General features: G+C 40.6%; 1 protein-coding gene across 3 annotated transcripts; it reads right to left on the reverse strand.

Moving 5' to 3' along the window:
* Nucleotides 1-666: 666 nt before the first annotated feature.
* On the reverse strand, nt 667-42,648 carry tmem121ab (transmembrane protein 121Ab). Of its 3 annotated transcripts, none has more exons than XM_067482961.1 (2): nt 42,218-42,619; nt 667-7,298 (listed from the first exon to the last, which is right to left on the reverse strand). In XM_067482961.1, exon 2 carries the CDS (start codon nt 6,436-6,438, stop codon nt 5,494-5,496), a length of 945 nt encoding a protein of 314 aa, XP_067339062.1. In that variant the 5' UTR covers nt 6,439-7,298; nt 42,218-42,619; the 3' UTR covers nt 667-5,493. The 3 variants fall into 3 exon arrangements, 2 of the variants coding, with proteins under 2 accessions (XP_067339062.1, XP_067339063.1); XM_067482962.1 differs by lacking the exon at nt 42,218-42,619 and adding an exon at nt 41,493-42,005; XR_010911324.1 differs by lacking the exon at nt 667-7,298 and adding an exon at nt 7,307-8,160 and having other exon boundaries at nt 42,218-42,648.
* Nucleotides 42,649-72,089: the final 29,441 nt, after the last annotated feature.

The raw sequence follows: 72,089 nt of genomic DNA on the forward strand, positions 1-72,089 counted from the left end.
ATTAGAACATTAAATATTGTCGTGTCAATTTGTGAGCGGTTGCAATTAATCTATTTCTGCGGGAAGAAAGAGATTTGCAGCATCTCGGCATTTCAGATCCAAATTCCTAATGCAGTTTGATAACGTGCGCGGGGAACTAGTTCTGCTTCTTTTGATGTTGAACGTGGTCATCGTCCTGAAGTTACCGTCAAGTGGTGTCACCGATCGCTGGTGTCCTCCCATCGTTCTGTAAGACTCATCAGTCCAGTCACCCTCAGATATTCAAACTGGGCTCATTTCCCCCTCCCACTACTACTAGACTCAAGCTTTTGCAGGTGATTAACCATTTCCATCCTGTAATACAAATTTGCTGTATGTCATTGCCCACATCCACCTGTTGGATTGTGTTTATGGTTTCCTCACCACTCATTTCCTGGGTGAAATCTCCGTAAGGTCTGAAACCCACATGAATACACTTTCCTTATCTTTAATAATTCCTAAATAAAGTGTTTTTCAATGTTTTTTTTTTTTTTACACTTTATGGTTTTTAAGTTGCATTAATTACTTTTTTGGCCACATGGGAGCAGCACAACTCACTTACTCAATCAGCAATAATGGAAAGAGCTGTTTACACGTCAAACAGAGGTCGAACAACTTAGCATTTATTAGAATTCTCTGGCTACTTCACAGATAAGTTGCTTCTTTTAGCTCCCAGAGTTTTCTACCAATCACCTTTAGCCTGAAACTAACTGTTGAAAGAGTTACACGTTCGTCCAGGTATTTTGGGCTATAGCCTATCACAGCACAGCATTACTATATCTCAGGCCTACTACAGTAGTTAACCTAGTGTATCTGGGATAAAACAAAAATGAGTGTTTTCTCTTAGTGTTTCTGATGCGATCTGCTCAGGTTGAAACAGCTCAAGTTACAGTACAAGATGGAAACAACAGGAGTAGTGAGTAAACACTGAAGAAAAGCATTAGTCCAGCAGAATAAATACACATCAGCTGGTAATTCTGCAACATTCAAACCCCTTTGAGTGTGAACTCCAGCTCGACTCTTTTTTTTTATCCTAAATAAGGTGTGAACGAGTGATGTGAAGTCTTTAGTTAAAATTCTAAGCTAATAAAAAGACATAAATCCTCTTTGATGTGATAGAAAACAATACACATCTTAACTCCAAAATGTGCCTCAGAATCTTCATCAATTCAAATTTTCTTCACTTTTAATGTGAACCATTGACAATGAATTGTACATCCTTGGGTACTTTACAAACAGAAAGTCGAATAGCTAATTAAGCTCACCGTTAATAGTACCAATTTGGTGAGATGTAATCAAATGGAGGCTAAAAATAGCCTTGGCTCCAATCACGTATTCCAGGACATCCTGTAATACCTCCTTCCTGTTTGCTGGTGGTGTCAGACTTTGGAAATCACTGCTCAACAATAAGACTCCACTGAGCATCACTTATTCTCACTAAGCTTTAGCATCTTTTCATAGGACAGAAGATCATTTATGTTGCCTGAGCCTCCAATGGAAAGAGAAAATACAAACAAACAAATAAATAAATAAATACACTCATGCACATGTTTTATGATACAAACACAGTCAGGGAACAATTTCCATATAGATTACTGTGTGCAGTGGGTAGTACAGTTGAAGGATTGTGTCGCCTCCAAAGTGAACACAGCATGAGACCAGTGACATGTACTAACAAGTGTGAAGCAACTGAGTAGACAAACTCCAAGTCAGCAAATATGAAGGTGGTCAGAAGCCAAGTATAATTCTGGAAAATCCACCTTCATCTGATCGGTTCTGATTTAATATGGCTGAGGCTAAGTGCTTTAGGAAGTCACCTTTACATAGTAAATCACAGGCAGAGAGAGAAAAACCACTTTTACCGAATTATTACATATGGGGAGAGAGCACAATTACATTCCTGATGCGCAGACCTGCTGATTTATGGATGAGTCCCTCGCTCCGAGGGTCTCGGAAAGGTGATGTGCTGCCGAAGCAGCCACAGGTAATTTATTCCAGTCCAGAGTTTGCCATTTACTTTTTCCCCCCTTCAACCACTTGTGCTGACAAGATTTATTCAAACAATAGTGGCAATATGCTGTGAGCCTAATAATGATCCAGACCACAGTAAAGATTTGGTCTCAGTCATGGACAAAAAAGTTCTACCAAAGTACCAATGAATTACCTCATACTTGAATGTTGTTCTCAGTTCTACGTCTTTGAAAAAAACATTTTGCTGAGTCTGCTGTTCGGATGGCATAAGGGAGATTTAATAATCTGAGCCGCAGCGCAGAGCAAAGCACACCATCACCAGTGTCACCTCAAACTGTTCAGTCTTCTAGTATAAAACAGGTGTCATTTCCGAATTTACTTTATTTACATTGAACACATCATTTTGCAGTGCATAAGGTGTGTAATTAGGTTTTAAATGTACTTTTTTATGTTGCACGGTGCCAAACAGAGATTAACTGCTATTCTCGCTAAATACAGGCTAATGTGACAGTAATATATATGATAGGCGGTTCAGGGTTTTTTTTCTTTTGGTTGTCTTATTGAGATGATGTTTGCATTTAAAATAAAGCAAAACTTGAGTTTGTGACACTATGACTCATACGTACTGTTATTGCTCTATGTTGAGGTTGTTTAAAACATGTATGACTACATGGGATTTGTGCTCTGCCCTCTCTCTAATGATGTGACCACGCTCCCACATCTCAGCGATGAAACACTCTGCGAGTCTTAACTGAAAATATATACACCATATAAACAACTGTGAACAGCCACGCAGCCACGAAATCCTGTACAGCTGTGAGCATGACGAAGAATCCAATAGTGTGTTTATTAGGCCCTATGGTAGGGGGTTTCTGTAGGGAGTGGAACAAAAAACAGACAACCAGGATGAACTGGATGTGCTTGGAGAGATACGCCTCAGAAATATTTTATACAACACCAGCAAGAACAATCAATACATTGCTACAGAAGAGCTTCCAAGAGAAGAGACTGGCAGTTTGCACAGATACTGTAAACCCCACAGTGATCCTGCTCGCTCAGTTAAACGATTGCTTGTTTGATGAGCTTGAAGCAACAACATAGTGGGTGTTGGGGATAAAATCAGCACTTTTGTGTGTATTTTTAGGCTCTTGTGGTTGTAAAGCTGCTTTTCTGTGTGTTCTGCATTTTTTCCTTTTTTTTTTAAATAGAAAACGCTTCCCACTGAGGAAGCAAACAGATATACTGTGATTTGTCAAACAATACCTAATTAGGAATAAAAGTAGTTAAAAATTAAAAAGTTGCTAACCAACTGTTTGTGCAGGCGATAGTCGTGCCTTACTAACAGGGCACCAGCGTGCACACTCAAACCACTTCAGGTGCTCCAAAATGCAGCAGCAGGGATTAGATTTTTGCTCTGCTTTCAGTAACTTTGTGCATTCGGTTCACAGCTTTGAAACCCACCTACGCAGTGGTCGACTTAGCATCACCTTCCAACCTGAAGTCCCTCATGCAGGTCTACAACCCCTCTGACTTAGTGGTCCAGTGATGTGGACTATATTTTTAAATAATACTATCAAACAGTAGATGATTAGTTGTTCTGGTTGCAGCTGCAGTTAGGTCTGATGTAGCTCCAGTGGTTCAAGTAGTAAGACCTCAGCAATGCGCTGTTCTGAAAACCATGAATGAAATCAGCATGACCTTTTTTAAAAAATAAAAACATTCCACATTATGCTTATGTGTAGTTCAAGAGAAAAGACACTGTCTTTGTTAATCATCTAATCTTTCTGTCGGTCTGCAGCTGACACTGTTAATGGAGTGGGGCCAGTCAAGCTCTGAGAGAGTGTCTCTGTGAGCTGAGATCAACAGTTAACCTTGGTTAACATGCCAACAGTGAAGTAACGTTTCTCATGTGGCTGACCTCTTCACCTCCACACACAAGACTTGGATCAGGTAATAAAATTCTCAATGGGAACACGAGAGCAATTCATCAGCTGTAAACGTTTGGTTTGATAACTGATACAGGGTCAGTGCAGAGAAAATTAGTGTTAAGAGACCAAAAAAGCAAGCGGGTGGTGATAATGAGAACTGGGAGGAAAAAAGAAGAACCCTTTGACAAAAGGTTCATATATTTTTTATCACATTATAAAAATAAATTCATTGCTTTCCTAAAACGTGGCAGCCTGAGGGGTAGAAAAGTAATGCAGGAGTCCAGGAGGAGGCAGCTCGACATCAGTACTCAGGTCTGATGTGCTGTAGATTCCTCCATGCAAAACATAAAAAGATGGATTTGTATTTAGGTTATGGACCTGTTGCCTTTAAGTGTAAGAACTGTAAATATTTGAATTTAAATATATATATATAATCGTAATCAATATAAAAAGGAAACAATTTTTTAATTATTATACTTTTATTTATACCTTTATTAAAACATTATTGGCCTCCAACAAGTAAAGAATGTACATAATAATAATAATAATAATAACAATAAACTGAATTATATCAGAAAAAAGTATTTTCGGTTTGTATGTTAATGTATTTGTAATTTTTCTTTAGGCTCTCTCTGGATAGTTTTAGAGGAATGTACACTTTAGGAAATAAAAATAATCTTTCCCGTAGCTTCTTATTTTGTTTTTCTGACATCATTACATGTTTTGCCTGGTTTTGCAGGTCATCACACACATGAACCACACACATCTCTTCCAAAGCAGTTTAAAATAATCCAAACCTCCTGCAGCAAACTCGCGCTCAGGCATACTGTACACACTCTTTAGGCGAGTGTGCGTGCACATTAGTATGCACATGCACAGTAAAACACACGCTTGAATGCCTGCAGCAGATGCCATACTGCTGAGCTCCGGTGCTTTAATCAGACCTTTGGTCATAAAGCGCCGAACTGACCGAGGCAGCAGCAGCTTTGCCAGAGCTAATTCTTCAGCTGTACCAAATGCAGAAGGAAACTGCCCTGGCTCTAGCACAGCACAGATAGCCCCTCATGACTGACCCTTGTCACTCTGCGCTCCTCTTCTCCATCAGTACTTCACGCTGGGTACTATGTCCTTTTGTGCTGGAATTCAAAGGAAATGCCACAGATGCACTGTCAAAAAGTGACCTTTTAAAAATACAGGATTCTCACAGAGGGAGGACCAGCTGTCCATTTTGCACAACATAATGTCACCAGGCTGCAGAGTGTGGAGATCGTCTCTTAATAAAGTTTGAACTTTTAAAACATTTGAAATAATTAAAAACACAATACCACGATAGAAAGTTTGACTTTGAATTGATTTTAAAGACTGCACACTGCACTCAGTCAAGTGTAGGTTTACAGTATGTTCTGACAGGCAGGTGATGCTGAAAATCTCTTTTGTGGTTTCACAGCAGTTGATGTTGGCCTGACAAGAGCAGAACGTCATCCTGTCATGCAGTTGATTTCTCTATCTTCCTTCATACCTGGAGTTTTCATTAAAAGCAGTCAGTTTCTAAGGGTGCTGTCTCCAGCGCTGGCGGTCATGTGTCAATGATGTCCTGCGCCGGCGAAGGTTCGTGTGGCAAACTCGTGGCGTTGGGCAGCGGCTGCGTGTGGCTGACCGAGTTTTGCTGCAGCTCTAGTGCCATGGCGTTCTGCGGATGGGGGAACTCCTTTACCTGTTTGCGGTATTCCAGGAAGGTGGACGCCTTGGTGGCGATAGCCACCACATTTTTGCCAACAAAGATGGTAGAAACACGGCTGTCCTGAAACAACACCATGTTTACACCACGTATAAGGATGGTCACCACATTTATGGTAACCAGACTCAGGACTGGGTACAGCATCATCTTCTGGGGTGACATGTGCTCCCCCTGCATACTGATTTCACTGAGTGACACACAGGGCAGGATGAGCAACAGGATGTAACAGTAGAAGAACATCAGGCCCTCAGCCCAGATGGGAAGGCCTGTCCGTTGTGGCTCCCACAAGTTAGCTTGGATATCCAGCAGGTCCAGCAGATCCAGAGCAACCCAGAACAGACGACTCCTCATATCCTCCTTCTTTCTGAAAGTTCTCACATATTCCATGCTATCCAGAGCTACTAGAACCAAATACAAACCAGGGACACATACAGATAATAATAAAGTCAGAGCCTTCCTTGCCACTGTCTCCAGACTCTTCCTGTCAGCCTTGCAATTCTGGAAGACGAAGTAGAGTTTGATCTCTAGGACAAAGATGTACAGAAACCAGAGGATCATGGCGTATCCTCGCCGGGCAGTGCGCACCTCGGCACCGACCCACACTGCCACGTAACGCAGCACTATGAGGAAGCAAACATCCCCTACCAGCACTATAATGCACACTCCGATCTTCCTAGGACCCTGGTTTTGCTCCACCAGGTAGGCGTCCATGAAGGCCATGCTGGTCATGATGACAATGGTGGTCAGGCACACGTGGCGTTTGTCTGGGGGTGGCAACACCATGGTGAGGGCACCTGCTGGCTCTCACTCTCAATTCACAGCTTTTAAAAAATAAAACTAGTCCAGAAGGTAAACACCGAACTGCGTCCACTCCACACTTTTAATGTTGGAGAAAAACAGTATTTAAGGTACTTTGACAGCAGCAGTGTGCACAGGAGTAAAAGTCCAGCTAGAGTATCTCAAATAATAAAATCACTCTATACATTACTGCACTAGTAGTCCATTGAGGAGGATGGTTGTTTGCAGCATAGAAGCAGAGCTGTGTGTGGAGTCAGCTGAGAGATTCTGGCTGCCGATAGCTCTCAGACCACGTGAGAACAGGAACATCACCTTGTTAGTCAGCGCACTTCCATTGATTCAGCTCTACTCCTGAGCAGCAGCTACACCAAAGGCTCTACAGCTGACACAACATGACTGATAGTAATCCACACACACTCAAACGCAGACTATTGTCAGTGTGGACTCTAAGGGGTGTGTGATAAGATTTCAGGACACGGTGTTGCAGTGTAGGAACGTTTATGGGGGTGTTTATTTGTGAATGAGACGGTGTAGAAATCAAATTTGTGACGTGCAAATAAATGCATGTGCGTGCCTGCGCCGCAGCTTAGCATGTGCGAGGAGTTCCTCTTTGGATACCGCTGTAGATGATGGTGCAGTGTGTGTGGCTCCTTGCAGTCGTGCAAGAAAGTTGAGAGGAGTCTGCAGTGGCCGGAGGCCCCCAGGCGCCATAAATCACAGAGACGGCAGGTCAACGGCCCATGAGGCCTTGCGTCTGACGCCAGCTCCTCTGGGGGGAGGCTCTTACACGTTGCTGAAGATCCATCCTTCCCCCTCCTCCTGCCACGTGCCAGCCTCTTGACAGCCTAGAGTAGGGGGGAATAAAGAAGAGGGGCGGGGCAGAAGAATGGGAGAAAGAAACCTGTCAGCACTACTGGGCCATATAACACAGTTTTCATTGCCAGCCGCCTGCACATATGAGGACCCAAGTAATGTGTCAGCTTGGCTCAAATAGAGCCTTTTTCACTATTGATAGGACACCGCATAATGCACCCTACAATATGGATGTCCCCCGATGTCATTACATCTCTAATGTCTGTGTGACAAGGCATCTGGATGCCTGGCTTGATTTGCTCCGATGGTAATATTATTATATTCAGCATATTTGAGGCCAGAAGTTTAATTCTAAATGTGTTAATGTTTTTTGGATTGTAGAAACCAACTGTGAAATGTCACATTCCCTTTTCTTTTCTTTTTTGTTTTTTACTTTACTTGGCACTGCATGTTCTTGTTAGGAAAGGGTAAATTGGAAAAGTGTTGGCAAAAATGTTTTCTTCCTGCAGATATTCTCACTTAATTTGGTGCAACCTGAGACAAAGAATTCCGGCCTGCTGTATGCAGTATATGCCATGCCAACTAAACTGCATAATGCAAATGAAGCACATTCTGCACATTTTATAATAAACAAGTCACAAGGACAGTTGGAATTGCTTGCAGACATGCAATGTGCAGGACAGCGACATCACAGACCCAAGTTACACTCCAGGCCCTTATGGGGTTTAGTTTAGGCAACAAAAGCATTTCCTTTAAAGACACGATGTGCAACTTAAAGTAGTGCTGGCTGGAGACTCTGCCCAGTTCTCCTTTTCCCTGCTCGGACACAGCGTCGGTTTGGTTTGCTCTTTATGCTCCTCCACAGTCTGCACAGCCCTTCACATAGTCATTGTTCTGAAATTACAAAAGCGAAGGATGTAAAACTAACTAAACCAGCAGAAATCATTGCTCCTCTCCGATTGGTCAGAAATGCGAGTCCTGCTTTAGATGTGAATATGTCAATTGCTGTATGTTCTTTACAAAAATGTTTTTGTTAGTATGTTAGTTTTGCCTTCCTGCCAGATCTGTGTATATGTCAAAAAATTTTTACCTTCAGGTCTATTGTTCTTGAATTATACTGCAAAAGGTTTATGCTTTGACCTGTCAGTTGCTCACTACACTTTAAAACAAACAAAAAACATACAGATGCTGAGTGCGTACTTTCCAGCAGGAGCTCACCTTGTGCACAGCATGTTTAAATATCTCAAATGGAGCATGAACCAGGATTGGTACAACAAAGTGGAATGTGTAAATTGAGGAGACTCTTCAAGTTTGGTGATTTTCAGCAGACTGTTGAACGCAATCTATAAAGCTTTATTAAAGGATTTGCTAACCATTAATAGAGTCATAACTGCTGTACAAAAGGTGCCTCATTAGAAAACCATATCACAGGAGGAAAAACACATTAACAAAGGAAGAAATGTCACTATTTTACACTTGCCACCAGCAGTGCTTTTAGCACAAACTGAAGGCCAAAGTCTAAATATGGGCACTTTGCATTTACCGTACACTTATTCAAACAATTGGAAACCTTTTAGTAACATTGATTGGTTTTCTTTTTTAAAAGCCAATCTAGACATGCATTACAAATTGTTCCACCCCTGTGTCTACTTTTCTAAGTCGAAGATTTCTATTTCCCTCCCATTGTGAACAACGAAGCTCTTGACATGAGAGCTTTATATGTGATAAATAAACATGAGTTTGTTTTCGGCCTCACTGTGTGAAATCACCAAACCCAAATGGGCTTTAGAGCTTTTTGAAAGAGATACAGAGATTGTGAAGAGGTTATTTTCCATCGGAAAATACAGAAAATACCACGCTCGAAGGCCATGAACTGTATGTACGCCCATAAAGGATATACTGAAAAAACTGAGCTTTGCAAGAATTTTAATGGGTGTGTCAAAATGTTACATCTCGTATGAAAGTCTGTCGATGGAAGCCCAGTGTAAGAAGAGCATGTCATGAGAGTGAGCCTCGTTTGTAATCCAGGCATGAATTTGAATGTTTAAAACCCATTATGTAGAACAGTGCCTAAGTAAGAGATTAAATTCATAAGATGGTGATTAATTGACTGATTAGCAGAATGCTGTAGATCATTAACATGCTGTAAGGAAGACTGCTCCCACATATACAGTTACATCACATCACATCATCATTTAAATAAGATTGTTTCCCTAATGAACGGATTACAGCCAGCGTGATGATATTAGAGTGCTAAATTGGATGGTTTGACCTCCCAGGAATTATGATTTCAGCTGGCAAACATGGATCCCAAGATGTCATCGGCATGATTCGGTGTTCCACGGGTGACCTATGAAATTGGAAGCTGATGAACTTTGACAGTAATTTATGATTATTAATGTTTTCTATCATACGAAAAGCGGCGTTGTGTAGAGGTGTGAAATTATGTGAAAGAATGACAGAAGTGCACTGCTCTGTTCTGCATTTACGTTTAAGCAGACGCTAAAGGTTATTCAGTGTTGGTGTCATTGTACAGTACTTTGCAAAAGTATTAATACCCCTTGAATTTTTACACATTTTGTCAAGTTACAACCACAAACATAAATGTATTTTATTGGGATTTTATGTGATGGACCAACATTCAGCCCCCTTTACTCTGATACCACTAACTAAAATCCAGTGGAACCAATTGGCTTCAGAACTCACCTAATCAAATAGTGTCCAGCTGTGTGTAATTTAATCTCAGAATAAATAAAGCTGTTTTGTGAACAAACAGCATCATGAAGTCCAAGGAACACACCCGACAGGTCAGGGATAAAGTTGTGGAGAAGTTTAAAGCAGATTTTAAAGCAAGTCTGGCCTTTATGGAAGAGTGGCAAGAACAAAGGACATCGTTGAAAGAAAACCGTAAGAAGTCCCCACAAGCCTAAATGCAAAACGCTATGTGCGGCTGAAACCTAGCACTGCACATCACCCTGAACACACCATCCCCATCGTGAAACATGGTGGTGGCAGCATCATACTGCGGGGATGCTTTTCTTCAGCAGGGGACAGGGAAGCTGGTCAGAGTTGATGGGAAGATGAATGGAGGCAAATACAGGGCAATCTTAGAAGAAAACCTGTTAGAGTCTGCAAAAGACTTGAGACTGGGGGGGAGGTTTAACTTCCACAGGACAACACGCACAAGCATACAGCCAGTGCTACAATGGAATGGTTTATATCAAAGCATATTCATGTGTTAGAATGACCCATTCAAAGTCCAGACCTGAATCCATTTCAGAATCTGTGACTTGAAAATTGCTGTTCCCAGATGGTCTCCATGAAATCTGACTGAGCCTGAACTATTTTGTAAAGAAGAATGGGCAAAAGCTTCACTCTCCAGATGTGCAAGGCTGGTGGAGACATACCCCAAAAAGACTTGCAGCTTTAATTGCAGCAAAAGGTGGTTCTACAAAGTATTGACTCGGGGGGACTGAATACAAATGCACGCCACATATTTTCGGTAAAAACGATTTAAAAACCATTTATCATTTTCCTTTCACTTCACAATCGTGTACCACTTTGTCGATCCATCACATAAAATCCCAATAAAATACATTTACATTTGTGGTTGTAACCTGACAAAATGTGGAAAAATTCAAGGGGCATGATTGCTTTTGCAAGGCCCTGTAGGATTAGAAAAAGATGGGAAGAAATGTCCCTTGATATGTGATTTGACAGCTGTGATGAGTATCATTTAACATCTGTTCTTGACTTTTTCTTTTCCTGTAAGAACACAGGGCCTCTGTGTACTGCATGCTGTACAGTACATTTCAGCTCTCTTTATACGGTATGCTTCAATTACAGCGTATTAATTATGGTGTGCTATAAATAGGCATCATGGAAGGCTATGAACTGGCAGAACATTTCTTCGCTGAGGGAGACTATTATTGCGTCTGTGGTCCAGGCCATTATCTCCCTAAACAGTCAGAGCTTTCTCGTTGGGCAGTTATATTAACAGTTATGCGCCCTGACTGGTCGCAGGCCACCACAGGGACAGTAAGGACAAAGTGTGGAAGAAAGTGGTATTAATTCTACAGTAGTTTTTTTATTTTTTCATTTTGTCAGGTTGTTTTGTCAGTTAAGAAACCATGGAAAAGATCTGCTTGCGCTAAAGAACAAGGCATTTACTACAACTGGAGGAAAAGTATTTTGGTACAGTTTCCTTTCACGCTTTACTGTGTGAAAAAAAATCCAATCAAAAGCACAAACAGTACATATTACTTAGGCTATGCTGTTTCTAGGTGCTTTCTTTGAACATCCATAAAAAACAATCTCCTTTAAGTCCTGACATAGCCTAATTACTGTGTTCATGTTAGATTGATTGTCTTTTTTGACACAGACTCTACAAATTAAGGATTGCAAAGTCTTTCAAGCTGCTAAAAGCAATTTTTTATATATTTTCTTTACCACTGAGGTGCTCTGACACTTCATACATTTTGTGAGGGCTGTGAACTAGCACTTGTTTACAACAACAGCAATAATTTCTTCCTGCAGCTGTGGATGGTACGCTCTGTTACCTGTAGGCTTCAAAGAAGACTGAGATGTTTTTGGGAAGCCAAATTGCTACGCATTAACCGTATCATATTATATTCCCAACCCGGGCTTTCCCTCCAGAATTCCACTCTCCTCGCTCCCACCTCAACACTCAAAAGATGATCGAATGTTCATGTCAATGTCAGTAGTATTGCAGTGGGATGGTGCAGGTCTCCAGAGCGGCCCGTTTTGTCCGATATTTATGTCAGGTTGTCTTCATTAGGGCCAGAATGAGACCCATATGTCGTCTTGGCTGCCAGCCATCTCCATCATCTCACCAGGTGTTCTGTGCCGTTCTTTGTGTTACAGTCAGCGCTCGGATAGTTTTGGGAGAGGTGGCAGATTGCTTTGAATTGGCCTGGAACACAGCGTGCAGCGCAGCTCAGCTGAACAAATGCTTGTACTCGCACAGAAACCCAACATGCACATTTATAATGCACAAGCATGCATGCATACACACATATGTGTGCCTGTATGAAAGCTGACACAATTTCAGCTTTGCTCGCCTGAAAGATTGCAATCTGCAGGTCACGTCGTTATCCCACCTTTCACAGCCTGATATGGCTCTGTAAGCACACGCTGATCGTATACATCCCTTACTGATTGTAACATAGGATAGCATATTCCCAAATCCCTGAATACATATTAAGACGTGTCTCGCGTCCTCTGCTGGGACCAATAACCAACCTCCCTGTACTGGAAGATGTCTGCTTGATTCCCCCAGTTGCACTGATGAATGTATTTGACATCTCTAAGGCGCTCAGCACATTTCCGTGACGTGTCCAAACCACCAGACTCATAGGGCTTAGTTTTCACATGTAGATCTACTGTATCTAATGGATCTCTGTGGTGGCATATTCAAATTCTAAAGACATCTGTTCCGCATTTGTTGTTATTTCTTGGCGGATTTAGTCCTTTCCATCTACTTTGTGCAATTTAAGCACACAGACCTCAATAAGTCCAAATACGGTACACAGGGATTGTATGTTACTTACTGCTCTTAGATTCTCAGTCTTTTGTTCTTCTGTAATCTCTGCATAATTGGTGTGTAATTACTCATAAGGTTGCAGAGTGTTAGCATACCAAGGATGATGTGAAACTATGGAGTCTGTGTTTAATAGCGGTGGTTTAGTTCATTTTTATCACCCATTATGGTTGATTAAGACTGATCCTCACTCTACTTTGCCATGTCACATTGTGTGCTTATAAGCAATGAAGGCTCATTTCAGGACATAACTGTAACTAACCCAGGCTGTACATTCAGTCTGTGTGTCTTATGGAGCTGTGGGTGTTGATCAAATGCTGCTGAAATCAAATGCGCTGCACATGACAAAGGACAGATAACTGCAGTGCAGGGTGGGCCCCCATAATAGGCATTGTATAGGGTTAGATGTTGAAAACAGCTCAAAAGTGCTTTCCTCCGACTTGGCCCTCAGCAGCAGAGACAGGGGCCTTTTCAACATGACAGACATGTCTTTTTCTCCTCTGCCAACTCTCAAACGGCCATAATGTGTGCAGCGTCAATCAAAGTGTATTCTTTATTCACAAAGCTGGGGAGGGGATCAAAGGCATCGTGCCACAGTGAGTCATCATCAAAGCCCTCTGACATCCCACCCAGCAGTTAGTCACAGGAGGTGAAGATGACTGGTTGCCCAGTGCACGTATATCATCGAAAATATCATCTAAAAATGATGCTTTTGTTGGAGTACATTGTAATTTATATTTCATAATGACACTGAATCTGTACCGGGCTGATATCAAAGGAATCAAGTCAATACATCGAGTCAGTCTGGTGCTCAGAAGGCCCTGCCCTCAGAGCCTCTGCTACTATTTTATTAACTCTCAGAGCAAACTCTCATTGAGGGTTTCTTTCATCTGCCCCTCTGAACAAGTGAATCCTGGGGTTTAACATTCATACTCCATCATCAATGATTATATGCTACAGTACTTTCTATTAGATTTTGAACTCTTTTATTTCTTTAACAAACTTGCACATCAATTAATGTGGCATCCAAAAGCACAGTCCAAAATTAAGTTGTGTTCTTTTCTAACTTTTATACTATCACCTCTGAAAAATGTTGACTGTTCTACTCCTTGTATTTGTCTCCCTTTGCGTGCATCATACACATCACTCAGCAGGCTTTTGTTTCTGAGGATGGTGAAATTTAACCCACATAGTTTTTTGGGGGTTTTTTGGGCTTGTGGAAAATTGTTTTTGCAGAAGGGTTCTAAAAACACCCGACTATCTATCCAGCTTCAGACAAATGGATTTCAATGTGTGACAGAATCGTGTATTTTTAGCTTCCATCCATTATCATAACCACTTTTCTTCTTCTAACTCACCTTGGGGGCTGGAAACTATCCCAGACGTCAAAAACAAACAAACAAAAAAAGTAAAAAACTGGAAGCACCTTGGACAGGTTTCTGGTCTATCACAGGCCCAGTACAGTGAGACATACACAGACAGACCATTCACACCTCACATGCACACTCACATGAGTCCCCAGGTAAATTTACTTGCATGTGTTTGGACTGTGGGAGGAAACCAGAGTAGCCAGAGAAGAACCGGAGGAAAGCCATGCAAGCGACGGAGAAACCATGCACAGATAGGCAACACAAATGCTCCGATGCTTGAAGCAAAAAACAAACCTTTGCTTTTACTGTAAATAACTTCTGACAATGACGAAACAGCATCAATTTCATATTTTTTTTAACAACTTAGGGAACAACCTAACAAACTGTAAGCAAATAGACATACCATCTGACAAGTTTTTACGTTGTTCTACGTTCTACGATGTATGTTAGACTGGCAACCTGTCAACGAGGCTCCAGTCCTTGAACCCTCAACAGAAAAAGTGGCTTAGATAATAGATGGTTGGATCAATATGAAGTCCAATATTCACACTCCTTTGAATTTCATTTTGGTCGTCACCATCTCCTCAGAGAAACAGAGAAGTTGTGGACTTTTGCTTTGATTTTTGCTTCTTCACAGTACACGCTGTCATTTTATCCTCTGATCAAATAAAATTATCGATTAAAAAACATTATGTTCTGCCAATACCTTACGGCAGCTTTGAGTTGACTGATGTTTTTCCAATGGCAATGAAGACACTCTTTCTATTATATAAGACAATAATGATTAGAAATGAGGGGAAAAAGCAAGAAACTCACTTTAAGAATTATTGCCCCTTTAGTTTCAGACAGTTCCGATGAAAACACACAAATACACTTTAATACCCAAATATACTTAACCCTTAAATGCTGCTCTGAACTTTGATTTAAGAAACATAACCTCAACCTCAAGAAAGAACGAAAGAAAGAAAAAAACTAATTTTCTCTCACTTTTACACAAATTCCCAGATTGTGGTCAGTGGAGCAGGACCACATATAAATCCTAGCTGCTTTGTCCTTGGCTTTCAGTTTTGGGACCTAAACTCAAGTAATACCAATTAGGAATTCCTGAATAATTAGGCTTAGCTTTCTTTTAATCCTTTAAATTGAGAAAACACACCTTCAAGCACATACAGTAACTGCCCTTCACACTGATAATTGGATTGTCCCTTCAAGTGATTCTTGGACGCACCTTTACATTTTAAATTGAGAGCCACAAAAGAGTCTGAAGTGCTGCAGTGATTACCTAGCTTCTTTACACACACAGACACACACACACACACACACACACACACACACAAGAACAGGCATACATCTCTGGCATGGCACTGAAACTGTACCATGGTAACAAAGCTATTATACACTCCTCTAGCTTTTAATTCTCCCGTGCACCGATACAAGAATTTAACAAGGATATTGATTTGCCTGTGCGATACCAGCTCTCATATTAATTTCTCTAATGATAGCAGGGACAGAAGTGATTTTTACCCAGTGGTTTTACAGAGAGATCCATTTAATCTTTGTGTCAATAAGCCCCCCTCTTAAGCTTACTATTTTACCGTGCCTTGCAATTCCTCCTGCTCCTGTTTACTGTCGCCATTTCTAATCTCTGCACCATTGGGGAGGTGTCATCCACACCTTATTATAGACACAATTTATTGTTGTTTATGCTTCATCCCACTTGAGAGTAAAATGACTTCCCAAAGGCATCAAAACATCACAGGTCAAAGTCTTTTGCATTTGTCATTTCTGTTTTGTGCTAATGCTGAAAACTGTGGCTGAAAATGTAGTTAGTAAGACTCCACAGAGTTGATTTCTGTATTAATTAAACACCCACTCACCCCTGCTGTTCCCACATGTTGGCATAAAACAGATGTTCACTGTCAGGTAAAAGGGCAAGAGCAGTCACCTTCATGCTGCATCCTAAGAAGGCGAAGTAACCAGAGAGAAAGAGCAAGGAGCTTAGAGTGAGGGAGAAGGTGTGAAGGATTGATGCAAGAGAGCAGGGGTTGCTGTCCACGTGATTGAATAAAAGGCAAAAGGAGTGAAATGCAGGGGGGATTTGAAGTGCTGCTAATGAGCTGAGAGTTAAAACGGATACGTTTGAGGAGGAAACAGTTTAAATATCAGCAGTGAAGGATTTATGATGAGATAGTGCAAAATGGGCAGAAAGAAGCAAGAAAATGTGCCTTTCAACAAGTCATTTAATCTTATATTCTGCATATAAAAGCTTCTTTTTCATGAGGAAAGTGAAGAAAATATGTCCACGGTGTGAAAAATCTTCACTGTTTTAGGGGTGAGAGTAACTTAAAAGAGAATACAAGATCATTTACCTTAAGAGGAGATGTTTGGCAGCAAACAAGGATCTTTGTCAGGTTCTGTTCATGCATTTTATATATTTTCATAGTGTTTTATTCTGTTTTATGTTTTGACAAAACATTGCAAAACTTTTGAATCTGTCATGGGCAAGGTGTTTACCGAAGGTGGCGCCGGCTTTGTATGATAATGAAATGGAAAACAATACTTCACTCAGGATTAGACGATTGTTTGCCATGCAACTTGCTTGGCATCTGCTTCAGTTAAGGTGTGGATGGATATGACAGTAAAGTTTAGAAATGCTGTACATCTCTGGGGGAAGGATTCAATCAATTTAAACTCACTTCACCAAAGCTGAAATAAATGTGCAACTGCAATTTCACTAGTTGTTGTCAACTGAATGTGGCGTGTACTATTCATTTCCTCCAGGCTTTAGTATGAGTGCTGTCCACTAGCAATTATGGGCTGTGCCGTAGTGAACAGACTGTTCTAGCTTCTATCATGTGGTTGTGAATCTATTCAGCAGTGTGCAGTTTTGGATGGGCAATTGATGTTGATGGGATAATTTAGCTGTGTGTTGCAACTGTGAGACAGTAGGTGCTCAGCTCTCTCATACAAACACATCCTGGATGAAATTATGAACGTGTCGGGCAAGGAGAGCAGGCTTCACATCATGGCTGCATTAAGAGAGCTGGATACTCAAACACGGCGCCCTGTCACTTCAGATTTCTGGGCTCTGGGAAAGGTTTTACATCCATATGTATCCTGATATGTGATATATGAGTAAACCAAACTTGTTTGTAGTCCAAGGTGTCCTGTTAACAGTTTTACAGGCGTCTCTTATCATTACAGTCAATGGGGAAAAAGCTAGTTGGGTCCCACTGGGATTTGTAGGTACAGTACCATGAGTTGCCACTAGGCAAATCGATTCTTATATTAAGCTTTAATTTATACTTGTGTGTCAAATATACACCTTGCATGGGTACTGCATAGCAGAGGACCCTAACCAGTATCGAGAAAAAGTACATAACAACACAACGAGTACACCTTCAACATTTATTGGCCTCAAATCCAACTTGGACCTGTTCATTTTAAGTCAATATTGTTTGTAGAACATCAAGAAACCCTGACCCAAATGTAGTGGCACAGAAACCCTATTGCCAAATAGCAGTTTGGTGGTGCAATTGCAATATGAAACAGAATAAGTCACAGGATAATTGCTCACACAAGTCAAGCTTTACATCCATGCTTCACATACCCTTTATTCCTAAGTGCTACAGGTCACTGAGACCAGTTTTGGAGTTACTAGAAGCCACACTGACTTCTTCATCTTCTCTTTGTGAACACCGCCCACTTTCCTCAACCTGCAGTCTCCGACCCAAGCTTGCAGTAAATATCGCCACCAGTCAAAGGCAAGTTATAAAGATATTAGTTATGTTCTATTCATTCAGAGCAGTCTTTTAAAGGTGCCTTTGCAGAACCCAGAGAGAGAGCCAGACCCTGTGGTGTACAAGTCACAGTTGCAGGCATTTACTGATGATCAACTGGTAGCTTGGCCCTTGTGACTGTAAACAACATTGCAGAAGTTCAGACTTCACTATTAAGTTGTGAAGTTGTTTAAAATACCCCCCAGCTGTAAACAAGGTGTTTCCTGAAGGTAGGTTTGCAAGCCGATAGCAAGTCAGCTAACATGTAAATAATACAGCCTTGGAGTCACTGGAAGACATATTCCTCCTCTTTTTCAAGGATGGTAGCTGCCTCCCACTCCAAGTTAACATGCTCATGAAATTCAACAGCCCTCCCATAAAACTCCTGGTAAGAAAGGAAACAAACCAACCTCCACCAAGTGTCAAAGTAAAGAAGTATTACTGTGATTATTAGCTCTAATATAAAGAGTGAATTTTAAATTCAAATCCCCTGCACAGCTCTGTGCTGAAAAAAGGACTGCAGACATGATACAAACTGTGTGAGTAACATTTAAACCCCCTACAGTCCTGTTGTACGCTCACACCGTTGTTTTCACTTGTCTGACATCGTCTCAAGTCTGCGTGGGCCATAGCTCCTCCTAACGTTAACATAAATAGAGGTCCTATCGGCCACAGTAATGGGACAGTCAGATCCAAGAAGCACGGGGACAAGACATCATGTGAGTAGAGTTATAAACATAACCTGTAAAAGCCAGTTTGGCCTGAAGCCAAACAGCCACAGTCCACAAAAGCTGCTTTTCCATTACAGTAAATTACCAGCCTGTAGCCTAGGGGCTTTCCATTATCTGGACTTGTAGGGCAAAGGTGGTAAAGGTTTACGAACCGAGAACCCCAGACATATGTAAGAAAACATACTATTCAAAAATAAATGGGGAGGTGCATATCATCACTTGTCCTTTTGGCTGTTCCAGATGTGCACACATAAGTGGAGTGGACAATAGTCTAGATGAAAGAAACAAACAGAACCCAGCATGAAGGGTACAAGTTCAGTTATGGTGTGGCTGGTTCCTGTAGTTGCAGAGTTTTACTTTTCTTTACTTCTCTGTGATACCAACTGGAACTACACAGTTATCCAAAAGCCAATAACAAACACTGAGATCTGTCTTTATTATTACCAGACCAATGTAATATATAATGCAATTTGTGATATGGGGTTTCCTGGCATCACTGCTGCAAGATGCTCTCATAGCAAAAAGGCATCTGTTACAGAATAAAGGTCTGTGATGGGAGACTATAGAGCCAGCGTGTCAGACTGTTCTCCCATAACAGACTGTCCTGTCCTCAAAGCACAGGACTTTCACACAGGAGACAAAAGTTAGACTCCAGTGTGAAAAAAATGTTGGAATATACCATTTGAATTGGTATCTTCCAACAATAACAATACCAATGTGCTTTGTCTTTATAAAGCCCACCCTCTTCTATGATGGCATCTCCCAGCTTCTGATTGACTGAACACACCTGATTAAGTTAATCAATAGTGGGTAGGTTGGTAAACAAGCAGACTTGTTTTCCGTAAGGACCAGGGCCTAGACTCAGACTTCAACTAACACCTTTGTACACACTGGGCCTTCTCAGGTACATCAACTGCTGACATCCACGTAAAGGTATTAGCACATGCTGGTGTTAATGCAGACATCATCTGATCAGTTAGGAATATCTGAAACCTTGTGTCTAAGAATCACATGAACACCAGTTTATCTGATGTTATCAACGTTACAGAGCTTCCACACCCAAGCAGATGGGGCCTAATAATAAACTTATGTTACGTCATGCTTTTCAAGCAATGTAATACAATAATTTATAAACTATCAACAGTGCAGAAGAACTAATTAAAAGCTGAGGTGTTAATATGAAAAAAAATATTATATGTGACTATAAGCTAACTGTTAGCAAAGTTTTTGTGACATGAATGTAACATCACCAGCCTCTCTTTGTCAGGAAGTAACCAAGGACCCACCTGGCAAAGACCCAGTCACCTTCTGTCTTCAGACTAGAGGATGACGATGAGCGCCGAGGGGTATGTGACTGTTCTATGGCTCCAGTATTGATCTGAGTATCAGTCATAAAATATAGTAATGTAAAAATATAAAGATGTGTGTCAAAGGCCTACAAAAGAGACTGCAGTACTTAAAGTGTAATGTGTTGCACCTAACCTTGGTAATTTTAGAAATAAATCAAATTTTCAGCAATTCCAAAGCAGGCACTTAAACCAACAATGACCTGCTTCCGTTCACGCTTTGTGTCCAACACTCTGCAACCTGGATTATCTGTAGACCTTTGTTGTTATCTGACACACCACTCCACTGGGTGATTCTTCAAATCACAAACATTTTTAACTTGTGTAGCCCCAGCAGCTATGATTAGCCAAAACTGTGCACTGTTGGCTTTAGTGTCTTTATGGGGATTGTTGCAAAAACTATTAATTCAGAAAATGAATAAAAGTTACATTTTAATGTACAATATAAAAGCACAATCAATCTGAATTAGTGCCACGTTTACCACCCACAGAATCATTTTGCCAGTGTATGGAGCCTTCAGCAGGCTCCTCAGTTTATCCACCTACCTAAATCACACGCGGTTAGTCAGACCTCCAGTTCCAGAAACACTACATTTATAAGTTATGTGATATGTAAAGTCAAATTTGCACTAGTGTGAAACATTTTTTTTTAGCAACATTCCTTAAAATGATAGCTGGACAGTTCTGAGACTGCATTCTTTTGCAGTCTGTCTCATTTAATTGTTGTACTCCACTTTGTCTTCTGAAAAAAGGAGAATTTGATGTCTAAAGTATGGAATCCTTTTGCCTCCTCCCTGTTACAAATAAATGAAGATTGCAACTCAAAAACATCACAGTATCATGCAGCCTTACTTTGTTTTATTTTTGTTATTTCAAATGCTGCTTTAGTTGCACTGTGAATGCTGCATTGTGAACTGACTGAAACAGTGAGGGGGGGGTGGGGGTAATCGTCCCTTCTTTTTTCATGGTGTCAGATGAAGCTCGGGGGTTTGTTGTGAGCAAAAAACTCAATCAGATCAATCAGCCGAATGCTGTCAGCCTTTTCAAATGAGAACAGCCTCCATCTGTGGAAGTGCTACAGTGATGTATACTACACAAACCCCAGGCCAGCCTGCACCTTCGTAGGCACCAGAGTGTATAGAAGAAGAATTAAAAAAGGGGGGGGGGAAAACCAAAACACCAATTTGCTGTCTTTTCTTTAGAACGTGCTCTGTGTTTCCAAATGTGATTCTGCCTTTGGGCTGTGCTGCTGCCTTTATTAACAGATTAAAAGCCAAAAAGTAATTGAGAATTAGCAATTCATCAAAAACTTATTGGCGGTTTGGTCTCGCCAAAGTGGGTTTAAAATCATTCAGACCACGGGATTCCATTTCAGCAATCCTATTTTTTCTCGGCTCAGAGGGGGAGTCAGTGGAAATACTCTGTTGCCTTCCACTGTAGTTTTTTCTGTTTGTATTGTCCTTTGACAGAAGCAAAACTCTTTTTAACTACCTCCTACATTGACACGCAATTTAGTTTTTTTCTAATTATAGGGAACAGCGGTCATAAATTATTCCCCGCTCCTTAGCTCCCCCTCACCCATTCTCTTTCTTCATACACACAAACACACAAATACACACTAACCATATAAACAAAATTACCCATCTGCTGATTTTCACACTTTAGGCTGAATGTCACATACACTGGGATGCCGCTCACTGACTGGTTTGGGGCTGAGAGGCAAAAGGAAGAGAGAAATAGAGAGCAGGCGAAAAAACGAGAGCTGGGAAAATCCAGCAGTTCATCTCTCCCCTGCTGTTAAAGGCCATTCATAAATACTCAGCCTTCACTCTGCCTCACAGTCATAGATTCTATGAGACTTCAGTGCCTCTGCAAATCACAAGCAATGCTTTAAATTATCAAAACACTAAAAGATGGAAACACAAAATGCATTTTGACAGGAGAAAAGGAATAGGAGCCCGAAAAATCAGCACAATAATAGACTGCTAACAGCAGAACATGCCAGAGCTCCCCAATTATAGTAAGGACACATTCACAGAGCTGCTATCCTCTGTTTGCATGCAGCAGGGAGGTACTTTCAGACTGAAACTGCATGTGCTGGAGAATCTATAAAACTGGCTTTTTGCTGGACTATACAGTTTGTGTCACTATGTTACAGATTTAATTAATTATATAACAACAGCCTCTAATCCCTGATATAGATTATTGGCTCCATGTACACATTACCATAGGCCTGTCTCTTGATTCCAGTTGTTAGAAATTACAAGAAACTTACAAGATGTGTAAATCCATTTAGCTACAGTCTACAGTAAATATAATTTGAAATGTGTATATCAGAAGCATAAATCTTTGTGAAAAAAAAAATGCATGTTTAAATGAGAGATTGATAATTTGTCAACATTCAGCAAGTTTATTTGAGAATTTGACTAGGTAAAGTTGATTGCTAATAAAATTACGATTGTTTTATATTTGTTAAACACATTTGAAATTATGTTCATATTGTGAAAATGAGAACAAGCCTTTCACCCACTCTGTAACACTTCCCAATAAATCCAAAAACCTTGAGATGCTCTTGAAGATGGACGATTGAAGAAAGGAACAAGATGTCTTCAGGCACTGTGAGGCAGAGCATCATTTTTCAGAGTTGTATAATTGGGCATACTGGTTGCATACTGCTCAGGGTCAAAAGTAAATATTAATTCTTGTGCTGCCTGAGAGTGTCTGAAGACTTGTTCTCTTCACTAGATAAGTGCATACTGTACTAGATTTTCACCTTATGAATTGCTGTAATGTTCAGTAGCACTGCAGCAAACATTGTGCCCTTAATGCAGCACGGTGTGGTTTTCTGAGTGGTGAATGGACATGCAGCACACCAGAATCTCCAGCAGTCAGGTCAATTGGTGATTCCTTGTTTATTAACCAAAACAATGATTGTGACATCATTTTAAGTGTTTTCAGATCCCTAACTGTAACTATATCTTAAACATGATCCTTTGTACTAAGCCCACAGACTGAGAATTTGATTATACGTTTTGCACCTAAACAAAAAATTATTGAATGAGATCAAGGGTTCTTCTTTCCTGGCACTAGGGTTGGAAATACATGTTTGTGGATGAATAACCCCCCAAAAGTATGTTGACCTGATAATTGTCTGTTATTAATTGATGGCTAGCTGCATGTTCCCAGATGGTCAGTCTGCATCTCTGTTGGTGCTATTATTTACAGTATTTCAGTTCCGCCTCTCTGGGCTAAGATGACTCATGTGTCAGGACAGTTAGAAGGCAGCAGAATAGGGATTTTGCCTAAAATGCTAAAGAAAGGTGCCCGACTGTAAAGCTGCAGTGAGTAACTTAGAAATCAGTGTGAGTGCCAAACACAAAGACAGGCATAAAGAATACACTTGTCTTTTCCTCTTCTCGATTTCTGTCTCTCAGCTTGGTCATAAATGTTGAGTATCCACGAGGGGGAAATGCTCCAATTCTCCCATTTCTCTCCTTGAGTGAACTCACAGATCTCTCCTCTCCTTCCCACGCTGCTCTTGTCTCCCTTTCTGCCTCTACATTGTTGCTGTCCTGATTTCTTCCCTATTTCACAGAGCCTGTTTGACCTGCACTAAAGGGAAACGAGTGTGCCAACCTCACCCCCACACAGAGCTAACAATCTTCTCCCAATCCCCATTATGCAGCACACACCTCACCCAAGGTCACTTTATCAGGGCTGAAGCTCACATTGCTCATGTTTCCAAAAAATAAAAGAAGAATAAGTATTTGAAATCCAAATTTAACCTACACAATTTGCTGCATTAATTTAAAAATGACCTAAAACAGTAACGCTCAGAGGAGGCAGGATGGCTTATTTAACAGAGCACGTTAATGCTAAGTTACATTGTTGCTGAGGTCTCTTGGCAGAGACTGGAGTGTGATGTTGAAGAGTAGGACTATAATGAAGACCTGGCTCCCTAGAGGGAAAACACTCGTGGTCAGTTTCACAGACATGGATTATGTCTGCTCCTAGACTAATTTGCCTTTTCAGCGAATGTCTCTGTTGAGAAATCTTTTTAGTTGGAGACTATGCATAACTGGCCCCCTGTGTCTCACTCCTAGCATTTTTTTTTCTGTCCAGCTCTCTGGCCTTTTCGAGCTTCTCTCTTTCTAAAGGCCTTCGACCAACATGGACTGTCGCAATCCAGTCCCACTCTTTATCATCTCCCCCTGGCTAGGACTCTAGATTTAAGACTCTAGCAGATAGCACAAGTTGTACAGCTCGTCTTATTCATCATGTTAAATATCCCTTAGCCTTCTGCTCCCTCGGTGTAGATTATTCAAATGACGGCTCCCCCATATTTGGAATTAGGCTGTAGACATATCGGCTCATACATTGTCTCTATGCGACAACACACGCCAGCTGCAAAGAAGTCCCGTGATGTATGCTTTTGTGGTCCATAATGTCCTATTATTCCGTATTTGAACATGCTTGTGGAGGCTGTGTCCGTGTCAGCCACCCAGATTAGAGTCATAAAACTTTGCACTAAGATGATGTGACATTTTGCCTGGTCTGTAAAACCCCTGATCATATTCTCACATAGTAATTTTAGAGCCTGCAGTAAGAGCACTGAGTCAGACTTGTGTGTGTTAATGATATGTTAAATGTGTGCAGTACAGCCAGAGTGGGAGTCTGTTTGTTTATCAAATTTAACTAAACACATTATTTGTTGATATTTGTGTGCACGTATGAATTTATACATGTATTGTTTAAAGGATGCGTCTGGACATCTTAACTCTCTGCAGCAGTGCATTCAGCCATGCATGAATGTGTTTTTGCCCCCTTGCCTCTCTGTCCTCCTACATGTGCACCTTTTGTATGAATATTCATCATACTCTATGCTGTTTTGTGCTTTTATCCGTATGGAACTTATTGGTATCTCCCCAATCGATCAAGTGAGGTGGTGGCAGGTTTGTGCAAGGGAAATAAAAGGGACAATGAATGACATTGACAGGCAACATGCTGCTGAACATCTCCCTGTTTCAGGGACACCAAACTGATCGCTGATAGCAGATGTGCGTCTAATTGTGGAGGGGTTGGGCACCCTGGATACATCTCCGTCTCTTCTGTCTCAGCCTGCCAGGAAGCTAAGCCCCCTCCAGAGGCCCCCAATCACTGCTTCTAATTAGAGGCCTTATCTCTGTCAATCACTTTGCCTTTTGCTCTTCTCTGTGGCCCACTGGATGGATAACAGGGTGGCAGGCCTGCTCAGGATGACATGGGGGTCACAGTAGAAGAAAAAGAAGATAGACAGGCAGAACTGCTAAAGGGAGCTGAGAGAAGGAGAGGGTGACTTGGAGACGTAGGAGCAGAGAGGTGTGTGTGTGTGTGTGTGTGTGTCCACTTGGGCACTGAAGTGTGAAGACACTGTGCTTATACAGGTGCTCTAAAACTGTGTCAGAATGAACTAAATGAGGAAGGATGAAGAAATGTCTTTTTAATTGTAGTAATCTCAGCCTCCACTCATCCATTTGTACATCTCCACTGAGCAGTTGGAGGTTAAGTGCTTTGCTCAAAGGCAACTCAAAAGCAGCTACTGAGTGAGATGCATATGCCCTCCCACATTTTTCTATGTGCTCCTATTGATTGTTCTCAGTCATGTGACCATTTGCAATTTCCCTTGATGTTACTGCCATGCCTAGATATGAGAGGATATAATGTCGGCATACAGTAAATATGGTTGTGAACAATTAGTATGCATAGATGCACACAATGGGTTCAGACGTTCACTTGGACGAACGAACCCACTAATGATGTTACTATCCTTGGCTGTCTCATCTAACCCAATTCACAGATACACGGCAGCCAATTAAAAAGTGATTCCAAATAAAGTTAATGGTGGTTAGTTTCTGACTCCTGCAATATATGGATTTCAAGAGAATGGGCGCTTAAGATTTGTTGAAATTTCATCTTGGAAAAAGATTTTAAAAATCATAGTTAGTTTTTCCAACTATTGACTAGACAGCTGGAGTAGAAATTGATTTACATTTTTAATGAACCTTTGAATGTTCGATTCAATACCACGCTCAATAATTCTCAGTAGCTCAGTAGTAGTTTCCAACCAGTATACGTGCCTGATTGGGTGTTGTTGGGTATATTTCAAAATTCAGAGTTATATTAAGGTTTCTGAAAACATTGTGTCTTCAAGCACAATATATTTTCTGCATACCAATATACTAAACTTAAAAAAACAGGAATATCTTAAAACAAGAAACCTATAATCTGATGGTCTGCATGCAGTGATATTTAACTGTTGAAAGTGAAATAAGAAGATCAATAACAATGTCCTGTACTGTTCTAGAGCTCATACAAGGAGGTGATTAGCCTAGCTTACCATAAATACTGCAAGCTGAGGAAAACAGCCAGCCAAAGTTAAAAAGTAAACCTATTGACACTTCTAATGCTCACTCCTAACATTTTTAAATGTGTTTTATTTGATTATGTTGATTACTATTTAAAAAAAGGGAATCTGAGAATTTTAGGGGTAGTTGCATGTTGGAGCTATTGCTTGACAAACTACAGTTTATCTGAACAGACATATTGAATAAATGTATAAAGCAACTCCAAAGCAAGTATCCTAAATGATGTACTTCTGCTTGACCTGCTCAACATGGCTGGTTGCTTGTGTAAAGTGATCATTTACGCATGTGAGTAAAAGTAGTGCTTTCAGCCGTTGCAATAATGTTTGGGCAATTTGTTTTACAGTAAAGCCGATATTTATTACTCATGTATGATGTAATTTTACTAGATAACCTTTAAAAAATGGTATAGGGCGGCTGTAGCTTAGTTGGTAAAGGCAGTCGTCCACGGACCACAGGGTGCGATGTTCAATCCCCGCCCCTGGCTATATGTCGAAGTGTCCCTGGCCAAGACACTGAACCCCTAATAGCCCAGCTGTGCAGTGCCGGTCCAAGCCCGGTAGAAATTGGGGAGGGCTGTGTCAGGAAGGGCATCCGGCGTAAAAACTATGCCAAATCAACATGCGGACAATGATCCACTGTGGTGACCCTGAACTCACGGGATAAGCCGAAAAGACAAAAAAATAAAATAAAACATCTTTTAAAAATGGTAATGGATTTCTATGCACTGCTTTATTATTACAAGTACATTTTTAAGACTATTATTATTTCTTTGGCATTTGCCTTTATTTGACAGTCTAGAAAGAAGGGAAACAAGGGTAGTGAAAAGACATTCAACAAAAGTCTCCTGGCCAGAAGTTGTGGATGTTGTGATTATTTGATACCACTTTCAAGGAAATATCAGCACTTGCAAGTGAAATGTATTTATATATTCTCAACTTTTTCAGTCCATTCATATAGTCTTCACCAAGAAATAAACAACAACAACAACAAAAAAAGGATCAAGATCTGAAGTTGTAGATCTTGTAGAGACATGACTGAGGAATAAAATGAGACAATAGTTACGATAATCACATCAAAGAGATACAGTATGTGAACAGAAAACGTGGGTATAGCAAAGCAAGACGTTGAGATTAAGTAGAAAGGATTGAAACAAAAGGACAGACGTGTGGCAATGAAACTTAAGTGTGGGATAAAAGAAAGAGTGGGCCAGAGGTGAGGAGGGCTGGAACACGTCCAGAGAGAGAGTAAAAGAGAGAGGGGAGCAAAGGAGGAATCCTCTCCCTCTCCCCATCTCAATGTGTCTCCATGTCGGTTCTGTCTGGGCACCTCTTCAAAATCAATTTAAGAAATTACCATTCAGCCAGAGTTCCATCATTAGGATTTTATAATTTCATCTTCCTCCTCCAGTGCCTTTATCCCAGAGCCCCACAGTTCATCTCTGCAGCACAACCCCAGTGAATAATTAACCGTGGCCGTGAGCAGAAAGGAGATGAGCGACACAAGCTTCTATCACTCGCACACAGCCGCACACCTTCAGCGGCGGTGATGACGTGCTTTTAAGTATTTTCCTCTGCTTCTGTCTCTTTACCGTTTTACTTAAATCTGACATACCGTGTCAGACCACTTGCAATAACATGCCACCGTGACACAAACACAAATTCTTACACACAGGCGATGAATGTGTCTCAATCGCACTCACATTCACAAGCATTAGGACTCACAGTCATCTTATCATCTGCACACACACTTGCTTACTGTCTGTCTCCTCTGCCCTTCTTCTATTCCCTCAAGGTGTTTGAGCTGGGGAAGCAAGGGCGGGTGGGGCAGGAGAGGCTTGGGATGTGTCTAAAGGTGTGGATAGGGTGAGTGGGTAAGAGCATCACCTCACCCTCTAAGATCCCTATGTGACACAGCAAGTTGGCAAGCGTGTTCATCAATAGGAGTAGAGGGACTGCCAGGCTGAGTACTCATTTGCCCTCTGAGGCCTACAGTGTCAGTGAGGTGGGGTGAGAGAGAAGGAGCGATAGGAGGTGGCTGCAAGTTATAGGTAGCCAGGGCTTTATTTTAAAACCAGATGTGGACAAACATATTTCTCAGACCTCTGAGACCAGCTGACTCTTTGTGGAGCAAAGGCATTTATTCCACGGCAATTTGCCTAATGGCCCTGTGGTGTGCATATCTGCAATGAACAGCTGAAAGACCAGAAAGACAAACATTTAAGATAACTACAGACACAGAGAAGTCTACAAAGAGAAGTCCCATGTCGAAGTCCCAAATAAGAGCCAGTTCAGCCCACTGAATGGCAGAAGGATATGAGATGCCAACAAAGAAGGAGAAAGGGATGCAGAGCAGTACAAGGAAGAAAGCAGTAGGAGACAATGGAGGCTGGATAGGAAACTGTTTTTAAAAATTAAAGCAGCATGTGTATGAGTAAGGTTAATCATTAAAATTATCATATCCACAATGAGTATGTGTTCTCCAGCTGAGCGAATCATCAAATGTTTACTGCTACAGTTAAAAATCATAGTAAAGACTGACAGTGTTGATTATGTTACATAAGTCATGAGAAAAATTATTAAAATACTAGGTTATAATTAAGCTGTTGGTCTACTGTGATTTGGTGCAACGTGTATCTTTTACCAAAGGTTTAATCGTGTGAAAGGTGATGGTCGGGCTGTGGTAGACGTAGAAGCAATCAGTGTTCTCAGAACAAATGCTGAGAGAAGCAGTCCAGACATTTGTCCAAGGTGAAGCAATTACTGTACATGGCTTCCTCACATATAGAGGTACAGTGTACACGTGTAACACGTGTGTGAAGCACGAGTTGATTATTCCTGTGTAACCCCGTCAGGCCTGTAGCAGGCAAAGTTACTAAAATCCATTTTGGAACGAATGGATCTATGAAAACGAAGGGTTTTTTAGCTAATTAGGAAACATTCTTTGATTGCCCGGGGACATAGGCTGACTGAGGAAGCTGACTGAAAAAGAAGCCGCCCTTAAAGCCTGACCATCTGGCCAGTCAGACTTAGGCCTTCTGCTGCAATCATGCATGAGAAAAAGGACTCCAGCTACTGATCAAAAATTATTTAAAACACCATTCAGTATCCAAAGACTTTTCTCATAACATTTCTTAAAAGTTTTAACTCCTCAGCCAGTGTCATGAAAAAAGCTTGCTTGTAGAATTTTAATAAGAATTAGGCACAAATATAAATATCAGTGTGATTTTCTACCTTATGTATTTGCTATAGTAGCATCTAGCAGCTCTACAGATAGCAATGATGACTATTTCTCAGTCCACCACTTAAATATCCACAAGCTATCAGCAATTACCAGTACATCCTGTACTAACCTTCATGGTTCCCAGAGAATGAATCACACTGACTCTTGCAATGCTAGAAATTGTCCTCTAGTGTCAGCAACCGCTTGACAGGTTGACAGTGAAATATCTTGAAAACTGGATTACCATTTAATTTGGTGCTGACATTTCTGAACCTTACTGAGCCCCCTGATTTATCACAAAGTATCATAATAATGTCACATTTTCAATGTGTTCCAGCCTCAAAAAAGGTGCTTACATACTAGCATTTGTCACATGTGGAGAGAAGAGTACTTCAAGTTTTAAAAGAGGAGAAATCCCGTCTCTATCCTCTTAATAAATACATCCTATAATAAAAATAAATAAATAAAATGTGAAGGTTTGGGTGACTTCACAATGCCTGAAAAGGCCACTAAAGTTAACTGACTGGTTACTTGTTCTGTCTGGATTCGGACCATTGCAGAAAAGGGGGATGGTGCAAACTAAATAATGTTGTAAAGGATGGGAATCTAGGAAGAAATGAGTCAGGAGCTGCTGAGGTTTTGAGAGCAAGTTAGAGGGAGCTAAGAATAGTGTAGAATATTTTCTGTCCAGTAGGCTTGGCATCTGTGAGTTTGTATACTAATAGGCAACACTTAGCAGGAAAGAAATTGCACACAGCACAGAAAGTAGGGTTTCTTAAAATGTATAATTGTGTGGGATATATAGCTGCATCCCTTTTGGCACGAGAACAGGATGAGCGCTGGTAATGGTGTTGACATGTGAAAATGTGTTTATGTGGATTTAGTGTGATGGTGTTAGCCAGGTTTCATGTACAATGTACAAATTTATACTGTTGACTGTAATTTTAGACATGCAGGACAGTGTGGAAACTGTCGAACACATTCATTTTGACTGCTGCAAACTAGGTGGAAGTTACAGATTGGAAGTGGCGTGCTATCGTTCTTAATAATGCACATTTCCCAAAGTGTTGACTAATTGGAACCATTAAAATCTTGACACCGGTGGTTAATTTGTTTCCTTGTGTTTTATAGCGATCATTTGTCCCATCGGAAAGCTCTGATGAAGCATGAGGTGATTGAGGTAAGTGAGTCTGATGGAGTTGGAGCGCGTTGAGCGAGGCGCTGGCCAACATCCCACATTTCCCCAAACCCCTAATGTAATCGGTCGCTGACATTTTTTGTGACGTGGAAGTACTGGACTCAGATTGTTGACGTGATGATGAACAAGACCTTTGTGAATGCACTGAGACTTAGATGGAAGTCTAGTCAGCTTGACCTTTCTGTGAAATCCTTTTGGAGAACACAGTGAAATATCTTAATTAAAGAGAGATGGAGTTGCTAAGAACACACATTGATCAGGCAGAAAGCACAGCTGTAGAGACAGGCTGGGTGAAGGCAGGGGAACAAAATGCAGGACTGTTGTAGAACAATGATCATGAATCACATACAGTAAGTCTGCTCGGGTATGATGAATGGGGTGGCTATCTGCAAGCTAGTTTTTAATACAGACACACAAAAAAATCAAAAGCAACAGGATAATGAAACCCACCTCCTCTAAATCAGAATTTGACTCAGTTCATTTTTTTTGTTTTCACTCAGCAAAACCTGAAGCCCACACAAAATACGGGACCTGGAGTGGCACCTTTTCTAACAACAAAATCCAATAAAATCCAATCCAACAGCTAATAACAGCCATAACCTCTACATTCACACAGATAATTAACGTCAAAGAGATATTAGTTAAACAATAAATGCATTATATGGCTATAGTTTGCTGTGATGTTGAACTGGACGTAGCTGCTTCCCTTTGGAAGCGTTTCTAATTTTATCGCCTCTGCACTCAAGTCAAAATAATTTTTTTGTAACAGAAATCGTAACAGAACTGTTGCACTGAATTGCATTAGATTTTCCACATAGCCAAACCGTTTTCTATGACCAAACAGCAGCAGGGATAGGAGAAATGTGACATAATCATAAACCCTAAATCATGAAAATCACAAAAGTCTAAAAGCCTTACATATGATGCTGATAAAAAAAAAAAAATCCTTTACACCTAACTTTACAGTAGATAACACATTACACGTCCTATTGTTAAGACATTTTCTGCCTGGTGGCCTGGCATTCACATAATCATCAGTCAAGAATCATGTTGTATGACCTTTGGTTGACATTGTTGGTTGACAAGTCCTGTTTTATCCATGTTTTTATTAGTTTTAGCGTGCCTATATTTGTAGTTTGTTTTCTTATTTTCTCATCTGAACTGTATTCCTGATTTTTGCTTCAGTAATTTTGTTACTGTGAAACTCCATAATGTAATGTTATACCCACTACGTAAGCCCAGAGGGAATTACTAGCGTCATGCAGAGCCTACTGAGCACCAGTATACCGACCCACAGCAGCGCAGTCAAGAGTGCAGGAATGCTGGTTGTAGCTTGTCACAGCTATTGACAGAGACCTTGTAAAACTCACTGAGTCCAGTGAAGCAAGGCTCCAGTCAACCTCTGATTTCCCTCCTTGACTCCTGCTGATCGGCTCTGATGTCAACATAGTGCAGGCAGAGCACTTGTTTTACCAATACAGAATGCTGTCTGTCTGATACCATGATGAAACTCAGCTTCTTGTCCAATACTTTGGATTTGCTTTACCTTGCATGAGTGTGAGTTACTGTGGTGAGCGGGAACATTTTATTGTTGTCGCACTTAAATTATTGGTGAGATATTGAGAGCTATATGTGACACAAGGGAGATTATTTGGCCTGGCAGCATTCAAAAGAAAAGCCTACTTGAAGACCCAGATGCTGCAGTTTTCTTCAGACAACATTTTAAGGTTTTAAAAAAATAAGATTCATTACTACAAATTTTTAAGATTGCGAACAGACGGACAGGGAATGCAGTTGATATTGATCTGCTGAGGCTAAGAATAATGTTCAAAGGCATCAGGCTTTAGGGAGTAGACTGGTCGGGTTTCATTAAGTGTAAACATTTTCAAGAAAGAAATGGCCTGAAATGAGAGAAATCTAGGGAATGGGAGATGAGGGAGAGATAGAAAGCCAACGAGAAAAGAAAGGGAGAGCAAAGAGAACAATTGAAGTGTTTTTTTTTTCCTTGAACCATCTCTTTATCTCTGCAGCCAACTCAGGATGGATGAACGTGTTTGCTGGACGATGGGAGCTTTTCAGCCCCTGTGGTGGCCGCAGTCCCTGTCTCTGGCTCTGACATGAAACTATGGGCATCAACCCCAGGCTAACAGTGCCAGAGCCCTGTGTGGACTAGGATGAAGCACCCACTGCCGCTTTAGCTCCGGTTCCAATAACAACACCCACATAAATGGCCTATATGGGCTTTTAATAAGTGTTTGAACAAACTGCTTCTGCTTTTGTTTGATTACTTTCAAGGGCATAGAAGTGTCTGTTTGGCAGAGTGGGCTTCCACCTGCCGAAATACATTGCCGGGATGATAATAGCATTTGACTTCGATTGAGGGCTTTGCAACGGCCGAGGCGTGAATTGTTTCATCTTTGTTTATCAATGTTTTTCTCAAGGTTTTCGGGCTAATTGCAGAGCAGTGGGTTGCAGAAAACAGGAAGAGCCCACGAGCACTTTTGAATGTACTCTTCAACTTTCTCCTAAGAGCACACAGACATGCATATGTTGTTGTGCATTCACACACAGGCACCAACATAAAGACAACAGGCATAGATAAGAAACACTATGCTTGTGTATTCGAGCCCACATACAGAAAACCTGGCCGTACACATGAGAGTACATCACTGATGGGTGTGTTTATGTCCTTACATTATCTGCGGCATGTTGGTGCTGGTGTTTTAAGGGCTTCAGAGAGAGAAAGAACGGAGATAGGGAGGCGAGGTAAGGTGAGGAGAGATGGAGGAAGAGAGAAACAGCAGAGGGGAGGAGAAGGAGGGCAGTGGGAGAAGGAGGGGAGCAGAGCCCTGCATCTCCAGAGTCGTCCTGCACAGCCCAGGGGCAGTGACACAGCAGCAGCAGCTGCTTCTGCCTTTCAGAGCTACTGTCACAGTCATGTGAAGCAACATTTATCCCCCCAGCAACAGCTACCAGCAGCTGCTGTGGACTAATCAGTCCACCAGTGCTGGCTACAGCTCAACCGAGGGACTCTGACTTTTCCCCTTGTCAGCCTTGATCTTTATCGATGCTGATATACACTGCGCTCGCTGGGCTGAAACGTACAACACGCGGGCAATAATGTCCTACAGATGGGTCAGGTGGCCCCATAGAGCAGGGTTAATTCTCTGCCATCGTGGCCACCCTGCTGCACCTCGCAAAGCCAGTGAGCTTGTGGAGGGCTGGCAGAGGCCGAAAAGTGGCAAACGAGAGGGGAATACAGAGGAATGTGCAAGAGAGTGCGGACTGTGAGCACAACGTGGCCTGTGTGTGTTTATGTTTCTGTGGTAATTGAATCATGAGATCCCCTGTTTTTGGACCACTGCGCATGCAGCCTGTACTAGCTTGGGTGCTGACTCCGTGGGCCCGACTTAATTACAAGCAAACATGTACACTGTAATTACACACAACCACACCTGCACATCGGCACCAGGTCTGACAAAGGTTGTGCAAACAGTATTTTCCACAGCAACAGTTTCGACTTGCTGCATTAGACATGCTCAGAGGACGACTCAATGCCGTTTCCTCATTATCACTGTACGCATTCTGCTTGGACAGTGCTGATATAATATAACCTTCACCTTGGCTGTTTCTGTCCATTAGCAAATAGATAAACAGCACAGCAGGATGCTGTCAGCTCAATATGTTGAAGCAGTGAAGATGATATTTTTATACTGTTTAGCTGGTTAAAATATCTCACAGTGTAGCCTGTTCTTCAACCTTCAACTTTCAGCATGAAGCTACCGCATACAAAAAGACATATGTTGGCAAATAGTGTAACTGCCAGCTCATGTAAAGACACACAGACGCACACAGGTTTCTCTTACGGGCACATGCACACTTCACACCGTACACAAATCGACAAACATATCCAGGGTGTTGACATACACTTAGTAACAAGCTGTGTCTGGTGGATCAGCTTGTTTTGCAGATGATCTTAGTTTGTCTCGCTTCTACCCAGCGTGACAGACGTACAGAGGGGACCACCTGAAGGCCAAGTCTCCGCGTCACCCTGGGACTGTGATCAGAACTAAAGAAACGTATGAAGGTGTCATTAAGTCTATAAAACATAACAATGTCCCCCATCTTTTTAAATTCGGGTTGTTAATGTCTGGAGTATTTGAGTTTGGATGTAGAGATAGTTAAAAATCTAAGAATGTGTGGGTCTACAAGTCTTCAGAACATGCTATTTGTCAAATTTTATGCAAGAAACTCTGCTGGAGGGACAAACACCATTTTTTGAAAAATATTACCCTAATCTATTGATTGGACATTGATATTAGCTTCACAGTATAGAGCACTGTCCAACATTTCAGTCCAAAACCTCCCTTTAAATTTTTGATTTGGTTAAGATCTGTTGACTCCAAAGGCCAGAGCCCATCAGGCCAGCATAAGCCACTTCATTTAGCCAGCTCATGTTGAATACTGTAGATTACCAGTAAACGTGCATGTTCAGTGATACAGCAGTCCCACAGAGAGTGAGCAGAGCACTGATGGTTTGAAGTACTGTACACTGCCATGATGGAAAGAGTGCATTAGATATACTGGACAGTGTGCTGCAGTGAGAGGAGAACACCGTGTGAGTGTAGTAGCAGATTGCTTGTATTTCCATCTTTATAGTTTGAAATTGTGCGATAAACTGAAGGATTGAGTGTCTTCGTGGGCTGAAGAAATTCTACTGCAGCTCGATCTAAATAAACCACTTGAAAAAAATGAAAGCCCAAAACAAGGTTGTTTTTCTTTGCTAATAAAACATGACACTTAGCATATAAATGATTCACATGCTGTAATTTGCGTGACCCTTTGTCATCTGAATTTGTAATAATTCTACAGTCCTCTTTCCTCTTTTTCCATTGGTTTGTCACCAATCTGTAGATTTCACTAGGGTGCTAAATGAACTTCAGAAATGTGGAATGTATCACAAAACGTGTCACGTTTAAATGCTCAGCCTCTGTATGTGATGTTAAATTAAAAAGCTATTTGCTGCAGAAAGAGATTTATGGTTTTCAGAAAGGAAAACTGTTAAGACCCTATAACACCTCACATTCACTGGTACAGTAGACTGCTTCCTACCCACAAACACATAGTGTCACAGGCACAAAACCTACACACACTTCAAAGCACAGACCAATACAAGCTCATGCACATTCTCAAATGGTTGAATAGATTACCACACACATGCACACATATCTACACAAACATAAAAACACGGAATCCATACACACACATATACACTTACCATCTGGACAAGTGGACATACAGTACTTGAAGTAATGACGCAAGAGGATGGAAATGAGTCGGGAACACATGCAAACGGGAGCGAAAATGAAAAAGGAGTCCTACTGTGACACTCTCGTTATGCATAGAAGTGTGTGTGCACAAATGAAGTCACAGCTATCCACGCTTTCTAATAGATTAAGGTGCTAGTAGGTGCTTTTTGTGCCGACAGTCCAGGCATTTAGATCCACAAAGTTGCGCTTGTTGTCAGCTATTTGGTATAAAAACTTTGGTGGATATGTAAATGGAGTCTACAAACATAGAGACACAACTTCCTCTACCTGCCTTCCACAGAGAACTCTGCATGAAAAATGGCTTACATTCCTACTTAAAATCATTACAAAGAAAACTGCCTCGGTGGGATACAATGGCATATTAATGTTTATGGATACATAAATCCTCTAGAGTCTACAGATACAGTACATTATCTTGCTCTGTTCATTTTTGTATGTGACTCAGTTTAGGCCAAAGCTGCAACAAGAACGTAGTGAAAATAAACAACCGTAGAGCAACAGTAAAGCGCATGAATTAGAAATTAGGTTGACATAGAGAAGTTGAATGTCAGTGTGCTGTTGGCTTTTATACTGCATCACTAACTTCACACTGAGGAAACATGAAGGCAGATAGCTACATAAATACATAATTAGTTAATCCTTATATCTAGTACACAGAACAGCTTTGTCAGTGTTTCCTAAATGTCCCCAATAATTATACAAATAATAGAAATGTTTTCTGATCTATGACCTCTATGATTGAGGTGTACTTCAGATTAGGAAAGTTTTTTCTTTTTAATTGACAATGACAATAAATCGAATCTTAAATCTTAAAATTTATCACTGCTTCTTGCTGGAAAAAAAATCCTCTTGATGACATCATCTGGAGGAGTACTTCAGTTCTAATGATGTCATGTAGTTGCTCATAAAATGTGCGTTGTGGTCTTGGACAGTCTTGTCCTTGAGAACATTAAAATGATTAAGTAAAAGTAACATGTACAAAATGTAACAACATTACAAAATTGTCCCTGGTAGGTTATATCCTGGCTGGATGAAACCAGAATTTAAATTATCTAGGTTATAGTTGGGTGGCTATGGTTTTAAAAGCAATTTTGTTACGCTTAAGGAAGGATTGCGGTGATTGATAAAATAAACCAATGCTCCTGATGTGTTATGTGATGGAAATCATGGTTTCTCGGACACCCGTGCATGATCCCTGGAAGTCTTTGATGTGGTAAAAACATTATATTACTTCCACTAGTGCTTCTGGGAGAAGAAACAGCAAAACAGTCTTTCCTTAACCTGAACTGTTCTCTAGCTGTCTCATGGTATATTTCTGAAAGCAGGTATCATAAAAATCCTCTAAGTGTGTTGCAGAATGGTCCAAGCTGGATAGTGAGAGAACATACTGTGGATAATGACCCACATACACACTGTATATCCTGTAAATGCATGTATGATTAGTGCAGCGGTTGGCATGGCAAGCTGCAGACATCACGGCGTGCATCTGCAAGACTCCTCTCCTCACCACAGACCAGGCCACTCCACTTGAGGTGATTGATTTGCCATCAGTTCTGTATCCCTGATAACTGCATGCCTGGAGGGCTGCAATGGCTCCAATATTTCACTGCTCTATACTTCCACAGCCACACCGTTTAAAGCAGGGTTTTCAAGTGTGTGTGGATGGTATGGGTGCATATATGGGTATATATAGCACATGCTCATGATGGGTCTGTGTGTGTGTGTGGTAGCTGCTGTACATGATGACATTTGTAGTAATGACATGCCAGACATTTCTGCATGGATACTTTACATTCTGCTCCAGTGAAATGTCTTTGTCTTGACAACAAGCGTGTACTGAGGCAAATTAGCTGAGCTAGAAGGAGAAAAATGCCCACAAAACAGGGATAAAGAAAAATCTTTAACCATCAAGCAGATGGTGCTGAATTTTGTGATACAACACCTACCTATCTAACTCAGGCCTGATACATTTGTTTGTTCCTCTAGTAACACTTTAAATTTTAAAGGTTTTGATAAGTATCCTGTTAAGCTGGAAAACATGTCATTTATGATGAGCGTGATTTTTTTTTAATTGGATTTAATCATATTGAGTTAAAAGATCTTCCATTCAGGGCAGTTTGCTTCTCAGCTGGAATAATAGCAGTTACTGAACTATAACCCTTACGTAGTTACCTTACCTATTTCTATTTTTGCCAAAATCATTTTGGCTGTTTGTTTTCCACAGTAATTCGCTTGCTGCCGACAAATCATTTCAAAAAGCTCAGTAATATAAAGGCCTTTATTCTATCGTGAATGACTGTTTATTCTCAGATAAAACTGTAGAAATGTTTTTGACAGCACCTCGTTGAATATAAAACCCCTATTTTATCATAAGAGCTCTTTTCGTTAGATTTGTCTTGATTAGCACTCAAAAAGTCAATGAATTTTCGGGCTCTTTAGGGAAAACCAGCAGACCGTTAACTGAGCACCACTTTCTTTGCCGGATTTTGGAAGCCTCTGGTTTGTGCAGAAGTGCTTCAAGTAGTGTTTAATTTAATTTTACTGTTTAATTTTTGTAATTCTTGGAATGTTATGCTATTATCGGGAAAGGGTCAGACAATTCTGTGACCAGTCAATGGCATTTACTTATCTACCCTTAAGGACAGTATATCAGGTTTTTTAAAATCAATAGCTTTGGTATTTATTGGTACATACTGTGTACTGTTTGTGTACTGATCTTTCTATGGTTGTGTGGATAAATATTAGTTTGATATCCTTGTTTTTGACATATATTCCACAACTTTAAAGGGCAGTTTTAGGGTCAAGACTTGTTTTTAGTGATAAGAGTAGAGTTAAAGGTTGCCGTGAAGAATTTAGTGGAAATGTTAAGGCTGGGATGAGGGTCTACGTAAATTGTTACGTCCATAAGTGAACTAAACTAAAAGAACAAGGTGTGTTTGTGTGTGTGGTGATTAGAGACAGAGGAAAGCAGGCAAAGTGGTGCCCGTTTTTTCACCCAGCTGCTGTGCTCACATTAGCATAGATCATGCAGCAATCCATAATACATGGCTCGTTAACAAGGTTGGTATTTTTGATCCATAATTAAGGACTATATTTTCAAAGAGGGTTAAAGATGTAATGGCTGCAGCATGCTTTCCATTCTGCCACTCCAAGGCCATGTTATTCTACAGTATGCTAACTATTGTTTCTGTGTGCCATTTGGCTATTGATTGGAGTGGATGCCATTATGTCAGTGAGATTATGGCCCCCCAAAGCAGAGAGATTCAGAAGTGGAAAACCAGTCACTGAGAACTGATGAGATGAGTGCTTGCTACATCTGATGCAACGGCAGCTGTGTTTCAGCAAATGATAAAAAGAGAAGCACGGCACAGAACCATACAGCTTTGCGTGGCATGGCCCAGCCTTGCCCAGAGTAGAGCCTAGCACGGCAAAGAAAGAGCAGTCACAGTTCTCTAGTTTCTGTCTGTGCCAAAGGGAACTATAGAAAAACACAGGGGAGTTAATCATACTGGCTGCTCTGGACACACTAATGTTTTTCTTTTAATTGGCGTGCCTCATTGCGAACTGATATGTTCTGTGACAGCCATTGCCTCCGAGATTGTCTTTAAATGATCTTTCAAAATGACCACAATTCGCTATATGGTGGCGTGAGGGAGAGGGGTTTTCAGATGTCCGGGATCACTGAGAAGGGGGTTGTGGAGCTGGAAGGGTGTTCACTGGAGGGGGGTGTTCACTTCCTCAGCCAGCTCTCTTGCCTGGCTGGCCCATCATGTATTTAGGGGAATATTGAATCTAATTGCATTTCTAGCAAGGGGCCTGAATTTTAAGAGACCCATAAATGGAAATCCAGGCATGCAGGAACATGATCCACTGTGCAATGTGCATACTCCAGAAAAGCAACTCTGCAATCTGTGTAATGCAAAAATCCAAAGCAGAGTCCGTCAACATGCTGTGTCCTGGATGCCAATGAGGACTTGTTACCACTGACCCATAATGCTTTTCATTGTGCCATGTTTTTCAATGAGCCACAGTTTGAGACAGTGCACCAGTTAAACCCTTTAGGTGGTAAAGGGCTTTTAAAAAGGCTTTGCAAACACATTGAGATAAATGCCTTGAATGCTCAAAGATTCATTTCTAGCTATACAAACACAATTTAGGGACAGTTGATAAACAGGTGTGGGGCCCTCCCTTCATATTGCCACTGTTCAAATTCAAATTCATGGTATGTTTATCGTATAATAGATTGAGCATGGAAAATTCATTTGCATTTAGTTCATCCCCATGAAATAGAGCAGCAATTTCTATACAGTAGTGCCCAGAGCCTATTAACCCAGAGGCAAAACTAGCATATCAATATGTGCTGGCTTTCTCTCAAGGACACTAGAGTTGAAGCCCTGTGGCAAAAACTTTGCTATGATTCACACTTGTTTTCTTCCTCCCACTAAATTCTTGTCGCTCACAGTCTGAACTAACATATCAGACTCACTTAATGCAGAGCCGAGAGTTATCACACATCCAGTGTAATCAAAATCCTAATGAACATCATTAAAATCAAGGCTTTAAAAGCCGAGGCTTACGTCACTCTGGGTTTTCATAGTCATGTTATATGTGTGTCTGTGTGCATGCCAAATTGTGTGTTAGCACGCTATCAGAGCCCGTTTGAGCACCGCAGGCAAAAAAACATGGAGGTCACCTCTCATTCAAAACAGGCCTGACATGGGCATTTTTCTTCCTTTACATTTTGAGAATTAATTTTCTTTATGCAAGAGAGCAGACAGTTCAAGTGATGCATGGAGTGAGCAAGAAACACAGAGGCTGGGTGGCAACATCAATTTCAAGCACCAGTCTGGTTACCAAAAGGTGTGCAGCTGGGATTACAAAGACTAATGCAAATAATTCAGGAAGTACATGACACATTGAGGTTGCAGCTTTCATCCAATTATTAAAATGGAATGTTGTCTCAACGGTTTGGTCTGTCACAATTTGCAATTTCTGATTCTAAACTCAAAAGTGGGGAATTCTATTTATAGCTAAATGAACAGATTATAACAAGACAAATAAAAGCAGCAACTATTTATAACGTTCGAGTCTTTGCTTGCAAAGGGAAATGTATTTAAAACTTGCAGATTTGTTTACTTTGGGTCTATTTATTTTAGCTCTGGTTAAGTTGGAGTTCAGATTTATGGCTGTTTATTATACATTGTTTTAATATCTAGCACATAGTGTGAACCTCCAAATCATTTTAGGCTTCGTAATTGTTAACCCTGCAACATTAACTTGTTGACTCACTTGGTCGAAAACACAGCGGGTCATGGAGCCTCAGGCAGCGGCCATGTTTCTTGTTGAAGTGCCGTCGAGCAATAAATCGAACAGGATGCTCGCTTTCCCGTAAATCTCTCGGTGGGGGTGAGAAAGCACGTGGGTCATGAGGGTCATATATTTCCTCACTGTCTTTTAGCTTCACGCTGTGTGCAGGGTGGGGGTGGTGCGTGCGTGCGTGCGTATTGGTGGGGGCCTCGGTCGTGGGTGGACTGATTTTTCCGCGTAGACCGGAGGCACGAGCCGCTGCTGCTGCCTGGGCACGCGCTGACTCTTCAAAAAAAATAATAAATAAATAAATCAACAAAATAAACTGAGGAGAGCAAACGGAAGCTCACTGGTCACCGAAGCTTAGCGGGGGGGGAAAATGATGATAGCGGCTGTATTCATGGTTCGGCACCTTAAACCGCATTAGAGCGGTGGGAAGAATCAACTAGGCGGATAGAAAGTGTTAACTTACTGTGCAGGAAAACTGCGCTCACTGTGAATCCCCCCGCCCCCCCCAAATCACCCCAACCCAGACTATTCCCTTTAGTAGTGGCAGGCGTCTTTCTCTCTCCGAGGCAGCGGTGAAACAATTCGTAGCAGGCTCAACATATTTGATTTATTTCTTTCCCTCGCAGCCTGCAGTTTTCCCACTATCAGGAGGTCAGAGGGGAGAAGAAAATCTGGGGGTTTCAACTCTGCTGGCTTACCTCCAGCAGACGTCAGGCGCTGTCCAGCGTGCCGAAACGCTCAGTCTCTGCCCATGGTGCTGAACATCATTGCAGGCTCAGGAAAGGCTTTATAAATCCGCTGCGAGGAGGCGTCGCTAACGCCGGTCCAACAGCTGCTGCCGCTGCCGCCGCTGCCGCTGCCGCCCGTTAAGTTGCGCTGAAGAAAATCCAATTCCCAGCCGCGTGTCCAGCACTATGCAGACTGCAGGAGACGCGGGGCGACTATGTCTCAAAGGAAAAACAAAGCATGAATAGAAATATAAATGCCGAAAGTGTAGGCAGCCTGTTGTCTAAATGGAGCCGCTTTGGCAAGTGTAACTGCTGAGGCTTCTTGCTGCTTCCTCTGGATGGGCTCAACCATCTCTCCCTCTCCCTCTCTCTCTCCCCCTCTCTCTCTCAGTCACCGTTCAATTCAGATACAATATGTTAGAGTGACAGGACTGAACCTAATAGCCTCCCAGTATCCTATAGGCTACAGTAGATATGAGGAAATGACTGCCAATACTTAAAGAGAAATCATTTAGCATTAGCTTTATTGGCAGTGATGTGATAAAGAAACATTCACTTTGATTTAATTCAATGCGACTGTGCCAGAAATTATGTCTTCATATCTCTCTCTCTCTCTCTCTCTCTCTCTCTCTCTCTCACGCACACACACACACACTCACACACATGTCCACACAATTGAATATAACCAAATTTATGGTCAATTTACTTATATAGAGGGAACAACCATCTGTTTCAGGCACCTCCTGCCCTGCCATTTAGTGTGCTTGTGTCTTTTGTTCCTAACAGAGCAACAGTTTCCCACAGATTATGCAGTGGTAAATGACAGTCAACAACACTGGGGTAGGGATTAGACCAAGTGTGATAATTAATTTGGGAAGGGTGCCATTCAAGTAGTACAGCAGGATGCAGATAGCAATATAATAAGAAGCTGTGATGTTATGGGACATTGAAAGACCACAGTGTAGGGTCAGGTCACTAACCCCAAACTAATTGGTTCTATAGAAGATTAACATGCATGAGACAAACATGAGAAAGACACAAAATCAACTGTTGGGAATCAAAGTGAAAGCAAAGTGCATTGAGAATACAGTATCTATAGATTGTCTCTTTGCAGGAAAAATAATAATTGCCATGTGTGTTTTTAGGGCTTTAAATGTTGACAGTGCTGGACAGATTGAAATTCTGACCTTATGATGGTGCAAGATGAAAAGTCAGAGGATCATTAAAGTTAATACAATTTATCCTGAAGGGATTATAAATGTCAGTACCAAGTTTCATGACCAACATTTGTTGAGGGATTCCACTCAAAATCACAAAGGTCAGCTTCATAACTGTGCTAGAGAAAAAAGGTAGGGGACAACCAACATCTTTAGAATATATCTTTTGAAAGCAATGAATGTTCGCATCCAATATTTCACCAGATAAAGGAAAAAAAAAAAAAAGATCAGCTGTGCAGAAAAGTCCGGGATTTGTCTTCTGAAGACTATGAATGTTAGTGTAAAATGTCATTGGGATTCATTCAGTCTGGACCAAAACAGTGAACAGACCAAGTAAAAAGAGAGCCATGCAATGATGTAACGATAAGGAAAGATAAGGTCACTAATTTCATATCAACTAACACTGACATAGTAAAAGTTAGTATATAGCCAGCAGTATTACATTTAAATGCCATGGTATGTTAAAAAATACACTCAAGTATACGGTAAAGTCATGGTTGAAGTACCATACGCTCTATAGGCTCGCTATGCCCCTGTAGGGGTATAACAGGAATATTATAGCGCCTTTCCATCAGGGATTTGGCTGCCCCCCCTCCCTGTAGAGGACAGGAGTCTGCTGTATCTCATTAGCTTTCAAAACCACATCCATATAGTGTGACTGCGCACAGCTACTTCAAATCAAGTAGGCACAGAAAAGCCCTCCCGCAATGGATCGTCATTTAAAAGTTATTCAGAACCCACACGTACCAGCATCACATTAAAAGTAATTTTCAATGATTAGGGTTTTCATAAGCCAATCAGTGCCGATTAGACTCGGGGATAGAGGGAGATGCGAGGTGACTGTCTGAGTGAGCTTTGATAGAGGGGGGGGAGATCAGAAGGTTATTCCTCGGTCTGAGTCAAAGTGAATGTAGGATGAAGAGGTGTAAAATATTGAGGATTCCCCCCTCCTGTCCTCTTGGATCACTCACTCCAACTTCAACATTATGTAATAATTTCTTTTTTATGTTTTTAGGGGGTGGGAAACATTGTTCTCTGGCTGCCAAGAGGATGACTGAAGTTGTGAGAAATATAATTCTAAGGTAGCTACCTATGTGAATCCAGCAGAATTTAAAGAGGCTGAGAAAACCATTTGATACAAGTTATGTATTTAATTTTATAGCATTCTATAAAAGAAAACAGTGCAGATTGTGCTTAAAAATGCTTCTGTATGGCCACACAACTCCTCCTTACATACACAACTCCTCTCTCTCTCTCTCTCTCTCTCCTTCTCTCTCTCTCTCTCTCTCTCTCTCTCTCTCTCTCTCTCTCTCTCTCTCTCTATATATATATATATATATATATATATATATATATATATATATATATATATATATATATATATACAATACAGACGCAAGCAAGTAAATAATCAATAAAGCCCAATCTTAGAGCCAGATAAGTGCACCAGTAGGTGTATTTTAATAATGTGTCTGACCGGAACGTCACAGATGAACTGGTGCCAATCAGATCTGAATGCAGTGTAGGACTAAGCGTAAGCTGTCCAGCTTCCAGTTTGACTGTTTTGGTTCACCCTCACTATGATTTTCTGCACCAGCAGACAGCTGTTTTAGCAAAACAACAACAAAAAGCTCTACAAACCGGCTTGCTGCACCTGCTGAGCACCAAACAGATGACAGACACAGTTTGCGACTTGCTGGCGAACGCAGTGGAGCATTTAGCAGCCAGAGTGTTAATAAGCAACAGCATGGTAACAAGTTTGTCTTGTCGAGCTGAAATGTGATGATACGTGAATCTTCTGTTCACAAAATTTCTGCCCAAGTGGCTTAAAAAGACATATTTGTGGAAAAAATTTACTTAAAAGTATCAATATTGCGTTGCACAACATCCCTGTGAAGCTGTATTATATTATCATAATTTTTGATGATAAATTATATAGATGCTTGTACAGTATGTAACAATTCAACATTGTAGTTAGTAAACTACAAGACTTTTTACTTAATCTAGTGCTGATAAATGCATAACATTTTTTCAAGCCTGTCATATATGTTAGATTTTTACTTTTAAATCTGTAAATAAGAATTTAAGTTAAGGGTGAAAGCACAGCGTTTGACCCAGTAAGAAAGTGAAGTCGAAGAATAAAGTAGTACGAAAAGAAACACAGAGCATCTAATTCGTAATAAACCACAATGATTGTATGAAGGAAAATGCTTTTCTTGTATTCTATATTCATACAGTTCCCGGTGATACTGAGTAGCTTATTGAACTTAATAAATCTGTCTTCATGAAACAGGATTTGTGGTGGTAAAGAAATGACTAATGAAAACAAGAAAAGTATACAATGTTGGCCTAACTGAGTCAGTAAATCAGTGGGTTCAGATTCAATTGTTCTGACAGAAAACAGAAGAGGAACCAATATGTGCTCTGTCTTAGATTTATACTGTTGCCACTTCTCCTCCTTGCCTTGCACTTTGAAACATTAAGGAGCCATTAGCTCTCATTATTTTAAAAACTGATGAGTGCTGAGATTATATTTATATATACCTGTATATGTCTTAAATGTCATACTTTTGCTCATGTCATCTCTACAAATATGCAAACATTCTTGAACTGAAGCAGTTTAAACCTTCATACCTCAATACATTGGAATCCTGTCATCCATCCATAGGTTATCTGTAACCCCTTTTTAATTATGACATACACTAAATGAAACGGAAGTGAAGTAAATTGATATTTAATGTAATGTTATGGAATTGATTGTTTGAAAATGTCTAGTTTTCATCTAAACAGAGTAAGCTTAGTCAGATGTCATACACTGGAGAGGATAATGTGTGTTTTTACAGAACATTTTTTTATTGCGTAATCTGAACACTCATTAACACTCTCTGCAGCTACAGTAGACTACAATTTGTTTTTCTGTCACAGTATTCATCACAGGGTCAGAAAAAAGTGAGAAAAGAATTTCTAGCCTATTGGCAAAAACAAAGCAGGCCTTCCAACTCAGGATGTGTATCTCTGCAAACACACACAAACAAGTGTAGTGTTTCTTTTGCGTTTTTTCAAATTCTTTTATTATTCTTGAGTTCTCCAGCAAATATGCATGTTTAACACTTGATGCACACACTGTGACAGCTATAATCAACTCTCCAGTGGCCAGAGGCGTTGAAGCCACGGTCTCTGCTGTCCTGGCCTAAATTTACTTGGGCTTAGAACTAAGGTTGAGCCCTTGGGAGTCAAGCTGGTGTAAATGAGGTTAGCGTTTCACTGACTGTGTTTATGCGGCCAGCAGCTAGTGCCACAGTTTCCCGCCCGTACCCATCTGCCACTGACCCTTGTTTTGCCAGAAGACCAATTGCAGTTTGTGGTTGCCAGATTAGTCTGCGGTGACATAATGATTTTGTCCCACATAAGGTTGATTCGACATGCTCTGCTTGTCTGTCTGTTGCTTGCAGGCTCCACTTCTCAAATCCAGCACTCTGCCTCATTACTGTCAAACACATCAGGAGACGTTTCCTCCATTTGGTGCACATTAATGCGCGTGCACGTGTTTGTGCCATCACGTTCACAAAAAGGTCCCTTAGTAATGTGTCATATTGTCTCTTTTAATGTGGCACTTATTGGGGAGTCTATTTGTTCTCATCTGCATGATTTCTGCCTGCTATCCATTATTCATGTTATCGCTTCACTTTTTTCTTGCTTTCAGGCTTTTCTCTTGTATTAAGTTTTTATTTTCCCCATGCTTTTCCTTCTGTGTTTGCTCTGAGCTGTGCTTTGATCTCGCGGTGCCGGCCCAGCCCAGCTGTTTGGACCAGGTGAGTTGGGATTTATTCTGAGAACTTAAGTCTTTTTTCACATGAAATACACTAGACATATATACAAGAGGAATTATCTACATTGTAACCAAAGCAGATAAAATATTTAAAAACCTAAAAGCGATGAGAAGAAACAGTGAAATCCTTCTTTACACATTTTACAGTGTATTAATACATGTGCACCAAACATCACTGTGGACAGATTATTCTGCAGAATCCTTGTGATTGACGATAGTTAATAAGGTATAGTAAGATGAAATTTTTATGCTCCCTATGGGAACATGGGGTATAACAAATTGTAGCAATGCAGTGCAAGTAAAGTAGAGACTGCAGCGCTCTGCACATAAGTACATACAGTCGTATACGTAACAATGTAGATTTGTGCTGAACACAGTCATTTACAGACTCTGTACATTATTTGTAAGTTTGGGATCTTTCACTTCTAAGTAAAAATGTTTTAATTCATGATTACCAAAGCAATAGGAGGTGAGACACAGTAAAAAGGAGGCAGACTGAGAGAGAAAAGATTCCCAGGTATCAGTGGCAGTAGTGTAGATGAGATGGTTGGCTACCACCCCCCCACCCCCATATACTCCTCCTGCTGTCATTCCTGTCTCCCCCTTGGCTCACTTTCATCTGCACTGCACTGTAAACAGACCTCCTTACCATTTCCAAGCTCCTACCTGTAAAGTCCTCTCTCCTTCATTCCTCCCATCTGCACTAGGCGTCGGGCCAGGATATGCTGGGAGGGACAGGGGCGTCAACAAACCGCGGACTCTGCACAGGTGGTGGGTTTTGGCCAGGGGTAAAGTGTGCAGTAAGGATGATAAAGAAGCAGAGTGAGGCACAGATGCAGTGAAACAAAAGAAAGCTATACATTTAGCATTAAGGATTATACTCCATATAGCGCTGCAGGTTAACAATGAAGCGGATTCGAGCAAGCTCATAGTATGAGACGTGTATATTTGGCTTGATTATAGTCAATGAATGTGTAAATGTGTGGAGATTTCAGTGAAATACGAAAGGAAGTTGGCTGCATGTCATTATGTGTGTTAATGCCTTTGTGTGCTAATTTATTAGGCAGACATTTGGCATTTGAAAGCCAGCTAGGGGGCTTTGAAGCGTTCAGTATTGTGTGCATTCCTCTAAACGTGTGTGTTTGTGTGTGTGTGTGTGTGTGTGTGTGTGTGTGTGTGTGTGTGTGTGTGTGTGTGTGTGTGTGTGTGTGTGTGTGTGTGTGCCCACTGATATGAGTGGAGGTGGTGAAGTGCATTAAAAGCCTGTCTGGCACTCTGAGGAGAGACCAGGGACCTGTTCCAAGATAAAACCAGACTTAGGTCAGCATGTTGAGGTTTTGGCAGAACTAGATCTGCAAAACTCATTTGCATATTGATGGTCTTTCTGATCAAGCGGAATTCAAAAAGTAACAGTGTTTGATGACTAATATCCCACCCTGGTGGCATATATGGCTTCATGAATATAAATCCTTTGTTGCAAAACGAACTTTGGCTGTGAGTAAATTTGACAGCTTACCAGCTTTAATCCTTATTCATATTTATGGCCTGTTGTTTTTATGTTTTTCCATTTACTTCTTATATGCATGTTTTGGCAAGATAAGCATTTCTTGTCCCGTGCTACTATAACAAATGAAATTGAATTGCAGGATGAATTGAATGGATGTGTAGGATCAGAGTGTAAGAGAGGGAATGGATGGGTGGGAGTGAGATTAAAGTCAGTGAATGCAGGTGAAAAGAGAGAGGTATTACCACAGGAGAGAGTGAAAGAAAAGGAGTATTGCTCTGGCAGGTGAGCTGTGAGGTGAGCCAAAGCTTTCGGAGATTATAACAGACTGGTCACAGGTCAATCAGGGGGGCGTCTTGTTAGAAACCCGGAGGCTTTTCACCTCCTTCAGCCCGCTCGCTTTAGTGACCCACTGTCCGCTTGGGTCTTATTACCCGTCCTTGGGTCAGCAAATTCTAAAACAAGTTGCTGAGGAGAGAGGGGCAGCTGCTGATTGAAGGGATGTTGATAGATGTTGATGGAAGGGGTGAGGTACAGGATTGGAGGGGGGTCTGATTGAAAGCAGTGTTGAGGAAAAGAGAGGGGCTAAGCTCAGTCTGACCTTTTGTGGCTATAGCGGCACAAAAATATGGAAGCCTGCAGATATTGTGGTCAGAAAATGTGAAGTCATGAGACCTTTTTTAGGAAGGAGAACTGACTGACTGTGCATTTAAAAACGGGTTTTATGACAAGGTCCTGTTTTGTTTTCGGTCTTAAACCTTTTCATATGTACTAAAGTAAATGCAAGCAACTGTATTTCTAGTGATATGAATTATAAACCGGAGCTGGTCAAATACACAAACCATTTGTGAAAAGGGAATTGAAGGTGCCAGTGTTTGTATTTTTTCTTACTTTCTGGTTTCCCTAACCCCATCATTGAGTTTCCATTCCAAATTGGTGAAAATTACAACAATTTTGAGAATGTATTCTAAAGAACATGCAAATTATTGTGCGTTTCCATCCACTACCATTATGCAAATTGCTGGAGTTGGTTCGTTGATATAAACAGCTGGAGGCAAATTTTCCAGTCGGGTGCCATTAAACCATTGCACAAGAAGAGAGTGAAACAAGAAGACGTAATTAAAAAAAGGAACCATTAAACCTCAAATGGTTAAAAAAAAAAGACAGACAAGACTTGTTAGATTGATCAATTTCTCGTTTGTTTCCATCTTTTTATCAAAAATATTAAAAGTTGAAGGATTTAGCATGACAAAGCAGTAAAGTAGCTTTCACACACTAGTATTGTTCTGAGTCAGACTTGGAGTTCTTCACTACCACCCGACCATGACTGGTGTGAGCATGGCCTCTAAACAAGCAAGGACAACTGATGAGGAATCTAGAAGACCCAATATTTACATTATTTATAGCCATAAAAGTCAGCGTGACTTAAAGTTGTCTTTGGTTTGAAAGGGAATAGATAGAATAGACATACTAACAGAGAATTGTCAGTATGCTGCGTTCTCTCTCTTTAATAATAGGATTCCTTTGTATGAGCTGCAATCACAGTCTGTCAGGGACCACGCAGGAAGACACAGGGATAAAGTCGCAAAAGAAAATGGGTTTTATTTACCCAAATGTAACATATATAAAGAAATTTGAGTGACACACAAGGGGCAACAGCTATACTGGCTGGCCAAACCAATATGACATACAAGAGGTAGACATAACTGTAACTAGACAAATTATAAACACACACTAGACAAACAGATTAGTAACATTATCTAATTACTAAAATATGCAAAAGCAATAACAAAATAATGAACCAAATAAAGTTTAATAACCTATAACATGCAAAGGAAAATTTTCCCCGTATTTTCCCCTCCCTGCATCAAAATGGGTACTTGGTACAGTCCGGGCCCAGTAGAAAGTATTTAAAGTTGATAAGGGCCTCAATATAATATTTTTATTTGGATGGATAACACCCCCGGATCAGCAGAATGGGAACTCAAGAAAAAGAGAAATTAAAGTAATACAACTTAAACTTAAGAGCAAGAAAGTAAAACTTAAGGTAAAAGGTAAGTGAAAGCATTTCCAAACAAACTTAGGGTGTGGCTCCCAGTAGAGTAAAGGCATAGCCATCTGGGGCCAGACTAAACAAACGTGGGCAGAGGCCTGATATGATTGTCCCTTTCTGAGCAGACCATGATGACCATGATCTGTTCATTGATAAAATCTTGTGTAAGATGGCTCAAACATTCAGTTCCTTCATCATTACTAATACTAATTAGCTTTTCCACCAGGCTTTTATCTCGCTGGGACTGATGCTGTTTCTTTAGATTGACACTCTCAGATTGCTGGTTTGCCTAGAGGTAGAAAGGCTGATTAATAACTTGGGTCTTGATGTAATTAGTGTTGTCTCTGTTAAGACCGCTGAGGGGCTGTCGAGCACAGCGGAGGTGACCTCCAGACTGAAGAAATTGGTGCTAAGATGAAATTCATTGAGATTCCAATGATGCTCTAATGGATGAGAAGATTTTGGACTTTGCAGTTGTTTGTATCATATGAACATCTCTTTAAAAGTTGTTGGGACATATGAATCAAAAAATAAGAAAGTCACCCTCATGCTGCTGCTGTAGGAAATGTCATTGTCCTCTAAACGTCTGTACGAAATGTCATCCATCAACAGTATATTATTTATATTTATATTTGAGTCTGGACCAGCTGACATTGCTATTCCTGGAGTGATGCTGCTAGCAAAAGTTAAAATCAGACCAACAGTGCCTTGGTTTCATCTCAGCAGTCTGTTGAACAGCTAAAATGAATGTGAGCACCATTTTCAAAATAGCTTAAAAGAGCCATTCACATTCACACAAACAACTCATTTTGAAGAAAAGCACTGCTGGCTGCTGTATAGTGTAACTCAGCAATTACAACATCGGAGACTGTGAGATGGATCTATTGTGCAGACGTTTTGCTGCAGAACGCTCAAATTATGCTCAGGTAATGACAGAAAATTATTTTTGGATTCCTTTAAAGCTATTAATTCTCAGGTGGCAGGTCGGCTCTTATTGTGTGTCACCAAACTGCTTCCTGAAGGTCTTTTTAAGTAAAATGGGGTGAAAGTTTATTATTTATTCTCTTCGAAAAGTTACACATTAATTTCTAAGACAAGCACTACAGTATATTCTTTAATAATAAATAGTTGCTGTAGGGAATTGCACTTAAAATGTCATGGCGTTATGATGTTTCTGAGTATTAATAGTTAATTTTGTGATCTTGCGGACTCATAAATTAGGAAGGCAACTCAACAGAGACTAATTGCACTTTCTGAAGAATTGCAACATAGCTAATGTATATTTCATCAGCTATCAGGAATGTGGACACAAGTCAATTTATGTCCAGATGTCACAAGTTAATTAATTAACTATTAAACTTCATCATAAATCACACAAATTTATAACAGGTTATTGCCCATATAATTTGTTAACAACTTGTTCTGGCAGATTAGCTTGTTCTTTAAGACATTTAGGGCTATTTGAGATAATGAAATGTTTAGAAAGGCTGCTTCTCAGTCCAAATGTATTATGAAACTTGCATAATTTATCAATTCTGCTGCTCAGTCTAATTTGAAGTTAATATTTACTTAATTGCATGATGTGTAAACCATAGCAGCGAATCACAGCAAAACATTGCTTCTAAGCAATTTTTTTCCCTCATGCAAATTCTAAATCTGGATCAGATTAGGAAAAACACAAGCTCAAACGCATGTTTTTTTTGTGAATGGATGTTTGTTTATTCTGCATGTGAAAACAGCGGTAAAGTTAAAACTTTAAAAGCTGGAGGACTGAATGGATACAGAACAGATGATGGATAGTGGTGCAGGAGGGAGAGATGTGCAGGTAAGATAATTAGAAGACAGTAAGAATGGGAGCAAAGATGTGAAGGTGTAGATAAAAGGGCACAAAAAACTGAGCAAGGGAGATGGAGAAGATTGAGACAGAAAGAAGATGGAGTTTCTTGTGTCATATTTGAATCAGCATTTGTATGAATTGAGGTTTTTGGCCTTTATGTCATGTGTCCTTCTCGTTTTTTCACTGTGGGTCACTGCAGGTAACAATGCAGCAACACATACAATTCAAGAATGTAAATGAAATTTTGTGATCCAGAAGACCATCCACTATTTATGACGTGTTTAGGTTTTGATGCTGAAAATGAATAATCCCTCTTTATTTGTTCCCAGCTGTGCCGCACTGCTCTTCCCAGAAATCACTTGTCAGTCTGTCCACTGTTGTGAGCTCTTTCTTTTTCATTTATTTTTATTTATTTATTTTTTTGGTCATTATGAACTTGGAGTTTCTGTAGGCGGTGCTGCTTTGTTTGTTTGTTTTTCTATTGATGTGCGTGCGTGAAAATGCCTCGGATTTTGTGTGGCAGCGAAGGACACCAGACACCATTTACTATATATGTGAACAACTTGGGTTCATAGAAACACAAACCACTTTATCATCAGCAGTGTTTTCAGTTAGCATCTAATTGTTAATATCGTCATTAAAAAAAAAGGCCAAACATTAATTGGAGGTTTTCAGCTGATAAATGTGCAGCTTTTCTTGGTTTTATCTGCAATTAAATTGATTTTGATGACTCGGGCTTAGGAATCAGCAGAGTAATTGATGATTCAAGTGTGCAACATAACTGTTTGGATGATTATAGCAAATATCTCCTATCACCAAAAAAAATGATAATAATAATAATAATAATAATTACATTTTACTTTGTTTGGAATGTCTTTTCAAGGGGATGTGCTTTTTTTAAATGACAAAGTCAAAAGTAAAAACTAGTTTTGCAAATTGATTCATAATTGAAAAAGTAATCCTCTCATTTACAAATGTATTCACATCCTTTGATATGGCAGTTGAGATATTGGTGGGCTCAATCTTGTTTGCTTTAATTTTTCTAAGTGATGGTAGAAGTCTGGCAAAATGTCTTGACTGGACACACTTTAGAAAGACAAACCTGTGTCTATGTATACAATGTCCCAGAATTCTCACTACTCTGTAGACCTCCATAAAAACATGTTGTGGTGAGGACTAGATGGGATGCGTCTCAGGTGGACTAGTCAGATGTGAGGGAAAGATGATAGGTATCATCCAAAGTAGAAAAAAATATGCATCTCTCCTACACAAGACCTGAGGCTGAGGAGATGATTAACCTTTTAGAACAACAATGACCTAAAAACAAAATCAGCACTAGAGGGGCTTCAGGACAAGCCTCTGTCCCTTAGTGTCCCACATTAAGTCCACACTTACACCTTTGGATATTAGGCCAATGGCAGGTCACAGGTGTTTCCCATCTAAGGTCATGGAGCGTGACAGGATTTGTCAAGAAGAATTGGATGAGCTGCCCCAGAAGACTGAAAGCTTTAATCTCTGCCAGTTATGTACTTAAACTTAATACTTTGGTAAATTATAGTTTTTTTAGAGTTTTGGTTTTTGTGTGTAGATTGGGGGGTTGAATCCAATTTTAAGACATCTTTTAAAGTTATGCTCATATTATAAATTTGGTAAAAAAAAAAAAAAAACCCACAGTAGCACATTTTTGAATTCTTTTGAATTGAAATCTATGCTGAGATTAGTCACGCTACACGTTTTACATGTCATACATTCAACCAAGCATCAAATATTTCTATTGGGCTTAATCAATTTTTCTAGGTCATAGTGAGGAGAATAAAAAGTGTGCAGACACAGACAACTGATGAAAATTGTAACATTTATGTACTGAGTGTATATTCATAAACCTACAGAAGGAGACAGTCGACCTGGTCAGGTTGTAGTGGGAGAAGGGGGCCAGCTACAAGCAGGGTGGCAACCAGCTTTAGTGTATTAGCCTTCCGGCGTTGTAGTGATAGATTTACACAATACTCCCTCCCTGACCTCTCAGTCTTGCCAAAGCAGCACAGGACGCCCACATTTCTCTCACTGTCTCCCTCCTCCCATCTCTAATCTTTTCATCTTCATCCTCTTGAGTCTTCCCTGCAGACTCCCTTCTTTATTCCCAACTAGTCTTTTGCACCTCTTTGTGTTCATTAAAGGAGAGGTGTATTTGATTTAACCACTCAGCTCCCCTGGAAGAGGAACAGAAGACGGGGATGAACAGAAGAGGCAGCTCAGCCATTATTTTTGCATATTGTGTACTTTCTGATAGGAGGTCATGTTGGCTGAAATCTACTCACACTTCAGTCTACGGAGGAAAACTGCAAAAGCTTGAATCCATGGCTGCCTGTAATCACTGCAGCTTTTCTAGGGTGTATCCAAAAGCAAAACAGCTTGTTTTTTTCATGCCAGCTATGCTCCTTGTTTTCATTGCTCCCATTTTTTCCAACTTCTATTTTTCTACTTCTCTCTCCCTCTGCCTGCCTCTTTCACAAAGACCACGTTCTCATTATGTATCCCTCTTCCTACCTTGCTGCTTATCCACGCATGTCTCGTTTCTCCTTACTCTCACTTAAAAGCATGGCTGGGTGGAAACGCTCCTCCCAGTACCAGTGACCCAATTACTCTAAGTTGTCCCTTCGTAGGATGTTGCAGTGTCCCTCCCTGGAGAGTCAGCCTGCAGCGTCAGGCGATCCATCAGTCTTTGCTGGACCCCCCCCCCCCCCCCCCCCCCCCCCCACCACACACACACACACACACATGCAGGCTTAAATCAGCCACACACATCAATAAAACACATTTATGCATAGGTGGACAAATGCATTACTTTAATTTACATACATTTATGAACGTACACACATTCTGTTGCATAATTACTGGTGTGAATCTGACAATTATTTATTTTTGCTCTGACGGCTTATCACACCTCCAGTCTTTGTTTGTATAATCCTGTCTGGGTTTTTCACAATCCCGTTATTAAAATTTGGTGAAGGGGAAAGGCATCATGAAGGCTGTGTGCTGCCATTAATTTACAGACATCAACCTCTGTTTCTGCCAGTGGGGGGAAAAAAACCTGTTCAGAAAAGGTGTTGGGCGGGGGGGGGGTGGTCCCTTGTAAAATGTTTTCATTAATCAGTTTTAATGAGTAGCTACAATCCATTACATTGACGACAAAACATATTTCAGCACTCTTCTAGCAACAGTTTTTAATAATAAACTATGAAATAGCCTTTTGTGTACATGTCGGTGCTGGGCCACACCAGAGAACAGCACAGTGAAATCCATTTGTGCATTTTTGCAGAACGTAGTAACATACTGACTTCTGCAGGTTGTGCAGTGGCTCCTAAAACTATCTGTGGAAAACTTGGAATCAAGAGTAAAGCACTAAAAGAGGAAAGTTTTTTTACTGCATAAAAGAGATAAAATTGTTACGCTTACCCAATTTTCACTCTAGATTTCTGTTTCTTAAAACATACCGTAATAATTTTAATAATAATAAATGGTAAACCTTTATATATTTGTTTTTAAATAGCACCTTTTACATTTCTCAAGGTGCTAATAACAAAACAAGAACAAGAACAGATCCTTGTGGTACACCATATTTCACAGCAGCAAAACCACTTATGAGAAATTCACAAGAATTAAATTTCAATTTCAAACACCTGCAAATTTCCAAATATTCATTAAAATGAAACCTGCATATCTGTAACTTTGGTCACTAAACACATTCATGAAATGTTATCACCTTATAACCCTTATATATCACTTACCTTTAAGCTACATTTTTACTCCTCCTCGCAACTTCTTCTGAGAAGTAACTGACACTTCAGCAGCCTCTTCTCCCAAATAGCTGCTAACTAACATGTCCAAGTTAATAAATACTGTATATCATTCCTAACATATGGGGTGGCAGTGGCTCAGTTGGTAGTGTGACCACCTACTGATCATAGGGGCTGAGGTTTGCACCCCGGTCCTCCCGACCACATGTTGAATTGTCTCTGGGCAAGACCCTTAACCCCCAACAGCCTATCACCATCCCCAGCTGTGCATCCCCATACCCCAAGCCCAGTAGAAATTGGGGAGGGTTGCATCAGGAAGGGTATTCGGTGTAAAAACTATAAGTAAATTTGTAGTGTACACGGACCCAGTCCTAGCCTTTCTCAGCAACTAGCAACTCTGTCAAATCAGCATGAAGAAGGAAAGGAAAGGGGTGTGTTGGAGAAAACAGGATTATCTCCAAGCAGGAAAGTAGACCAGTCAATAAACACTAATAGATTAGTGGAGACAATCGGTGGGTTCCATCCCTAATTCTGGAAATTAGTTTAATGATCAGAAATGCTGAAACAGGCTCTACAACTGAGTTTAGTCAATGCATTGCCTGCTGGATCGTGTGTGTGTGTGTGTGTGTGTGTGTCTTTAATTCTTCTTCTGTGTGTCACTCTCTTCCCTTCTGACTGTGTAGCTGCTTATGCTCCTTGAGGCTCACAGGCTCCATGGTGATTGACAGATGCTGGAAAGGGAGGCAGGAGGGTTATCATCCCATCTGACAATCAAAGCCCACTTAAAGTAGCAGCACACAGCCTCACACAGGAGTAGGCCTAGAAGTTTGGGAGAAAGATGGGGAGAAGTTAAGGGGTGATTTATTTATTTATTTTAATTTATGACAATTTATTCACAAATAACACACTTTTTCCTGCTTGGATACACTGAGAGTAAAATGTTTAGCAATTTGATATATCCAGTGTTCGGTGCATTAGGGCCAAATGTCTCGGAGATGTAAGATGTAAAGCAACCCATTTCTCAGTGTAGGACTCACGTGTAGCCCCCAGCCCCTCTGTGTGGATGCACAAACTTTCAGCTTCCTGTTCTCCCTATCGGCATCTGTCCAAGCAGGTGGACAGTGAAGGAACCCAGTCACCTCCCTGGACATCACTGCTTATAAAAGTAGTCTTTGGAGGCTGAATCCACTGCAACAAGCTTTTATTTCCATCTCTTGTCTTCTCCATTGTCCTCCTTACCTGCCCATGACTGAGGAGGGAAATTGGCAAGTTGTTTTGTGGATGCTTTCCCTGGACAGACATCTAGGGCTGGAGATGTTCCAGATGGTGGGAAGGTAGAAAGTTGTGCTCCATCCAACGGGCTACCAGTTTGTGCCAAGCACATCACATGCAGGGTCTCTATAATGTGATTCCACATGCCACATATTAAGTACTATATATTTATTAAGTCCTCTTCCACATGAATGAATGTTCTAATGTTATGAATTTCAGAATCTTCAGTAAATGGCCACTTTGGTTCATGTGAATTTCTTACAACACGGGGTTCATGGAGAGAACAGACTGTTTGTACTACAGGTGCTGTAGACCTCCCCACTGTTCTTTTGAATAACCCCCAACTATAGCCAGTTTTTAGTCTCTAAAGTAAGAGAAGTTAACCATGCATGTGCATTATCTTTAATTTTCTTGCTTCTTGCACTAAAAGATAACCTTGGGTTACAGTTCTTTGACAAACCAACAGTGTTTTGTCTGACACAGGCAGAGATTGTTGGTGTGACGGTTTAATTGAACCACATTTTTTGCACAATAGGAAAATCAATAGAGATATGCTGAGAGCAGCTGAAACAACAGTTTTTGATCAACAATGGAGCTCTACAACGCAGAAGAATAAGCTGAACCGGGTTGTGGATTCATGACGAGCAGATGCTATTCCCTGGTTGGCTCTAATGTCTGAATGGGAGGTTTTGAATAGAACAGAAATATAAAAAACCACAATGTGAACTCAATGCAGCCCTGTCTATCATTTCCCCACCTAACACAACACAAAATGCAAACCTAAGCAGTTGCCTAACTGGCCACCTGCAGGAGGGGATGAGGAGGAACACGTTTTAAGTGATTGATAGCGGCTTGTATTGGTCCCTTCTTCTTTGAATATGAGCTTATTGAAAAAAACTTGACCTGTTAAAAAGGACACATTTCAGGCTTCTGTTTCTGAAGAGCTGCTGGTATTGTTGGAGATCTCCTCTGCAGTTCTGTGACAGGATAATGAAATCATCCTTGAAGGCTGACATCAATCATAGGTGTGTAAAAACTTTCTAGTGGAATAAAAAGTGCGAGTTGAACGTATTGTCCCCATTTTTTGTCCATCTTCACATCTGCCAATCAGCCTGAAGGTGAGAAATGTTCTCAGTCCAAGAAAATGAAAACGTTTAAAATCAGTGTAGTGGAAAAACTTAAGCTATGAATTGCATATCGGTAATGCAGTTAGAATAGAGGCGACTCTCACTCTCGCTCTCACTTGCTAAAAATACTGCAGGGTGTTTTTGATAGAGTCACCCACCATGGGGCCATAGTCTGTCAGTAGATCTGACGTTAATCCTCTGGGCATCTTTTCAAAGCACTCATTTTGTTGGTGCTCTGAAACATCATATCACATTTCCAAACATTTTGCAAATTACGTCTCATAGGTGCAGACGACTGTTTCAGCACACACTGCGCTGACTGTAAACACTAGCAACCTGGGAATGATGGCGAATGCTGGTTGTCTGAACCACTAATTCTGTTCCCGGAGTTTCTCTGTGGCAGGTCTTTGTACCTTTCTGTTCCTCCCCACTGTCCTCCATAAAGCACAGCCCCATCTGCAGTAAGAGAGCCCTTTTTTTTAAACACACTGCAACCTTCTTTGCGAAAGTAAAGAAATTGGTGAGATTATGTGAATTGGGTCCATTTGATGTTGTGTTGTTTGATGTTGAAATTGTGCATAATATGGCTCATATTTTACTCAAAAAGTAATGTGTGTGTGTGTGTGTGTGTATAAAATGAAATTCTGTGCTATTTTCCTTCTGCGTCTGACTCATTAAAAGAGTAGAAACAAAAGCTTTGCATGTCCCCATGTTGGTGTGCGTCCATCTATCTTAAGCGTCAGAGCGACAGTGCTTGTGATTGTGCGCTTGTGTCACTGTGCTCCTGTACGGGAGCTCAGCAAGACAAAGAACCCATTGAGTCATTGCATAAGTCTCCCATTACAGGCAATAGCTCCTATTTTCAGAGCTCCCTAACTCTCATTATGAGCTCACACTGCAGACAGAATATGGCTGACATTTACACATAATGCTCTGCAACCGTCCTGTCCTGTGCCTGCTCCTCTGCACTAATCGACTGTGTTAACGAGCGGGTTAAAGACCCTGGTAAACGGCATTAATGACAGGCCTGTAAATACAGTGAAGGAAAGGAAGCCTTTACATAAATGGAGTGGGTTAAGGCATCAGCTCAGAATCAGGGAGAGGGTTTAGCCATGAAGCCAGGGGCTTTGCAAAGCCTCTGAGAATATAGAGCTGTGCTGGCCATGGTCTCGGGAGGCTTTAAAGGGGTGCTGCACCCTCTGAGAGTCACAAAGTCTGTGGCAAAGCAATTAACACAGAGGCGCTTGATGACCTCAGCATATAAGGCACTGGAGCAGAAATCAGTGTGACATTTGTGTCTGAGAAACGCAACTTTCCCGCTCTGCTACTGAACATGATAATTTCTCTTGTCAGGATGTGATTATCTGCTCTGGGCTCACTCAGCCTTCCCCCCCCCAATTATTGTGCTCTTAGGGAAACCGCCATCAGCACACGATGACATGACGCCAGGGTCGCATTCCTGCAGAAGCGTCCCCTTACCATGAATGGGACAGAGATTTCCTCCATGTTTCTGGTAATGAGTGTTTAGCTCTTTAAAGCTCTAAAAATATATATGCTTTTGTGGGTTATATCTACAAGGCCACAACAGTAATATAAGGCTATGCACTGGTATGAGACAAAATAACTAGGAACAAAAAAAAGAAAGTGAGAGAAAGTGAGATACGCCAAGAGGGAGGGAGGGGATAGCTGAGTTGACTGTGCCCAGTCACCATGGTAACCCCTTTGACATGCAGCTGCCATACCTGCTGCCAATATCAGAGCTTTATTCAACCACTTACTTTGTGTCTTTGTATACAAGATACACCCTACATCCCATTTAAACACACAATCCCATGTTTGTTGAATAGATATGCACAGCATGTGTGTGCATGTGGGCTTATTTTCAGCCTGCCTGTATTAATATACATTGAGTGCTTGCAGTAATTATGTCTGAGAGCCTGTGTTAGACGGAAAAAGCTTCTTTAAAGGGAATTTTCAGGCACCTCTCGCTGGTAATTACTTTAAATTATTACCATAGTGTAAACTGTGGGGCGCTGGTGAACATATGCGCGTTTATGAGAGTATTTGAAGGTGTGCAGTCACTGTTGAGAAGGTAAGGCTTCAGGGCAGATTTTGGACTTTAAACACGTCTCCTCTTACAAGAGCGTGTACTGTGTTGAGGTGGCCAGTGTTGACCAGTAGGTTCTGCCTGAGGGCGGGTGACATCAGTAAGGCCTGACAAATTGTGACAAAACACCTGCGGCGTCCCAACCTCTGCACACACAGCATCGCATACACAATGCTGATCCTTGCTAACTTCATTGATATGTTATGCTTATTTTTACACACACTGGACATTTGTTAGATGCTGTAAAATATCTGCATGGGTGTACACACACACAAACACACACACACGGTAGATACATGTTGTACATACATACAGAAAGACAAACTGACAGATGTGCTCTCACTGGCCATTCAACACCATGAAAAACACCTGCGGCAAAGTAATTCTCCTCTGGGTTCTGCTGAGCTGCTGTGTTTGTATTTTAGTAGAAGTGTTGTTTTGGCCCCAAGAGATACTAGCAAGCGCATAGAGGCGGGCGCGCACACACACGCACACGCACATTCATATACACAGGATACCCCCCCCACACACACACACACACACATATAAACATGCACATATCTTCTGACACACACGCATAACAGCCAAGAAGGATATTCTTTGAGGCTTTGAAGAAAAAAAAAGCTTCAATAAGAGTCATAAACACACAGATGAATTAATAATAGTGCTGTCAAAAGCAACTTTCCACTCATGCTGCTGTATCCAGGCAAAACTCTCCTCACATGCCATTTTCTTGTCGCTCCTTCTCCGCACACAGGGACTGGGAAACGAAGTTATGCAAAGCACTTAAAGGTGTGCACACTTCATGGTTCTTTACACAATCATTCTATTTCAGTTTGTTGCTATAATGAATAATCAGGAAGCGACTGACAGCACAAAGAGAAATAAAAAACCCAGCTGTACCGTGTGTACAGTATGAAAACCGATTCTCCTTAGTGCTTAACCAGCAAGGCAAGAGCACCAATGAGTCACAACACTTTTTATTAATGTAGTAGTATTCTTAGCCTTTCATACCCAAGCTGGAAAACTCAAAAACCCCTTCTATTTGTTATTGTGTATCGTCCTCCAGTCCCTTATTTGGACAATATAGTGGGAGACTTTAACACTTATGTAGCTGCTGACAGTAACATAGCATTTAATTCATTATTAGATTCAATTGGATTTTCCCAAAATGTAAATAAACCCTTGTCGACCTTGTCCTTACACACGGCAGTGAAACTGAATTCACAATAATAGACTAAATAGCAGTTAGAAAATAAATCCACTACAGTAGGTACTTATCTGAAAATGCTGTAAATACATTAAAGGAAGTGTTTCTTTCATCATCTATTTCGCCAAATGTCTTCAGCACACAGCAAGAACAATGTTTTTCTATTTCAATGCTTTTAGAAGGGACTATTTATATAATATATTCAGATGTGCAGTGTTTCACCTACAATAGTACAGGCATGAAAACATGAATTCAGCTGTCTGACTATGTACCATACTTGATACTGTTGCTCCTCTAATAAAGAAGACGGTAAACCAGAAGAGGCGATCTCCGTGGTATAGTTCACGAACTCGTAACTTCAAGCAGGCGTATCAAAGGTTAGAAGGGAAGTGGCGTGCTACTAATTTAGATGATTCACGCTTGGCCTGGAAACACAGTTCAATGATACCTCCTCCTAATGATTGCCAACATTAGGAGGAGCCTGGCTCAAAGTGATGCCGAAAAACTAGTCCACACATTTTTTACTTCTAGATTGGACGACTGTACTTCCCTATTGTTGAGGTGCCCCAGTAACTCCCTGAAGAGCCTGCAATTAATCCAAAATGCTGCAGCCAGAGTGCTGACTGAAATTAGCAAGAGAGATGATATTTCCCCTTCATTAGCTTCTCTCCATTGGCTTCCCATTAAATCTAGAACAGGATTTAATACCATCCTTCTTACATATAAAGCTCCGAACAGTCCAGCTACATCATATATAAAAGACAGCATAGTACCATATCATCCTAATAGACCTCTCAGATAGCAGACCTACTTGTGGTTCCCAGAATTTCCAAAAGAAGAATGGGAGGGAGACTTCGTTGTGGATTGGTGCTATATAAATAGTTTAATTGAATGGATTTAGTAGTAGTGGAAGTAGTTGCAGTATATATAATCCCTTATATGATCCTTGTGTATTAAAGGTTGACATCTTCTCATTTAAACAATCCGTAATAGAACATGATAGTGGGAAAGGCACACGAGAGTGTGCCTCTCTACAAGAGTAGAGAAAATTTCATTTTGTGATTTCCAAGATATTATTTGAAACATCAATGATTTTAGTGGAAACTCAGTGTGTGACAGACAAGTACTTTTGTGACACATCACATCTCATTTTTAACATACTGCACAGTCTAGCAGCTCCGTGATTGCTCATAGTAAAGAAAAGAGGGAGAAAAATTGAGTTCCAACATTTTTATTTTTTTTACTTTTATAGTGACGCACATGTGGTAACTGTGTTGTCAACGTAAAATATCTTCAGGAACTTATAATGCAAGGATTTTTCTGGCCCCATGTCTTAGAGATTATATACTGGATATCTGCCATTTCCAACTTATACTACCCAAACAACCGCATTGTTTGGTAATAAAAAAAACACATTCATTTAAAATTAATACTGTGGCATAAATGAAGAATAATTGGGAAAATTTGGAAATGCTTTTGAAAGTAAAGATGTATCACTCTGCTAAATTTTCTGGAACTTCACAAACAAAGCAGTAGAACAGTGGTGCCATATGGAACATCTGCTCGTATTTTGTATCTCATATCAACCAAAAAAGTAATAACAATAATGAATGTTTATTATTGATGGCTGCAATGACCTGCTGCTGGCAACACAGCAACAGTTGCGTCATCCCTTTTGTTGCCTAAATCTATCCCATGATTCTCAGTGGATATGATTCAGAGCCTCCTTGTGTCGTATTTTTAGTCACAATAACTGCAATGACCCCGACAACAAAAGCAAAATAAACCACAAATTCCCACAGCATGATGAAGCAGCAGCTAGTTAGCATGTCTGCAGTTGATGTGCTTAAGTATTTCCACAACATTTCATCATCATCGTGAGGAGCTTTTAGCCTACAGGAAGTTCCAAATTTTCTTATTACAGATGATGTTTTATATTTGTTTCTGCCAGTACACAAGTTACAGCCAGAAATAAACATTAGTAATTTATGCCCATGTTGTGCCTGCCAACCACAACATTACAACCACCATAATGTAGACCAATTGTGTGTATAACCGAAACACGCCTTGATTCATTTCAGACTAATGATGCTTGATACTTTAATGTTCCTTCAGTATAATACAACTGTGAGACAGTGTATTCCCTGAGTGCAGCTGAATATACGTTAGGTGGTGAATTACTGTTAACTTATAGTACTGAAACATGACAACAGGGAATAGCACTCAAATTAGGCTGCTTTCATAAACACACTAATATCTCCTAGCGCCACGTCACACTACCTCGATGCATCTACTATATTCTCAATTTGTTTGCAACATCAAAAGAAGAGTGAAATGATCATTTTGGGGTGAATTTTACATTGAAAAGCTGACTATTCACCGAGCTGTTGCTGCTGAGTGCCAGGACTGGATTCAAAGCAAAAAGATAACATGCATTCATTGCTGCTGTGGCTGTGTTCATTCTCATTTTATCCAAAGGCTAAAGATATTACATCCAAACACAGGTACTGAAAATGTATTTAGTCCGAATGCTAAAAAAACAGAATTATATGTCTATATCTATATGACATACTTTCTGTCTCTGCAGTAAAGGTTCCTTTTTTAAAGATGCTCAAAAAAATACTCGTGGGATCTGTAAGGCCTCTGCAGCGGCACTGGTAAGTGTTTGTTATTGTTAATCATTTTTATGTCTCGTTATGTCTTGTGGCAATTCAGTATCGTTCATTAATTTTGCATTGTTATTTGTGTTGTTCACACAAGTCTTTTAGTCCATTAGAGCTCATTTAATTTGGATTTGATAAAGGAACAGAGAGACAAAGGGAGATAGGGAGACAGAAAAAGGAAAAGGGGACAATATTTCTTCCTAACTCTGACAGACTTGAGTCCTTCACATCTCCGCTGACTTAAAGAAGTCATGATTAGAATACTGAGCATGAATGTCCGTATTCTCTTTCCATTGAGTGCTTGTGTTTGCCGATGCACTTCAAACCCCATAGACGGCCACTTTCAGCAGCCTATATTTTTTGCTGTTGAGGCGATACGGTAACTGAGATAGAGGGTTTTGTTGCAGCTCATTGCATAATGTCAATAGACAATTAGGCATTTACTGGATTCTACCCGCAAGCTAATTAGAGCTACGTAATTAGCGGAGGGAGAGTCTTAAGTGTTCCTAAATGGAGCACCAGATAGCCACTTACTGTACGTGGTGTTGTGCTGTGCTTTGGCCTGACACTCCAATTTCAGCCCCAGAGACACTCAGACGAGGACTAGCGGTGCTTGACAAGGCTCAACATGGCGTTAAGTCAGGATAAGTGGATAAGACTGTGGTGCTGCTTGGATTTTTTTTCCTCTCTTGAAAAAGTGGTCGGTGCTTTTTGTTTATAGCCTGAACTGACGCGGAGAACAAAGTCGCCATACAAGGAGCCAAAGGACCGGAACTGTAATACTTTACAATAGATATTCGCCGTGGAACAAAGTATTGGTGGCGTTTTCTCAGGCATACATCTGCTCACGAATGACTGTTTTCAGATAAACATCTAAGTAAATCTGACTAAATGACTATAACATGTCTTACAAAACTTTTTTTTTGTTACATATTCCAGTCACGCTTACCCCCTTGACCTCGCCACATCATTCAGCTCATCTTGCTTCTTTGACTCTCCCCCTTTTCTGTCTCCCTTGGGTTCGTTTCAAAAATGCCTGATTTATTTTCCTCTGATGAACTTCCAACTGTGATGCAAGAGTTTCCAAGCCTGGGATGTCTTCTCTCCCTCCGTCTCTTTACATCTTTCTATCTTCCATACTTCTCCTTGTGCTTTGCTCTAATCAACAATTCAGTCACATCTATCTGTTAATCTGTCTCCTGTCCATCAGTCTCTTCGCTCTTTCTCTTATGGCTCAGTCAGAGACGTCATGCGGTAAATTCAAATCAAACAGGCAGGCAGCCATCAAGCAGCCCTTTTATGGCAACTGAGAATGAAATGGGCATGTTTGTGAAACGGTATTTTTTAATGCAGGTAATTTATGTAACAACTGAAGTGTTTCTGCAGAGGAATATTTCAGAAATAATTATCATTTACCACTAGGCAGTTAAATTCACTTATGACATCTTATGTGCCTGTAAAAATTTCTACACTGTACACAAGAAAATTACCCTACATTATAGGACCGTACAATTTTTCTTTTTTTTTTACATCATTATAGGGCGTTTGGCCCTACCTTGACTGACAACCCAATGAACCCTTTCTTAAAATAGCACTGGCATGTAGGGAAGCAGGCGTCTGTTCATATCCAAGATTAATAAAGAATAAATAAGAACTTTATTGGTCCCATAGGGAATTTGTGTAACTTGTGTAAATAATTAAACCCGTTTCAGTGCCGGGGAACAAAATGGTGCACATCATTGCTTACGGTGGAACCAAAATGGCGGCCAGTTTCACCCTCACTTTTTGCTCTAAACACTAAACAACATGGAATTTAAGTACAAGTGCAAACACTGTGTTAGGGTTTATTAAAAATAAAATAAAATAAAATAAACTCCCAGCCATCCAACCTCTTATCGACAAACACTTGAGGGTCTAAAATAATATGTGTCAGTGTTACAGCTGGTAGCTGTTGTTAAATGTTAATGGTGATCATTTGGTCACTTTCTGTGGCAAGTACAAATGACCTTCTCTGTTGTAATTCACAGGAGGACAGTCTCCATTGTGGCTGTTACTGTCCTCCCTATAATCTTTAAAACTAACCACTTGGGGGAAAAAGACCTAAAATAAGCACTTAAAGATCCAATATGCAATGAAAGCAAATATCAAATTACAATACATGAGAATAGTGCCAATGCTCAGTTATTAAGGCACTGTCCCTGTGGTCCAATCTCCGGTCCCGGTTATATGTCAAAGTGTCAAGACACTGAACCCCCAACAGCCCATTCCCAGCCCCTGTTGTGCAATGCCAGTCCAAGCACGGGAGAAATTGGGGAGGGTTGCATCAGGAAGTGCATCCTGGGTAAAAACTGTGCCAAATTAACATGTGGACAATGATCTGCTGTGATGACCCTGAACTCACGGGATAAGCTGAAATAAACAAATAAATAAATAAAAATTTAAGAATGTGCCAGTGCTGTTGTGTGACTCTAACTTCACAGGAAGCATCAACAAACCCCTCTACTAAAAAATATGTTTTGGACCATATTTATACAAATGAGCTTTTTTTTGTTTTTGTTTTTTTTGCACACTTTATATTTCAATTCCTTCACTTTTATTTTAACTACTGAACCTTATCATTATGGAGAAGTTCGGGACTTACTGATTACAGTGTAGCTGCCAGTCCAGTTTCTGGGCAACATTAGGTTCAGCGTCTCCAAAGTGATTGCTTGGAATTAGCAGTCACATTAAACAAAAAGCCATTAGGATTGACAGATTGATTACAATGACTAGGTTACTTATGGCTGTTGTACCTTCTAGTACATAAAAAGAAAATTATTGCATATCTTTTATAAGGTGCTCTGTATAGAAAAGATGTTAGGCAGGAGATGCACCTGTATAGCTCTAGATTAAAGTGTAAATCAGCATTGTGTGTGTATAGATGTAGTTAAAAGGGTATATTGATACATATCAAATAAAATACATCAGATGAATATTTCTCTTTGTCATATAACCTACAAACAGATCTTTGTTCAGATATATTTTTCGTTTAGCATTCTCTTCCCGTCTCTTAATCACTCCCCCTTTTCAGTCTTTATGCTGTTACTGGCAGTGGCTTGGATTCATTCTTCCTTCTGAGCAATGCAGGTTTGCATTTGGACTCTAGCATAAATCTGTTAGCCCCCGATAGAAGCTGCAGCCTTCTTATCAGCAGACATTTCATAAATGATCCCCAATTGGATGCTTACCTGGGACTGGGACCCAGGAATCAAACTTTGAATTACTGTGACCCCCAGCTGCGTGTTGCAACTGCTCAACTGTACCTCGTGCAGAATGACAGCAACCTTCCATTTAGTGCATGAAAAAGTGTCACTGGCTCTTCTGTGTTGCTCGTTCAAAGTCTCTAATTCTGAGAAGCAGTTTTTTTTTTTTTTTCAAATAAGTGATGTTGCAGAAATATAGTTTCCTGGCTTATGAAGCAAAGCAAACTTTTGAATCTCAGTAAAGGTTAATATCATAAATAGTAACTGGGCAGCATTTTCCAAACACATTAGCTGCAACAACCAAGCAACCTGGTGACTTTAATGTAATGTTTAATGCTTTGTTTAACGATGCCTTTCACGAGCCTCAGTACATTTTTTTGTCCCCTGTCCTGGCTGATTGGTGTACGTGATTAAAGAGTGGTGGCTTTTTTCCTTTCTATGCAGTATCTCCTCTAAATTTAAGTATAGACTTTTTGTATCTTTTTGCATCGTCAGACACAACGTAGGACAAATGTAACATCCAAACAAAACCAAATTCTTCAACAGGAAGTGTGTCCCTATTAAAGTCATTTGAATGTTTTTTTTGGGGATGTACAAATTAACCTCGCAGAGGCATCTTTGTGTATGTTTTCCATTTCAGTGGTCGAGCAACATCTCAGGGCAGATGTTGCCAAACTAGGAGGCGTGCTATTAATTTAGGTGCATGTCCCAAATCTGACCGTCGTGGCCAAGGAAAAAAAAAGCCCTTTTACAAAATCAGTGATATCTCCATAATGTTGCCATATTCCGAGATGATATTTTCTTATTAAAGATAATGTAAAAGGCTTCAACATTCAGAAAATGTAATTATCACCAAATCTCTGATTAGAAGTCAGATTTTGTCCCAATCCTCTGAGAACAGACGGCTTCCACAAACATCCAGTATCTCATACATTTATTTCCCCTTTCTGCACAATGTGTTTCTATATTCTTTTTCTCACTTGCTCTCTCTCAGTCTTCTTCTTGCTTTTGGATGTCAGACTAAGAGGAAGGAGTGGCTGCTGTACTGCTTGACAGAGTGGGGTTACTGCGGGTTTTTTTGTTGCTGCTGTGAAGCTGTCAACTCCTCGCCTGGGGAGGTAGACCTATAAAGACAACGAGACAGGAGTGTATCGCGTAGAGTTGAGCTGTCACACACACGTTGAGGAAAGACTTCCGTCATCAGGCTCACATACTAATCCAGAAGGTGGTACAGAGCATCAGAGGGTTCACAAAGATGCACTTTGACTGTGGCATAGATCCAGGGACACAATTGGAGGTTTGGGGGACCCAGAGAAATCCAGATATGGGGTCCCCCACACTCCTCTCTCACCCCTGTCTGTTATTGGTACTAATGAGGTTGCTGCTAGTGTCTGTGCATTTTTATTTACTTTACATGTGTGAGCAAAATACTTAGACCCCAAGTGAAGATACATCTATTGCATTTATTATATGTGCCCCACCCCTCCACCCCCACCTCTTTCCCCCTTTTTCAGTGAGGGTTTTCATGCTTTCATTATCCATTTACAAAGCTATTTCTGTTGTATAACAGTGACATATTTGGGGCAGAACAGAGCCATAAATTATTGAATGAATTAATTGAATTAAATAGTATGAGTAACTGCTCCACCTGTTATCTAGTGATTCCCATAATTTAAAGGGATTTTGCCGTTAAACTAGTTTCTGCTGTCTATAGTCACATAACTGTCATTGCTGGTGTCTAAATGATCAGCATTCACATCAAAAAAAGAAGCACTCGAAATCGAATTTCTGCCATTTGTTAGCTAAAAAAAAAAGCATGTTCGACTATAATATTCCGAGTTGCATCAGACAGGACAGTAAATTGGTGTGCACTGAGGTAAAACTAGTTTCAGATCAACTGCTGCCCCACTGCAGCATATGAACACATGGCAAAGACGACACCCCACAAACATGTCTCTTTCACCAACGGAACCAATGCAGCCAAACATGATGATAAAGGATCCAACTTGAGGCGATGGTGCCAGCCCACTACAAAAACTAAGCTGACAAAACTCAGCGATGGCCTGACGTTGGCCAGTGGACAACTGTTGACCCAAGTTGAAAAACCTTTGATTGTGCTAGTTTGGTTAGACAAGCAAGCTTATGACCAAAAGCTTGTCGGTTAAATTCCCAAATCATGATCTTTTCCAAAGTCTCTGCCTGACTTTTGTGTAACTAAACCTAATCTCTTAGATTTTTTGTGTAAAGCTAAAAAGCTTGGCCACTGTTCATTTTGTAATCACGACAACAACGTTCGGGCACAACGCAGAGCTTGATGAGAACCTACTGAACCAAGTAAGACGTAGAAAGTCAACTACTAAACCGTACTCATGAGCTGTGACCTGAATACTTCGCTGATGGGTTAAAATGTTTTGTCTAATGCTAGAGACCAGCCTAAAATGTCTGTGTTTACATGGAAATCTGAAGACTCGGAGTTTGTATACAGCTGTGGGAATTCAAATTCAAAAAAGGTATTCAAAATCTAAATAAGAGACTACATTTTTAACCTCTGACGCTACATAATAAGCAGCTCATTTGTGTTTTATTCTTTTTTTCTCCTTCTAGACTTTTGCTTTTTTTCAACATTGGTTTTATCTTGATAGTTGTAGTATTCTTGCAACAGAAAAAATAATTCGAGGTGCATGAGGAAAAATGTTCTAACCAGTCCTTGTCTATTTCTCGCTGAAAAATTGCTTAAAGCTAGAATCGACATTTTTAGATGTCCTTGTCTGTTGCCCACGGTCATTATGTGTATGTGTACACTTTGTGTGTTTGCTCTGTGTTTGACGAACATAAATTGTTTGCTGTGACACTGATAAATGGTGTTGCACTTTGAGTACCGGGTCTCAGAGACTCAATCCCCCCCCGGCTGTCTTTGCTCATCACGCTGTCCTATTATTTATCTGTGAAGAGAACGGTGAAGGGCTGGCCTCTGTCAGAAGACAATCCATCTGCAGTAAGACCCAGTCACCTGGCTGCAAGTTCCAAGTTCCAATCCCTGATTCCTTTCCTTATATGCTTCAGATACTATGGCTTTCTACTGTGTCAAAATGCTGTCAAACCCAATCATTTTCACATGCAAAGTGCTTGTAGTGAAAGATGTTGCACTAATCCGTGCGTATCCACATTGTTGGATGTCCAGACACAGGTGTAGAAAGTTCAGGGCAAAGATAAAATTAAATTCAAACTCACTCGTCTCACTTCATGTTTAAGGAATATAAAGCAGAATGGTCCTGGAGCTATTGTGCCCACTTTTAGGTTTTTCAGAATAAGACAAAAGGCTTTTTGGACATGAATTATGGAAACTGTGTGCACTCTTCCGGCCTCTGGTTGGCTTTTCCCTTGGCAAACTGATTGACATTTTAGAGCCAGTATTGCTTAGAGACACATTCAGCCTTGGTGGTGCACTGAAGCACTTACTATAATCTATATCCCAGAAAGGTTGATACCAGAGGTTTTCCCTGTTTTATTACATAGTGCTACATAGTGTTCATGCTATCTGACTCTATGCCACATTCAATACTTGGGAAGACTCCTCATGCTGTTACTGTGAGATTGTATTCAGCTAAATGAATTATTTTGCTAACACTCAACATCTGGTACTATCCTTTGTAGTTTACACATTTTATTTCACTAAGCCGAGCAAGTTCGCCGAGCAACCTGGCCTTCCCAGAAACTAAAGGCTAATTCCAACTTCGAAACGTTATCACTAATCTCCACCATGTCTCCGTTTTATCACATTCATTACTCCCTTTTATAAGGAGGAACTGTTGCTATTGTGGGAAAACAATATTAGCATTAGTGGCCACATAGAACTTCATCTTCTGTTTTCAAGATATTTGTACCAAATCGTGTTAACTTAATTGCACTTTTCAATTAGAAATTGAATTCAAATATCGTTTTTGCCAAACATATTACATTAACACAGCATAGATCAATGGCTTT

Source organism: Channa argus, chromosome 17 (assembly GCF_033026475.1).
Source record: "Channa argus isolate prfri chromosome 17, Channa argus male v1.0, whole genome shotgun sequence".
NCBI lineage: Eukaryota > Metazoa > Chordata > Actinopteri > Anabantiformes > Channidae > Channa > Channa argus.

Coding starts and splice junctions, on each gene's coding strand:
- tmem121ab (XM_067482961.1), bottom strand. CDS start 6,438: ATGGTGTTGCCACCCCCAGACAAACGCCACGTGTGCCTGACCACCATT.